The sequence below is a fragment of the Panicum hallii genome, chromosome 2 (assembly GCF_002211085.1).
Source record: "Panicum hallii strain FIL2 chromosome 2, PHallii_v3.1, whole genome shotgun sequence".
Taxonomy (NCBI): domain Eukaryota; kingdom Viridiplantae; phylum Streptophyta; class Magnoliopsida; order Poales; family Poaceae; genus Panicum; species Panicum hallii.
The window spans coordinates 33,525,624-33,597,322 of NC_038043.1; the positions used below are offsets into that span (position 1 = coordinate 33,525,624).

General features: G+C 43.8%; 3 protein-coding genes across 12 annotated transcripts; 2 read left to right on the forward strand and 1 right to left on the reverse strand.

The window, feature by feature from the left end:
• The first annotated feature begins 4,337 nt into the window (after positions 1-4,337).
• LOC112883392 (transcription factor TGAL7-like) lies at positions 4,338-13,018 on the forward strand. Of its 3 annotated transcripts, none has more exons than XM_025948687.1 (11): positions 4,338-4,681; positions 5,376-5,467; positions 6,070-6,128; positions 6,308-6,469; positions 6,753-6,824; positions 6,973-7,032; positions 7,539-7,616; positions 7,789-7,843; positions 8,197-8,468; positions 10,923-11,150; positions 12,462-13,018. In XM_025948687.1, the coding sequence occupies exons 1-11, from the start codon at positions 4,659-4,661 to the stop codon at positions 12,624-12,626; spliced, it is 1,266 nt and encodes a 421-aa protein (XP_025804472.1). In that variant the 5' UTR covers positions 4,338-4,658; the 3' UTR covers positions 12,627-13,018. The 3 variants fall into 3 exon arrangements, with proteins under 3 accessions (XP_025804472.1, XP_025804473.1, XP_025804474.1); XM_025948688.1 differs by having other exon boundaries at positions 8,200-8,468; XM_025948689.1 differs by having other exon boundaries at positions 6,753-6,818.
• Positions 13,019-21,061: 8,043 nt separating this feature from the next.
• Positions 21,062-23,992, forward strand: LOC112882019. 4 transcript variants are annotated; one of them, XR_003226573.1, is made up of 4 exons: positions 21,062-21,685; positions 21,919-22,043; positions 22,182-23,518; positions 23,620-23,992. XR_003226573.1 is itself a non-coding variant. In XM_025946976.1 (4 exons), exons 2-4 carry the CDS (start codon positions 22,008-22,010, stop codon positions 23,678-23,680), a joined length of 294 nt encoding a protein of 97 aa, XP_025802761.1. In that variant the 5' UTR covers positions 21,062-21,685; positions 21,919-22,007; the 3' UTR covers positions 23,681-23,981. The 4 variants fall into 4 exon arrangements, 3 of the variants coding, with proteins under 3 accessions (XP_025802761.1, XP_025802762.1, XP_025802760.1); XM_025946976.1 differs by having other exon boundaries at positions 23,322-23,518; positions 23,620-23,981; XM_025946977.1 differs by having other exon boundaries at positions 21,924-22,043; positions 23,322-23,518; positions 23,620-23,981.
• Positions 23,993-27,563: 3,571 nt separating this feature from the next.
• Positions 27,564-32,916, reverse strand: LOC112881704 (meiotic nuclear division protein 1 homolog). 5 transcript variants are annotated; one of them, XM_025946523.1, is made up of 11 exons: positions 32,772-32,916; positions 31,839-31,919; positions 31,130-31,246; positions 30,844-30,882; positions 29,625-29,687; positions 29,418-29,525; positions 29,277-29,339; positions 29,148-29,199; positions 28,901-28,945; positions 28,733-28,812; positions 27,564-27,946 (listed from the first exon to the last, which is right to left on the reverse strand). In XM_025946523.1, exons 1-11 carry the CDS (start codon positions 32,772-32,774, stop codon positions 27,911-27,913), a joined length of 687 nt encoding a protein of 228 aa, XP_025802308.1. In that variant the 5' UTR covers positions 32,775-32,916; the 3' UTR covers positions 27,564-27,910. The 5 variants fall into 5 exon arrangements, with proteins under 5 accessions (XP_025802308.1, XP_025802309.1, XP_025802310.1 ...); XM_025946524.1 differs by lacking the exon at positions 32,772-32,916 and adding an exon at positions 32,431-32,765; XM_025946525.1 differs by lacking the exon at positions 29,625-29,687.
• Positions 32,917-71,699: the final 38,783 nt, after the last annotated feature.

Genomic DNA, 71,699 nt, shown 5'->3' on the forward strand with positions numbered 1-71,699 from the left:
GATTTATTTGTGCATATTACCATATTCATAATCTTTGGTTTAGCATTTTAAACAGCTAGGGTGTTACAATAAAGATCACTGGAACTGATGCCGTGGCATAGATCAACTAGCCTATGCATGCAAGATATATGATATAGTTACAAACTATAAAAGGGATATATGACTAGCAAAGCAATATATGAACCACACATAAGCTTAGCTATATATAGAACATAATTCTATTAAATAACCCCAAGTGTTACGTGAGAGAGAGAAGATACAAGAGCCATACCCAAGTCTCCAAGAAGATATGGTAACACGAGAGTAGATCTACTTCTAGCCTAGCCTAAGGACTAATTGCACAAGAGAGTAATTTCTTCTTGGTGTGTGTTGGAAGTGAGGATACACACCCTTCCTTATATAGGGTCCTAAAGGCGATTCTGGGCGTTATAGCAAGAACGGTCACAACTAACGTAAGGGAGCTACCAAGGTGCGACACGTGGTGGCTGGAGATGAGGTTCGCCAGAAGCGGTTCAACGACCCCTAGCAACCGCCTTTCCTATTGCCCTTTGGCTGGGATTCTTCCAGGTGGGCCCTCATGTTGGTACATGGTGATCCACATTGAATTAAGTAGATTTGCTCCTATTTGTGGGCCCTTTGATCCATGTGCTGCGTAGGTGGTGATTCGTGATTGGTTGGAGTTGTGTTTCTTCGCCTATAGGGTGTGTTTTCTCCCTCTATAGTGTACACACTCTTGCAGCAAATAATCTCTTGGTACAAGTGGAACATTCTTCTAATGAAATATGCATGTAAGAGATGATACTTATCCTTTATTATCTGATTAGATTGACGGTCATATTTTGTACTTAACGACTCTCAATAGTGGCCTAGATGCACCTTCGAAGTGGCTAGGCTTGTTGCCGCTACTAGCAAGGGTGAGGAGGCTAGGGCCACTAGCATTGATCTCTTCTTAGGGTCGACCTCCTCAGGGTGGCTATTGTGGTCATCATTATCAAGGATGAGAGACAAGGACTGTTGATGCTAATAATTAGCTCAATGCTAAGGACATGGAGGTAGAGGCCATTGCATCTGAGCATGAGGATAGCAACTATGTCACGAGGTGGTCATCATAGTCGCCCTCCTCCACCTCTACTTCTTTGTCTAGAGATCCTCACCATTGCTAGGATCCTTATAAGTGACATTCCTATCACCTAGACCAGCATTGCCAGTGTGTAGCCTTCATAGCCTGAATCCTTATCAGATTCCTCTAATGCTTGAGTCTCTTTGTTTAACTTCTACTTTACTGGTAACATCTTGCGTTGATTCTTGGGGGAGGGGGATAACTGTGGGCCAAACATCATTACGGTCATCCTCCTCGACAGAGAATGCCACTCAAATGATGATGGTGGTGGAAGCTCTCGCAGAAGTAGTAGTAGCTTCAAGACTCTAGTAGGAATGACGATGATGAGAAGGAAGATACCATGTTCTATGTTGATAGGATTCAGAGTGAACTGAGCAAGTGAAAAAAACCATAATAGTTTCTGGTGTAAATAAAGCATGAAGCTTGTATGTTTGGCTTCTAAAAGACTACTCATTTTTCAAACAAGTCTTGTTGAGGTCCCTATGAGATAATGAGAATATCACTGTCAGTTGCATATAAGGCCTTTTTGAGATATTATCTTAGGCGGTTCTAGCTGACATCCATCCACAACGCAGCCACATATCGCATAAACCTATTAATTGAGGTAATATTCCACTAGGATATGCAATCGTCATGAATGACTTCCCCTCCAAAGTCCTTAGCATTTCCTTTATCAGTTTTGATATCCCTTGTGTAGTGCAAACTTCTTAAATCTTAACTATATTAAGTTGGTGCACTAGTGCTAGATTCATGAACCGTTCGATATTTCTTCCTCATCGCCACCCTTTCATTGTAGCAACCCTTTTTGTTGTCGATGGATATCTCCATGTTGGAGCCCCATCTAGTTGTTGCAATAATACCTTCAAGATTTGGTGCCTCTTGATCATCACCCGTTGATGGTTGCATGTCGAGCCATATGTTAGTACCTTCCATAGATCAACAACATTTCTAGTTTGGTGGATCCAAGATTGAGCATAGCATAAAGAAATGAAGGTTTGAAGAAATGAAGGAATGTAATTGTAATTTTCTCTTCACAAGTGTATTTTCTATAATTTATAGGACATATGTTAACTTTTGTAATGGATATATAAGGAAATGATTAGTCGAAGCATGCTCTAGGATGAAATAGAATGCAAAATCACCCCATGCTATTTTGACAAGGGCACACGTGGTCTATTTCTCATCCACATTCATTCCTATTGTCCTATTTCAAATTATCTTCTCTATCTCCCATCTACACACTCTCCTTTTCTCTCCTTAGACGACCCATTGCCTGGTTTAGACACGTATGAATTCCCGACAATGAAAGGAAACCTTTGCCCCCTCTATTGTCTCTATATTACCCTCCAACCCTAGATTCTTGAGCCCAATTACTCGCTCACTCAATCGATTTGGGCATTAGGCAACCAACAGTAGCGTCAATATGTGATTGTTGGAAGCTACATCCCACGGACTAATCCACTCAGCTATATGGTGAGAAAGGGGTCTCACAGTCCCTAATTTTCATTCTCTCTTCTCCATATTATCGAAAATCTTATATGGATCTGCATGATGAGACAATCTATGTGATCGTTGACGTGTACTAATATACTTTCCCTTTAGATATTTTTTATTGTTGTTTTAAATTTTCCGTGAACGCAATTACCACTTGTAGTTCCTTAAATTGACTGACACTGCAGGTAACATTTTCTATGGACGGTCGCCTTTGCGCCTGTAGAAATCTAGGTCTTCAATCACTAGTGACTCAGTGAGTGGCTAAAGGTTTTGAACTATTTTAGGTTTGTTATAAAATACATCTTCAATATTACTTATTTTTCTCCAACTTCCAACTTACACTGCTAGACAAACTAGCATTAGTACCGGGCATTGGACGCGTTTAGTACCGGTCAGGCTGACCAGTACCGCCTGGCTGGTACTAAATGGAGGGCCGTTTAGTACCGATCTCAGCAACCGGTACCAAACGCGCCACCTAGAAAAAACAAAAAAAATATTATGAACCGTTTGGAGGCCCATGAATTTTGCACGTGTAAATGCGCATGCGTGACCATGAGGATTCGAACCCACGACCTCCGATCTCGCGTATAGCTTCCTTACCATCCCACCTATGCATCATATGTGACTAGATGGGAGATACTTTCCTTTTGAAGTAACCCATGGAGGACATTTAGTACCGGACCAAGACACTGACCGGTACTAAATGGTGACATTTAGTACCGGGTGGTGTCATTGACCGGTACCAAATGAACGCGTCATTTTAGTACCGAGCCAACACACCACCCGGTACTAAATGGTGAGTACCGGGTGGTGTGTTGGCCCGGTACTAAAATGGTTCCAGAGGCTTTCAAATTTGAATCCGGTACTAGCTCCATGGCAGCTTTAGTACCGGACCAAATTGTATCCGGTACTAATGTGCGCGACGAAAGGTCGTTTTTCTTGTAGTGTCACCGGTTTCAGCATCCTCCTCGCTGAAAGTCCTAATAAATAAAGTTTATTTGATGATTGAAGAAGCATCTTTTAAATGTTTCTCAAAAAGGACGAAACATCTTTTAGAACTTGGGAGTCTATGCCCATAAACATACTAAAGCAAACAATAACCAAGTAAAATAATATTGCATTATATGAATTTTTTCCAACTAAAATAGTAAATGATACACAATGGCCTAAGTCTAGTATTGGAGATACTCTACGTCAAAAATAGTCCGAAAATATAGTAGTGACTAAGGGAAAGAGTCACTTACCTATATTATTACGACAAATATATTTAATTGACAAATAATACTATACAAAAGTAGGTACATCATAAATTTGGATGTACATTTATAACCTACATGCCACAATGTTTCTGGTAGAAGTTGTGGTCAACTATCATTTTGAACATCAGTTATAGCTAAAAGTTTTATATAATATGTATATCTTTATGCAAGGTAACATGAATATTATGAACGCGTGCTTAAATAAAATTATGACACAGTAATCCCCATGTTTTAAGACACGTGTCTTCATAACTAGTAAAATGTATCGCATGTTGGATGCACACGTGCAAGAAGACAGCCTCCAACTTAAATTTCACATAGACTGGAATACTGACATTCACGGCCCACCTCATTTACACAGGCTGATGTAGAGACCTCTTCGCAAACTTCCAATTAACATAAAGACTAGTATGCATCTCTCTCTCTCTCTCTCTCTCTCTCTCTCTCTCTCTCTCTCTTGAAAGGCCTCTCTCAGGTTCTTGGTCAAAAGGTGAGGGGAGAAGGGAGGCGATTTTAGGTGACATACAAACGAAAAAGCTTTGCAGACTTCCTTTAAAGCTTTGTGTCAACCATAAAAAGAGAGGGTGCAAACAGAAGACGGTTTTGCCATTAATGTCTGGTTTTGGATCCTTTTACTGGGGTTGTGCATAGTGTGAGGAGATAGGGCCGGGGTGGAGGATGGTCAGGGCCTTCATAAGGGCTTCAGGCGGGGTTCTGCTGGAGAAGAAGACCATCACCAAGCACCTGAGCTCCCCCTGGGTCTCCGGAGCACCTCACCGCCGACGATGATGCCTGCCTCTTCCACCATGTAAGTTGCACAAGATATATCCTGCATCACCAGCTGCACATGTTGATGTCAAGTTCCTCTTTTCTTTTCGCTTGTTTGGGGGAGCTCTATCATCTGTGTCTCCACGGACCGGAGAAGGTGGTTTGTTCTTGCTTCTTAATTTCTTCTAGAGATTATGGATTTGACAACTACTCCCTCTCATATGGTTGCTTCTGTTACGTGCAAGAGATTAAAAGGTGTATGGGACGTTCTGTGTTTTTGCTAGGGTACCGGTATATGTGAAAGAGATTGTTTCCCTTGTGATAGAGGTTTTGGCCATCAGACATCCATATCTTGCATCCATGGTGTGGATTTAAGCTTTTAGCTGCTTATTTCTAAAATTAAACCACATGGACATGAAGGGGCCGGGTGAAAAAAGTTGAGAAACACAGGATTCCCCATCATGGAGCTCAATATCTCATATTGTTTATTGGTTAGTTAGGGATCATGATAATAGTTTAGTTGCTGAGGTAAGGAGGGACACACCAAATTACCAAATACCAGGATATGATTCTTTTCCTTGTATCTTTCAACAAGTAGCTAGATCAGAGGCTTTTTATGGATTTGACACACCGACTGTTCTATCTGCTCCATTAAACAAAGCTAATCCCCTACTTGCTTTCAAATGCTTCCACAACTAATTCTTGCTTGTTTCATCATCCAATTTCCCTTTTAGGAGCAAGGAATCAGCTACAAGCTACGACATGGCGGAATTTGATCAGTCAGCAATTTTTCTCTACCTGGATGGCAACGATCAAGAACAACGGCGTATGTTACCGAAGAAATTCTCTCCTCTCAGTAATTAATTGTTTGCACTCTTCTTTACACACAAAAAGTTCCCCCCCTTTTTCCATGGATATGTCTCTGCCACCTATATATGTGCCTGCAGGTCCTTCTGTCTAGGTTAGCAGCTAATCCCTTTTTTTTTCATGTCATGCTTTCTTTTGGTGCATGCTGCTTTTTTTCTTCGGATTCGGTATTTCTTCTTTCCTGTGTGAAGAGTGTGACATGTAACTGACTCTGTGACGATGACACAGCCTTTGCAAGAACTTGATCTAAAAGAAGCTATTAATATTCCTCCTTTCTATTTCTCACCCATTCCTTTCCATTTGCACCTTCTCATGTACTCTGTTGAATTATAGCCCCAGAAGCATCTACCGGACGTTGCTGTACATGTACTGTTTGACTCGATATCTCTCTCTCTCTCTCTGCCCCTTCTCTCACATTGCGCGTGTCCATCTGCGCATCCATGTGTTATCTGGGGGGGGGGGGGGGGGGGGGGGAGGGGCTGTAGCAGAGGCAACCTCTTTATGTAGTTTATCTCTGTGGTATAAATGCGCTTACAACATTATCAATTGCATGCTTTGCAGAGACTCTAAACATCTTCCCATCGCAGCCGATGCATGTAGCCGAGCCAATTCCTGCCAAGGTAGGTACACAGCTACAAACACGACTCTCGGTACCTTACTCCATGCAAACTCCATGCATGTTCACTACAGCTAATGCTTTGTTGAATATGCCTGAACTGGTACTCCATGACGAACATGTTCTGCGGATAGATGCATATATATGGTGTGCTGAATCTGTAACGTTAACTGATCTGCGTAGGGTGTTAGCATGGGCATGGTGGCAGCCATGCAGCCCAATGGCAACTCTTCTCCTCCCAAGAGACACGATCAAGGTGGCCAGAGGAGTCCTGCTGTTCCTCCTCCTGCCCCCACTGTGGCCTTGCCTAACTCAGCCAAGGAGACCAAGAGTAGCCTAAATAAGGTATCGATCTATACATCTCTGTCTCTCTCTCTGGTTTTATTATCTGGTTTCTACCTTTTCTGGTTGGGCAGTGGGGACTGCTGACTACTTATAACAAGGTCTGGATTCTTTTTGTGACGTTGTTCAAGCTAAACACTGCATAATTAAATTTAAACCTAGATGTCTTATAGTACTAGTGTGACTGGATGTCACCCATCCCCCCGCCGTCTATATATACATATATACACATATTTTTCTCTATTTCACTCTCATCTTTTGACTGAACAAACGAGGTGCCTTGCAGAAGGAAGCAACTAGCGGTGGGAAGGGTGCAACATCTGGCGATCAGGAGAGAGTGAGAGACCCTAAGGTGAGAGTAAGTGTGACTCTTAATTTTCTGTTGCAACAGCTCAAAAGTTACCATCGAGAGTGAAAAGTCACATCCTACATACTTACATTGCAGTTATACGCATTTTTAGGTTATGGTGCTTAGTTTCACTTGTGCTCATATTTGTATGTTGCAGACACTGAGGCGGCTTGCGCAGAATAGAGAGGCAGCTAGGAAGAGCAGACTTAGGAAGAAGGTGAGTCAGTCAACTAAGCAACGAAATATCCCGGAATCATGTTAATGTATTTGTTTCTCATGCAGTACAACATTTTGAATCCATCGTTTCCTAATTGAAGTCTTGATTGTCAGCAGGCTGATTAAGTAAATTTTGTGATGTAACATTTTTGGCTCTTTCTTTGGCCTTACATGTGCTAAAGGACGTGCCTTAATTTTCCTTCCTCATGAATTTGACAAACCACCTAAAGATAATATCACTTTGCAAAATCTCCATGTATTTTTCCGTTCCTCATATTCATTTTCAATATATATGGAACTTAAATCTTTGTGACCCACATAATTATTTTAATATAACATTCGCTAAATGTTTCATTTCTTAATTTCGGATATAAGAAATTGTATTGATTTACTAGCTATGTAACCAGCCTTTTATGGAATGTTCAGAGTAAATCTAAAAAAATGAATAATTAAATGTGCTTTCATACCATATGGATTGATGCGTTCACTCTACCTTTTACTCTTCAGGCTTATATCCAACAGTTGGAGACAAGTAGGATCAGGCTAAGCCAGCTTGAACAACAAGTTCATGTGGCAAGAGTACAGGTACAATGGGTCAATGGCAAAGGAAATGGTTTTATTGCTTTCCATATCAATTCTTCTACCAGCAGTGTCTTGGAGGGACCTGTAATGGTTTTTGCTACACAGTACTACTTATATTCTTCATGTATATGCAAGTGCCAATTAACAAGTGAATGCTAATATATATAATGTTCAGGGTGTCTTCTTGGGCACTGGCGAGCAGCCAAGTTTTCCTTCTGCCCCTTCACCTGGTAATGGGACACTCCATCACCTCTTACTTTTTTTAGTCAATCTCAATCTTGTATTATTTATATATAAAATTTTAAAGGACTTCATTGTGTAATTTTAAAGGACTTTATTGTGTAAGTTTCTTGATTGCGTTGTTTCTCTTCATTATATTGAAAATACTAGAAACTGATGTTCAACGGAAAAAAAAGACTGATTTTGGAAAGAGCTCCATCAGCTACCTTTTGAATTTTTGACAACATGTCTAATAACTCCTCAAATTTAATATTGTTTTAAAAAAGAAACATGCTGAACTACTCCAGATACCACATATGATCCATAATTCCGTACACTAATTTATTTATGTAACATTGATCAGCAGCTGTGGTATTTGACATGGAGTATGGGAGATGGGTTGAAGAACACAGCAAATTGATATTCCAGCTTAGGGCCACACTGAATGAGCACCTGGCGGATGAACAGCTGCAGGGCTTTGTCAATGGTGCGATGGCGCAGCACGAAGAGCTACTGAACCTCAAAGGTGCTATGGCCAGGGCTGATGTCTTCCACCTCTTGTCTGGAGTGTGGGCAAGCCCTGCTGAGCGTTGCTTCCTTTGGTTGGGAGGCTTTCGCCCCTCGGAGGTTATAAAGGTAACCATGATATAGTTATTTTCCCGTGATGTTTATAATACTCTATGACTATTTTTCTGATTTAAGTGTTTCCATATAATCCAAATTACTGAAGTGGCAACCAACACGGTAACAGGCACAGTGTACACCAATAACGTTCCAGAATTAAGAGCATTGTCGTGTGTTTGTGATGGCTAGCTAGCCCATCCATAATAGGCTATGTTTTAAATAGCATGCTATGGGATTTAGCGGCAGGACCCTTAAACCGCTATTAGCGCCGGTATAGCCCGCTATTTTCCGCTATAGCGCGCTATTTTCTACTGCAGTGGTTATAGCGGTAGCTCCGCGAAACCGCTATAGCGCCGCTATAGCCCGCTATTTGAAACATTATTAATAGCCAAACCATGTGAATAAGTTAACTTTTTAAAGATACTTGTCCATTTTTTCAGACCTTCTCTGGGAAGTGCATGCTGTTTACTAGACTCCATTTGGAAAGGTCCCTGATGTGTGTTCTCCAAAATATTATTGGTTCCTAGTTGGCGTCCTAGTTATAATCCTCAGCAGTTAGTTTAGGCGTTTTTTCTGTCTCTTGTCTCTTTTTCGTTTGCATACATATATCTTTCTCTTCTAATAATATATCATGGGAAAGCTTTTGCCATCCATTTTTTTAAAAAATGTGTCTTCCCCTATTGTAGAACATGTGAAATAGCTGGTTGGTATATTAATTACTACTTTTAGGCACAAGGTTGCAGCGCCTGCTTGTCACCATTTTAAGTTGTAGACAGATGCATCAAGATAATTGCACTTAGTTTAGTTGGCGTCTAGAAACGAGGACCCCCAGAATAATTGATTGTGGGTTCATTTGATTGGTTCTCATTCTACCAAATGAAAAAAAAATGCCCCTTTTCATTACAGAACAAATCAATCCCCTAGACTTAATAAGGGCAAGATTATATCTTCTTGTTTGTCAGTCATTGTTTAATGGAAGCTTAACCCAGCACACATCCGCATATTTTGTTTAGTACGTGTTTACTCATTCAATATAATACGCCAACTAATGCTACCTATGTCATCCGTATAAAGCCTGATCATTGGAATAAAAATTATTGGATAGCTAGCTTGTGCGACCGTTTATTCTAGTTGACCTTAGTTTTCATTTGTCATATAAGTTAATTTATCGTGGAAACCAGCTAGCAGTCCAAATAAACCTACTTCTATATATCCAACCTTCTGGGTTGACCCTTCATTGTATGTACTTGATCCAGTCAATGATTGATTTTTCAAGATGTCCGTGTTAGATTAAGTGTGTGTTTTTAACTTCCAATATGACCCTTTAGTTTGTTTTATTTTTGTGGTTTGGTTATCTCACCTAACCCAAGAGCGTTGAAACGGTTGGATGCTCCGAAGAAACTTTCTTTTTTGCTGTTATACTGGAGCATTTCATGTCCCTTGACGGATTCGAAAAAGAAAATCCTAGCTAATAATAATGTGGTAGGAGAGGTCCTACCCTGATGGAAAAGGTGATGGACAAGTTACGAGGGATTTTGGATTCGTGCACTGGCGAGACAAGGGGAATTGATCAGGGAGTAGGTAACCGGACGGGAACAGGTATGGAAGAAGTTACCAGATGCGCGATGGAGATAGTTTCTGCACTAATAGATGGTCCATGTGGCCTTCGGTTTTTTATTTCTTCCTTCCCCTTCCATATTGTGCCTATTTTTCATTTCTTTGGCCTTCGAGAAGGTATATATGCATGTTTCTCTTAAATTAAATTACTGACACATATTTGTAAATTAAAGTTGAAAGTGGTTGCGCAAAATACAAATTGAAAATGGATTTCAATCACCAGACATTTTTATAACCAGCATTCATGGTATCCTTATTATTTTTCCTTGTGAAAATTTTCCATTTTCAAAAGGTCAAAACAAAATTATTTGGTGTCTAGAAAATAGAGTTACTTAAAACTAGGTTTCATCCTAAAAATGCTTACAGATATGATGTCTGTAAAAATATTTTCACTAAGTAAACATCACATACATTTACATGTCTCTTCTTGTGGACTTTTATGCAAATCTAAATTTTCAACTTACGGAGCACACATTTCGGATATATAGTGTATAGATCATACTGATTATTGATGTTTTCTTGGCACACTTGTCTCCTACGCATATGGTGCATACACGAACCATTTGTGCACGCAGTCTTAAATATGGTAAATTCAATCTGACATATAAACATGATTAGTCACAAGATATATTGCGCATGTATCACTTTATTTATATATATATAAAAAGAACAATGAAGGAAATACATTTAATTATTTGCTTTAGTTGGCATTTTTAGTTCTATGTGCATGTAGGAAACACAATATCTGTTCTCATGACATATGAGATGAAGCATGTTGATGTATATATATATGAATAAGATGAAGAACTTATATATCATGCAGCATGATCTTTACGGCATGTTATGCAGGTGATGCTGAAGCATGTGGAGCCGCTGTCAGAGGGTCAGATACTTGGCATATACAACCTTCAGCAGTCAGTGCAGGAGAGGGAGGAGGCTCTCAACCACAGCATGGAAGCCACCCAGCAGAGCATCTCGGACACCATCGCTGCCCCCGATGTCGCTCCCGCAACCTTCATGGGCCATATGTCCCTCGCCATGAACAAGGTCGCGTCTATGGAGGGCTTCGTCATGCAGGTACATACGCATTTCTTTCACACACAAATACTTGGTCAGTAGTATTGAATACTCATGAATGCAATGAAGTGTCACACATCACAAAGTGAAGGTAAATCCAGGTTGAATATAATTAAGAGGCGGCACTAAATAGAGAAGCTGGATATGCAATGGCATGGTCAATGAAAGAGCAAAGGTTCCTTGGGATCTAAGGGGCCTCCATCCTAGATAGCCACTGTCATAATAATAAGAATGTAGCCCTGCGTACAATACAGGGTTTTCCTACTTATTGCATAAGTTTTGACAAATATGGTAAACTGGCAAATATAAACTACCACACCAAGTGTCACAAAAGGGGCAGGTGTAGAGGATCCAGCATAAAGCGCCAGCATCATACAAGGGTCATTACCTCATCATCATCATGGTTGTTGAGAGATCACGTCCAAACAATAGTCTGAACAGTCTGCATATACTACCTAAACACAGCAATAACCTAGCCGAGGCGCTTTGCGTCGTCAGGTCAAACACATATTTGTACAGCTCTCCAAGCTCAAAAGAAGAATCAAATCCTTTCCACACGTGTTCCACAGAAGCTGTACAAACACATATTTGTACAGGTACTCGGTCCAAGCTGCAGAGGCGAACAGCAATGAATAATACATGTCACCAAGATAAATGAGAGCCAACCTTAGCATCCGATGATATGACAAGATGTAGAAGTTGGGACATCAAGATCATGATAATTGTGCAGAGAAAAAAGAGCAACACTCGATAGCACCAAGCTTGAGTAGTCTACAAGATTTATTTGCCCCATACGATCAGATTAATTAGGTTTGCGCCAAATAATATACTATATTGAGCACTAATCTATAAGTCTTTCAGTGACTAAATTCATTTTCTTACAATTTTCTAAGCAAAATATTAGTTCATGCATACGCTTTCTAGCAAGTTAAAATTCATTTCTTGTATCTGATTTCTAGTAGCTAGTAGCCACATATAAATTTAAGGAGAAAATGTATGGAGCCGCAAATAACTACCTTGTTGTTCTTTAATGAAACTGAGGTCCTTAAATTTTTACTAACATGGAATATTTAGTAACCAACCAACCATATATACTTAATGTTTAGTATTAAGACCTGGTGCAATTCCTCTTATTCTGCAACATGATTTATACTGCATGCATGTTCCTCATATATGACAACTTTGGTTACTAACTCCAGCTGACCATAGCACTAAGGACTGATGTTAGTTTCTGAATAATTAAATCGACAAAAAATATAAAATGATTTTCACCTTGGTACTAATATCTCTCTCTTGCTTCCCCTACTTCAGGCAGATGGCCTAAGGCAGCAGACCCTCCACAAGCTCCACCACATCCTGACCACCCGTCAGGCTGCTCGGTGCATGGTTGCAATCGCCGACTACTTCCACCGCCTTCGCGCGCTCAGCACTCTCTGGGTTGCAAGGCCAAGACACGAGGACGGGCCAGTGCTGTAGATGAAGCTCGCAGAATAAAATGAGGAAGAAGAAGTACAATAATGCATGCACGTGCAAGTTTAATTGTTCTTCTTCTTGTTGCATGCATGCAAAGCTAGATTAGTCTCAGAGAAGAAAGCAATGCATGCAAGATTTAATTGATCTAATTCAGAACTAGTGTAAGGTCGCTTAGTTTTAGGCTGGTAGTGCACACTGAAGAAAGGATTGTTCTTCGTTCTTCGGATGTGTGAGCCGCAACTTCTTTAAGGTGTACAGGGGAATAGAAGGTAGGAAGTAAGAATAGTGTTGATTTTGGACTTCTCTTTTGTTCCTAACTTATGCACCGACTGTTTTGGACGTAAGTTCACCAAGAACATCATTGGAATGGGGGCTCGCTTTCTTTTGAATGCTAATTAATCTTTGATGAAATTATCGCATGATAGAAGTTGCTCGCGTAGCTTCCTGAATGGAATATATTTTTCTGATTAAATTAAAATAGTATAATTTTGGTGCCTATATATATCTTCTATTTTCCGGCCGGGTGAAAAATCGTGTCCTAATCTGTTCAATATGGAAAATCTTTAGTACGTTCAACAAAATAGAATAACTTTTGGTGCCTATCTTCTATTCTCTATATACCTTTTCTACCTGCATGCATGGGTGGACAGTGGTTTTGACTATATATTGGAGTAACTGTTAAGTAGGCCCCATTCTAAAATCAATGAAACGTACGGCTCTGAAGAACATAGAGTACCCTTGCCTTATCCTTTTCTTTTGAACAATGGAAAGAGTATCCAGCCTCTACACTGTATTGCTTCATGAACAATCAGGTGGAAACAGATCCCTTATCGATCCTTATTGTATGTGTATATATATAAGAAACATGACCATACAGAAAGATTGCAAATTATTCATACAAAGTTCAATACCACCACTACAGTAGAAACCTTCACCCATATTGGCTCCTAAACTTTATCCATGCCCGCATGGATGTATTGTCCCTACCATCTCTAGTTACATGGCGATAGGGATCGTACTGTATCCCTATATCAGTGCTAATTACATGCATTTAGGCATTACATAATTGATGCCCTACCGGTGCGCTAATTAAGTGCCGCCACTCTTAATATCTGTTCGCCCCAGGCCAAGCAAGACATGGAAATAACCAGTAGCATAGAATAAAACAAGTGTAGTCGTCATTGTCTTCTGCTGGTCGTGGTCATGTATCCATGTCCATCCTAGAGCATAAAAGGGCAAAACTATGAAAAAGCATAAAAGGGCAAAACTACGAGAAAGAGAGAACCCTTGGTAATAATTCCACATTATTGATGAGCAATCGCACAAAATTTTCAAAGCAATTCCAATGCTTGCTCTAAATAAACAGAAAAATACATACTTGATGGTTGTACCCATGGGCCAGCAAGACATGATCAAACTAGTAGTACAGAAAACCATGATCATGTCCCATTTCAAGCATAATTAGCAGAAGCGTTATTGGCAATAGTATCTTGTTCCAAATGTTAGAAAATAGGGACACTACGCTTAGCTACCGCGTTCAACAAGGATCTCATGTAAGTAGATGATCATGGATCGTTACCACTAGATGCACAGCGCAGCGGAAGATGTGTTGGAGTAGACTTGATCCAACATATTTGCGCGTCGGTGTAGAGGGAGTAGACGATCTCATCCCACGAATCGATCTCCTCATCCTCATCCTAGCAACAGCCTCACGCCGCCGTAGCCGATCAGCACAGCAGCAACAGCAGCATCACCTCCATGGAGTCCACACGTACAGGGATGGAACGCCGAGTGCCGGTGTGCTTGCACCGCACGCACGGTGAGGGTTTCGAGCATCAGGCGAAGGGGAGGTGCGGCCAGGGTTTGGGCGTGGTGGAATATCCGGCCCTAGCCCACCACCTCCTATATTTATAGAGTACGCTAATGGGCTTCCAGGTCGTAGGCCCATTAGTAACCCTAATCTCTATGGATTAATATCCGATGGATCCTTAATCCAAATTGTTATGATTGCCTCTTTGGGCACATCACCAACAATCTCCCACTTGCACTAGAGACAATCATATAGGCGGCTTTCAATATTCTAACCCCTTAAGTATGTGACCTGTTAGGTTCATGTGTAGATGGCCGTGAGCAGAAACCGTTTCTGAATCACAAGTGAATAGCGGCACCTAGCAGGGCATAATGACTTCCCAAATACACATAAAGATGATATCAGCCGAACCTTAGATACACTCATTCACTGATCCTTTTGCCACACAATACCAGTCAAGCTCAAGGCGAGATGTGTGCCACCCTTGTGATAGCTTGACCATTCACTCGATCAAATAGTGGATTCAGTTCATGACTAACCTTTAGTCATTATGATTAACTTTTTAATCACTTTGGCATGGCCATGCACTTTCCAATCCAACTATCTCGAGGGGTCCAGAGATATCTCTCCAGTTATCTATAGGAGGGGCAAATTTCATCTTGATCCGCTCACATCCCATTCCATATTTCATGATACACCTGAAAACTAGTTTTATAGCTACCCAGTTACGGAGTAGTGTTTAGCAATCCCAAGATGCACCGCTACGCATAGTGAAAAATAATGATGATCTCAGGTCAAAAGATTCAGTAGATATACCACTCGATATCTATGAATACATTTAAGACAACTACCTCCGTAGTGTCTCGAGGTGGGTCAATCCAACACCATGTTCCCTAAAATACGGCCACATTATTGATTTCATATCTCCATATCTATGATCTTTGAAACATAATCATCAATCAATACATGTGCTAGTTTATAAACAATTATTGTACCTCGTAACGGCAAAACTAGGGATCATTTAGAACAACAATATAATAAAATAAGAGAGTTTCACAAACAAGTCATGTACTTATTAATCAATGTAAATAATTATCATTCAGTGAACAAATAACACTTTATTGAATAAAACACAAAGATATGATTACAATAATCTCCCACTCACTCTAGAGTCAACCGTGCAAATATCTAATACCCATGAAACTCATATGCACTCATGCTTCTGCTATGAGAACGCCTTTATTAACGGATCAGAAATGTTTAAATCCGTGTGCACCTTGCAAATCTTCACGTCACCTCTATCAATTATCTCACGGATAAGGTGATAGCGCTGCAGTATGTGTTTGGACTTTTGGTGTGATCTAGGCTCCTTAGATTCTGTAATGGCACCGCTATTATCATAATAGAGGTCCATTGGATTGGACGCACTAGAAACAACACCCAACTCAGAAATAAACTTTTTGATCCAAACAGCCTCCACTGCAGCTTCTAAAGCTGCTATGTACTTGGCCTCTGTCGTGGAATCGGCTATAGTTTCTTGCTTGGAACTTTTCCAGCTCACTGCCCCTCGATTGAGGCAAAACACAAATCCAGATTGCGATCTAAAGTTGTCCTTGTCAGTTTGGAAGCTAACATCGGTATAACCATTTACAACGAGCTCCTCCTCACCTTCATAGACTAGGAACTTATCCTTAGTTCTTCTAAAATACTTCAGGATATTTTTGTCTGCGATCCAGTGAGTCTCTCATGGGTTTGACCGGTATCTACTTGCAACACTTAGAACATAGGCTATATCAGGACGTGTACAAAGCATGGCATACATGATGGACCCAATAGCCGAAGCATATGGAATCGCACTCATTTTCTCTTGCTCATCTGGTGACAAGGGACACTGACTCTTGGAGAGACTAACACCATGTGATATTGGGAGAAAACCCTTCTTTGAATCCTGCATGTTGAACATTTTCAATACCTTGTCAATATATGTATCTTGGCTTAATCCAATTAGCCTTGTCAATCTATCTCTGTAGATCTTAATGCCCAAAATATATGCAGCCTCCCCTAAATCCTTCATTGAGAAACTTTTTCCTAGTGAAGATTTAGTGGCCTCCAACATTGGAATGTCATTTTCGATCAACAATATGTCATCCACATAAAGGACTAGAAATACAACTGCGCTCCCACTAGCCCTTTTATAAACACAAGGCTCTTCTTCATTCTTGATGTAGCCAAACCCTTTGACCACTTCATCAAAATAAATATTCCAACTCCGAGATGCTTGCTTCAACCCATAAATGGACTTTTGAAGCTTGCATATTTTTCCAGCATTTTTAGGATCGACAAAACCTTCAGGCTGTATCATATACACATCCTCACTGAGGTTTCCGTTCAGGAAAGCCGTTTTGACATCCATTTACCATATCTCATAGTCATAAAATGCGAAAATAGTTAGAAGAATCCGAATAGACTTTAGCATTGCGACGGGCGAAAATTTTTCATCATAGTCAACACCTTGAATTTTTTTAAAACCCTTTCGCCACCAATCGCGCTTTATGGATATGAACATTTCCATCCATGTCTATCTTTTTCTTAAAAATCCACTCGCACTCCACAGGTCTTACACTGTCAATGGGATCAACCAAGTTCCAAACTTGATTGTCGTGCATGGATTCTATTTCGGATTTCATGGCTCCAAGATATTTCTCAGAGTTTGGTCCCATTATTGCTTCTGTATAGGTCTTAGGCTCATCATTATCCAATAACAATACGTTGCGCTGCCCCATGGTTTGGAGCGTGAAATTTTTAGGTGTGCGACGTGCCCTTACAAACCTTCGTGGGGCTAGTTCTTCGACAACGGGTTGTACAACTCCTTGTTCATACCTTAAAGGTTTAGTGAGGGTTGAAACCGTTTCAGGTACATCCCGAATTTCTTCAAGTTGCACCTTGCTCCCACTAAATCCTTTTGAGAGAAACTCTTTCTCTAAGAAGACACTGTTGCGGGCAACAAACACTTTGCCTTCTGCTTGATTATAAAAATAATATCCTTTGCTTTCCGTCAAATACCCCACAAAGAAAAACTTGTGTGATTTTGGAGTGAGCTTATCAGACATCAAACGTTTCACATAAACCTCACATCCCCAAACTTTGAGGAAAGATAATTTAGGAAGTTTCCCAGTCCATATCTCATATGGCGTCTTTTCCATAGACTTAGTTGGAACCCTGTTCAGTGTAAACAACGCAGTTTTTAGAGCATAACCCCAAGATAGTGGATGATCAGTTTTGCTCATCATTGATCTATGAAAGATATCTAGGCCCCTTGGTGGATTTTGGCGTTAGATGACAAAATATATGTATATTTAATCGTGTTATCAAGCATGTGTGCAGGTGCTAAGGGTGAATAAGCGAAGCGTATTACGAAGCATGACCCCTCAAAAAGAAAATAAAAAGCGGTGTTTTAAATTTACTTGAAGAGTAGTTTTTACTTTGAATTTGAGTCTAGGAACATCGTACTATCAAGAGCGACTTTGATCTACAGGTGTTGACGTGGTAGTTGTGCTCAAGAGAACCTTCAAAAATCATGAGAATCAAACCTACTACTATAAACAGCCTTTTTATGAAATTCCCTATTAAACTCGGAGTGTCCGGGTCCTGGTCCGGAATGTTCAGACAAGGATGTCCGAAGTATCTGGACATATACTCGGAGTCTCCAGGTAATTGTCCCCCATCCGCAAATTGCTCCGAGTTCGCAGTCTCCGAACCCCAGAATCCGGAGTATCCACACATATACTCGGAGTATCCAGGTACCCTTCATCAACGGCTAGTTTTCTATGAGAGGAAGTATAAATACCCCCATACCCCCTCACTCAGACCTCACTCTTGATCATTTCAACAAGAAATGCCCACAAGCTAAATAAGAACTCTCTCATTCCCCCTTTCTCCATTATTGAGTGATTTTCTTTGGGGATTCAAGTGAGATTGTTGCAAGAGCAAAGATTTGTGCTAGTGAGCTTCAATTCCGTCTTTTGAGCACATGATCCTCGTCTAGCCGGTGGATTCAAGTTTGTTACTCCTGAGTGCTCAATCAAGTTGTGAGCACCTCGGGAAGTTTGTAATCGTCATTCCTCTCGGAGAAACACATAGTAAGTGATCTTGGGTTTGAGCGTTGGTCTCACCCTCAGGAGAGGAGTATAGGGGTTCTTGAGCACCGTCTCTTGAATCCTTCCTCAATGGAGACGCAGCTCCTTTAGGAGTGAACTTCGGAAAATAAATTTTGTCTCTCTCTATTTTGCTCCTTACTTATTTTATTGATTATTTGCTTGTGAGACTAAGTTTCTAGGATTTAAGGTCGATCTACTATTATACAAGTCTCTAGAGCAAGACAACTGGTGAGAAACACTCCAAAGGTACCACTAGCTCTTCTAAATTTACTCGATCTAAATTACAGCATCAGTAGCTTTGTTTTTACATAGATTGTTTCATACCTGGATAGCCTGGACATTATCTCCGGAAACTCCGGACACAAAATCCGGAGTATCTGGACATCTATATTACTGACAGTGTTTAAAGTGTTTTTTAAATTTCAGATTAGCCTATTCACTCCCTCTCTCTAGGCATCTTGAGGTCCTTTCAATCTAACCATATCTAACAAGGTTCGGTTCCTCCGTTCTGAGACCCCATTCCGTTGAGGCTTCCAGACGGATTCAATTGTGGAACAATTCCACATTATTTTAGATGATCACCGAATTCGTGGCTCAAATATTCACCCACACGATCAGATCGCAGAAATTTAATTGTCTTGCCCAATTGATTCTGTACTTCACTCTAAAATTTCTCGAACTTTTCAAATGATTTAGACTTGTGCCTCATTAAGTAGACATCCATATCTACTAAAGTCATCAGTAAAAGTAATGAAGTACTGAAAACCACCTCTGGCTATTGAGCTCATCGGTCCACATATATCGGTATCTACAAGTCCCAACAAGTCACTTGCGCTCTCACTTTGACCAATGAAAGGTGTTTTAGTCATCTTCCCAAGTAAAGAAGACTCGAATGATTCAAAATCAAATGAGCTTAATAAACCATCTTCATGGAGTTTTTCTATGTGCTTCTAATTTATATGACCTAAATGACAATGCCAAATAAAAGTGGGATTCAAATCATTTAATCGAAACCTTTTTCATTAATGTTATAAATAGGTTTATCCTTGATATCAAGAACGTACAATCCATTCACCAATGGAACAATGAGCATAAAGAATATTATTATAATAAATAGAACAATGCTTGTTCTTTATTACAATATCATAACCATCAACTTCTTCCAAACACGAAGAAGAAATAATATTCTTACTTAAAGCAGGAATGCAATAACAATTATTTAATTCCAAAACTAATCCTAAGGGTAACAACAAGTGATAAGTGCTGACCGCCATGACCGCAACCTTTGCTCCATTGCCGACACGAATATCCAACTCGCTTCCCTTCTTCTTCTTCAGATACTTCAAGTATTTCTTGCAGTTCTTGACCAATGCCTCTTGGCATGGCAACGGAAGCATTTATCATTAGAAGTAGGGTCAGATTTAACCTTTGGCTTTTGCTTAGAGCTCGAGGGCTCATTAGGAATCTTTCCTTTAGCTTTTCCTTTTGGAGGCGTCCAACGCTTCCTCTTTTTGTTCTCCTTCTCAACCACTATCACATGAGTGGGGTTTTTTTTAATGCTCTCCACTGCTGTTTTAAGCATCCCATGCAATTCAGCCAATATTTTCTCCATGCTATTCATCTGAAAGTTTATGATAAAAGGCTCATAGCTCGCCGGGAGCGATTGTAGAATGACATCAACAACTAGGTCAGCCTTGAGTTCAGAACCAAGTTTCTCCAAAATCTCAATGTAACCAATCATTTTGATCACATGAGGACTGACCGGGCTACCCTCTGCCGGCTTGCACGCAAACGAGTACTTTGAGATGTTGTACCTCTCAGTCCTACCTTGGTTCTCAAACATTCCACGCAGCCCCTCAATCATGGATTGAGTATCGGCATGCTCATACTGCTTCTACAGATCAGGGGATATGGTGGCAATCATAAGATAGCTAACATCGAGTAAGTCATTGCAATGCTTCTCATAAGCTCTTCTAGCTGTAGCAGTTGCTCTGTTAAGAATATATTCCTTTTTCTCTTGCCTGAGAACAATTCTCAGGTTGCGGTACCAATCAATAAAGTTCGTCCGATTCGACTTTTCTTTCTCAAGAACACATATTGCAAATTGAAAGTGAAAGTGTTACTAGCACGCATGATCTACAACAAGATTTTAGCATTAAGTTTTATATAATGCTTCTATTAATAAATTTAATAAAAGATTTCCACTATATTAATATCGTATTTCCTCTAAAAATATATAGGGGACCAAGATCATATCAGATTGACTAAAGTCTCCTGCCCTTTGCTCTCCTCCCCGCGCTTCACAGGCAAGGGACACGAGTTGATCCTAGTGATCCCTAGCCATTTTACAGAAACACCCTCTGATTTTATAAAATTTGCAACTAAACCCAGCTCCTCCGGATGATACGGTACCGCGTCCATATAATTTTCTTATAGACCCTTAAACTAATATTTATATCTACGCAAAAAGAGAGAAATTCGATAATGCTGCTGCCCAGGGGGAGTCGGTGATGGCGAGGAGGTCCTCGGCGGTGGGGGTCAGCGAGAGGGAGAGCAGGAGCGGGGCGCGGAGGTGGAAGACGCGCGGGATGAGGCGAAGGAAGTGGAGCGGGCCATGACGGTGGAGGCGGCACGCGAGTGGCTCGGGGAGGCCTGCAGCGCGTCGACCAGCGGCGACGCCGCGACAGGCGGGAGGTGCGCCGCCGCGAGGCGCTCGAAGGCGTGGTCCAAGTGCGTAGGCGAAGCCCCTCCCCCCTCTCGTTCGGACTCTCCCTCCCTTCCGCCTCCCCGATCCCCATCACCATCCCCGCAGCTGCAGAGCCCCGCGCCGAGGTCAAAAAGCCACGCCGCGGCTCGACCGTGGGCGTTCCGGCATTGGTGGTGGCGCGGAGATGGCGGCGGAGCGGGACATCGACGACCTGCCGTGGAATGACGCCAACTACACGGCGCTCATGCCGCTCTAGTTCCTCGAGCGTGGCGCGCTGACCCACCCGGCCAGGGCCTCCGTAATGCACGGGCCCGTGCCCTACACCTACAGCCGCTGCCGCCGCCTCGCCTCCGCCCTCGCACGCCGGTCCGTCGGACACGGAAGCACGGTGCGGCCTCCATCCCTTCCCGCTCCTCTTCTCTGTTTGCCTGTGGCTTTCTTCATTGGTTGTCTCGATGTACTGAGCCAGTTAGAGAAGGACAAGGTCTAATAAACTGCATTTTGTTTGTTCACTATATCTAAACTCTACAAGTAATTTGTATGGTTAGTCCCACTTTGTTTATTCAGTTCAATCGGAGTGTTAATGTCTCAATTCGTCGAACATATGCATGGCTTTTGCAGTGCAGGACAATTGATATACAAGTCTGTTCTTATTAGACAAGTGTGTTCTGATTATTAGCACCGACAACCACAAGCAAGCTCTCACGTGTATGCTCAATGTTCCTTCAAAGAAATCAATTGAAAAGGTAAGCATACATTTTTTATCACTTCAATTTTACCGGTGATGTTTGCTTGATGCTTTTTTGGTACATAATTGATGACTCCCTGCATATACGAGAGGATAGCTATATCCTGAAATGTTCCTATTTCCGTAATCATTGCAGGAACTGAGGAACGCTAAAATTATTTCCCAGAAAAACTGGAGCAGAATTCCTATCTCTCTTGTCCGTTATATTGTTTGGGTAACAAGTTGTAGCAGTAGATGCAGTTAGTATCACCAAGTACATTATAAGATACAAACAATAGGAGATGCAGTTGCTTTTCTTGATTTCATTTTTTACAAAGCATAGATCAAAGAGTTATTGGCCAAAGAAATGGAATACACTAAAATAAAGGGTTTCTTCATCAGCAATAGCAGCAGCAAGCTATGCCTAATCTCAGAATCTTGCAATAAGTGAGAACTTCTATGTTAGAGGTGATGGTACGATGAGTGGATCGCCTATATGAACATTATGCAAGGAAATTCAGTCACAACAATACATTTAATCCAGCATGGATACTAATTTACAAATGATTACCTGAATCGTTGCAATGTGTTCTGCACAGTGTGCATATTACTTTTCAAATGAATATCTAATCGACTTATTCCCAAAATGTGGATATGGGTTTCTCCTCTTCTCACTGGGAAGAATAGTATTATGCTGTTCAGTTTTGCCACTGTGGATGTAGCCCTCTCCTACACTTCAACAGCTTCAGTACTTTTAGTTGGATATGGGTTTATCCTTATGGTGGTGCTTCTCTTTACTGGCTTGCATGCTTTCCAGCAATACTCAAGGGGCGAGCGCCTTACAATCACAATTTATTTTGATGTATTAACCAAATGGGTCTGCTGGATGTTTAGCCGTCTTAGAATGCTGCCTAGCATACATGGGGTGCTCCATAGGACATGCAGTTTTTTGCAGCACTTCTTCTGAGGGATCATAGGTGTAGCCAATGTTTCTCTTAACCTTGCAGCGATACTTGTGATATGACCATTGATCTTTAGCTGGTTGCTTGATATCTGCACTTCAGAATTGTTTGGTGCGAAAATACCTCAGACGCTCCAACTTCTATTTGCTTCATCATTTGCTTCTAATGCCCTTCACTGGCTTATTGGATGCATCTGTTTGAAGCTTCACTACTCACATTCCAGTCTTCTTCGCCCGGTGTTCATACTATAGTTTTGGTTCAGCATGTCAGTATGTATGTTTTTTTGTTGTTTCAGAATTTAAACAGTGGTATGCATGTGTTTTGCTTGTCAACAGGTATTGAGGCTAGGAGTTAGTGCCCCTTTCCTCGACACTACTGGAGGCCAAATCAAGATAGGGGAACCATTCTGCAACTTTTATTTCAAGATTCTGCTGGGTCTTTTTCTCAGTGTTATCTATGTTGCAATGGTCATTCTTGTCCCTGTTGAAATTGCTTTTCATTTGGCACCTACTGTGTTCCCGTTAGACATCACGTAAGTTCTCTATGCTAGCTTTTTATTGTGGCAAAAGGTATTTGCCAGTCTTCGGCATCTCACCTCATTTGTTAATTTATGTTCATGCTTGCAAATTGCAGCTACTTTGATCCTCCAATTCAGGGCAGACTATCACCTACTACGAGAAGAGCAACATGGTGATGGTGTCTGGGCCCTTCGATGGCGACGAGGTCGCGGACCTGCTCACCTCCAACGCCAGCAAGATCATCACCGACATACACGTCGTTGGGTCCGGGCCGAGGCGGAGGGAAGCAGAAGCACGCCACCGCCGCCAACGCTTGCAGACTAGCATTCGTCCACCCAGATGGTAGGGCGCGCATCGTGCGACTAATGTTCTGGTTTACTAAAATTCTAGTGAGCTTTGACTTCACTGCTAGAAAGTTTGTTGGGTGGCATTCAATGCTCCGGCTCCAACTCCATATCCTAAAACCCAAAACCATTTTGATAGATTTGTTGAGTAAACCAATACTATGCTAGTGAATGTCTGATACCCACCCTATTCATGATGATAGTCATGATTATAGTTGATGGTACTCTACTTTGGTAAACCTACCACACAACGATCAAAATTTTAATAGGTGCAGCTATTGGAAAAGGATATCAAAGTTCACAATGATCAAAATTTTAATAGGTGCAGCTGTTCGAAAAGGATATCAAAGTTCTCAACTTTAACAAGGGAAGCTATTCTATCATGATTAAAAGCATATTGACCATATGAAAAATATGAAAAAATAGTATGACAGAAAAATAAACATCACGGGCATATAATCATATTATATTGTGAATAGTATAACCTTTTGCATCACAATGAGCTCCATCACCATAGCTCCATGGTGACCTCCATTGCCATCCTTCCTATCTTGCGGTGATTATCATCGCCATCATGCTTGAAGCCTCCAAGGATAAATACTAAGCCATTATATCTAATAGCACTAGTAAAGTAAGCATCACATGTTGACACACAGGCCGTTATACAATAATGGGACAACCTCAACTTGGTTATTTTAACCGGTGACACACAGGTCATACAACTTATTACACAATCACATAGATCATCACATGATATTGAGGCCATACCATTCACATCATACCTTGCAAAAACGAGTTAGGCACTATCAACAGATTGCAACGGCGGTCCCACTATGAAAATCTCATCTGATTGATCCAATCAAGCCGATTTAGAGCCATTCATAATGTCCCTTATTTTCACTAGATCAATCACATTGACCATCGCGATAGGTACATCGGAGAAGGCTGCAACACACGTCTTAGACACGTCAGTTCAATCTTTTCTCGTTTGCACAATTAGCCCATATGGTGATTCCAACTGGTATGGCCAAGTCGTGCGCACAGCCGAGAAAGAACCCGAACAAATCTACAGTCTTCCTGATGCTTTCAACTCGTACTGATCCTACACCATGCACCAATCTATACATCATATAGGAACAGATTGCAAAACCCTAAACAAAACATATCTCTACATGTGCATCCAGATCAAAAGCTAAACATGATTGCTCTGATACCACTGTTAGAAAACAGGGACGCTACGCTAGCTACCGCGTTCAAGAAGGATCTCATGTAAGCAGATGATCATGGATCGTTACCACTAGACGCGCAGCACAATAGAAGATGCGTTGGAGTAGACTTGAACCAATGTAGTTGCGCGTCAGTGTAGAGGGAGCAGTCAATCTCATCCCACGATCCGATCTCCTCATCCTCATCACGGCAACAGCCTGGTGCCGCCGTAGCCGATCAGCACAGCAGCAACAGCAGGAGCGCCTCGAGGAAGTCCACACGTACAGGGATGGAACGTCGAGTGCCGGTGGGCTAGCACCGCGCGCACGGCGAGGGTTCGGGTGTTAGGCGAAGGCGAGGTGTGGCCAGGTTTTGGGCGTGGTGGAATATCCGCCCCTAGCCCCAACTTCCTATATTTATAGAGTACACTAATGGGCTTCCAGATCGTAGGCCCATTAGTAACCCTAATCTCTATGTATCAATATGCAATGGACCCTTAGTCCGAATTGTTATGATTGCTTCTTGGGCACATCACTGACACTAAATGAGTGGATTATAGAAGAAGAGAGGCAAGTGCATCATAAGAAAGTAATAGATTACAATTGCTATGAATGAATTGCATAAAACACATGCACATTCAGTTTGAATATGAAAATATGTCATGCTAATAGTTGACAATTAACAATGATGTACTCTACTCACCATTTGCCGATCTGTGATTGAGCAATGTTAGCAAGTGTCTAAAACATAAGCTAGATCAGTGATTCGGTGAATAACTAATGTCTCAAATTCTCAATTCATGTACTTCATGCATATCATAACTAGATCACACTCATCATCAACATCAAGCTCATTATTTCTAGTTCAACTACATAACAGGTTAATAACCTGTTCAACAATTATGACATTTATTGTAAATAATGTGGTAAACAAACTCTTAGCTCTACAAATTCGAAGATAATAGCCTAAACTTTTGGAACTAAGTAAAAGGCCTATGTACTTACGAAAGTTATATGTTTACTTGTTTTTATCAACACAATTTTTCAATAGTACACATTTCTTTGTTTTCCTATCTCATGTATTTGACAGTTCAGACACAAACTTCTACCTCCTTTGTCATTTTCCATCTTTCCCTCCTTCAGGTCCTCTGCTTCCTTTGAATTTGCTGGTTGTGTCGCTCTTCGGCCCTACAGTTCCTTTTTTCGCCACCACAAGAGACTAAACAGAATCAACATGGAAAGTTGTTATGTCACAAATTCTTCATTGATAGGGATTTGTCATTGCAATGGAGTCTTCTGAATTTTTGTACCTCATTTCTACGAACAAGATTGGACAAGAGTCTTATCTCACTGGAGTCTCATCTCACTATGAAAATTAGTGAATAGGGGTTCACCATATGTTCCATTTATCCTGAAATTTTGAAGTTACTAGCTTGAAAAGAAGGCAAATGGTAAGGAAGTTAAAGGTCAGTACCAATCAACAACGTATCTTTGTAGATTAATCCATTTAGTAAGATGGGATGAGCTACACAGTTTCTCAAAGAAATATTTAGTCTGACCACCTGACATGCGTACTACTTTATGATTTTTCTAAAGCAAAGGTTACAATAAAAGTTTCATTGTCTTAAAAGGCAGAGCACGAATAAGCTGGACTAATATGTTGACCAAAACTTCAAAAGGCATTTGTCCCTACTGGTGTATCTTCCTGATAGAGAAGGGTTAGACAAAAAGCTCGTTAAGTTGGCTCGGTGGCTCGCTTCAAAATGTGGTTAGGGTTGGACCAGTTTTACCAGAGGTACAATAGTTGTTTCCAAAATTCTGTCTCATCTAAAGAGTCTCATCTAAAGAAGGAAATCATTATATTAATAGCAATGGTGTTCATGAGCAAATACAAATAAACACAATTCAAGAGTGTCCTACTGGCAAAGTCCACTTTGAGGAGTGTCCACTAGCAAATACAAACATTGAAGGGTGTGCTGTAGCAAATTACCCTTCTTTTTATTTAATACCTGTTCCTGACCATAGCTAGTTGATGTTGAAATAATATATTTTAATTGAACATAATAGCAAATCATGTGTAGAAAGTAGACTGATGGTAACTACAGAATGAGTAGACTGCCAAAATTGTCCGTTCCTTCTGAATTTTGATAAATGCACCTGTTGACCAAGAACCTGTTTAAATGCCTGAACCACCCATGCAAGAAAGTAGCCTCCTCTGAAAAAGGTCATGTGCTTTAGCAATCCAGGTGTTACTCTCAGTCTGAACTCACAATGTTAACCCTTTGAATATATTTCAAGCCTCTAAGTTTCAGAAAGGTACTCTGACACGGTCTTGGGAACGCATGAAGATTCTTGAATGGAGATCCAGTGATGCGTTGGTGTTAGGTCAAGAGTTCCAATTGACCCTAACATTAGTACCTCAAGCTGACAAGTGACGGTGCTTTTCATCAGCAAAAAAAAATTAAATCCACAAAATGACTACGAACAGGGAGAAAATATTCAAATTTATCAGGCCAGGGCCAAGGGCGGAGAGCTGGATATTCATATCACAAACCCCATTTGTTCCACGTTTTGACATGCTTCACCAGATCGCAATTCTCTTACATGAATGTGTTTGTTTGAAAGGAAAGAAGACAATCCTGCTTGATGCTAATCATTTATCTGCTGAAAGCATTTGATAGGTATCTGATTCAGTAACAAACGTCTAGGAGGCAAATACCATGTAATGTTAGGTAACTGTACAATCCGCTCACATAACACTAACATGGATCAATTGTTTCGTCCACTGGATTCAACAGTTTGCGCCAAGGATGATTACATACAAAGGCGTAATATTAATAGCGCAGGCTGTTGGGCATCACTGCAGATACTCAAAATCTTCAGTTATCCCCACCTGAATTTACACAAGAACAATTATTAAACCAGAAACCAGGACAGAATCCTCAGAAGGAAAAAAAATGTCTCACAAAAGGAAATGAGGATATTGGTGTTTTAAAGTTAAATACTTGGATTAGACAAACATGCGGAACTGTTCTTAATTTAATTGCTCCTTGTAATGAGAACCTAGCAAACCATTGTATTGCCGCCTACAAACAGTTAAGGCTTTTTAATCAAAATGTTTTTTCCCAGGTTACAAACTACTAAAAGAATACCAAGTGCTTCTGTACTATGAAAGGCTGGGCCCTTAACAACATATCCGTCTGTAGAACTCTTAAACTATTATGATATTGCTCAAGCCAAACATGTAGGTTATAGGAGTTGCCTACAGGGCAAAAGGGTTTGCAATTGAGCAGTTCAGATGGTCTAGCAAGAAAAAAAAAGGGAGAAGGTTTTGTAATACGCTCATCTTAATGTACAACATGTTAATTCACTCAATCATTTATTCATTCTTACGGATCATGGGTTGTAACGACATGTGTCAGGAATCAGTGCATCTAAAGGTCATCTCATACAGAATGCCATCTCACCTTTTCTATATGTCCACACTCTTTTTTCAGGTAGAAGCATGGAGCATAATTTCCATACTTCTTAATGTAATCAAGAGTTATTTGAAGATGCCATAGAAGCACTAAGTCCTAGCTGAGAGCCCCACTAAAAAGAAGCACCTAAATATCTGAATACCTAAGACATAGAGGCACTAGTTCATCCGGAACACTTGTAACAAGAGAACAGAACATACCTCCCTGTACATATGTTCAAGTTGCTCTTTTGCTTGTGGAAATGTAGTTGAACACCACTGTTGCAAAGTGAAAATGTTGTCTGAAATATGATTCAAAATGACAGTAGCCTTAGAATGACAGATATTGGACACATATTGAGCAGAGTTCATCAGCAGAAGTACCAGTACCTGTCCACCTGTTAGCTGCTGAATGAGCAACATCAATAGCATCCTCTGCAATTATCAGCATACTTTAGTAATTAAAATGAGGGGAAGGTTTGCATACTTAGACATATTCATCAGGTAAAGATATTGCTAGAACTTGGATGGAAAGAAACCATGCGAAAAAAAACCAGATGTATGTATTAATAACAGTAATGTACTCATCTACAGAAGGGTAAAGGGTTGTATATAAGAGGGGTGTTCAAACTCATACTCATTGCTTCTACTGCAGCTGGATCACTATCTGCATATGCAGCTAGTTCCTCCTGAAATTGTTATGACATTGTTGAGCTGCAGATAGCACTAAGAGAACCACTGAATGGAATAAGGAATATATGGGCACCTTGAGCTTCTTATGGTGTAGTTCTACAGCCTTCAGCTCCTCCAGAGCCGATTCCCTCTCTTCCTATAGCAACGCAATACATATCAGTTGGGTCAATATGATTGCTGCACGGCTGTCTTGACAATATACAAAACAACTTACAGAGTCTTCCCTGCCTCTTTTCAAGTTGTCTCTATGTTCAACAAGCTCCACATAACGCTTTTTAGAGTTTGAGAGATCAGATTCCAGCTTGTTGTAAGTATTCCTCAGCTACAAACAAATCCAGGGAAGAAAGGTTGGCATAAACTTTATCAGCTAAGAATTAGAGTAGGAACAAGAATGCATAGCAACGTGCACTGAGAGATATACAAGCAGGACCCCTAAATGCATCTTATCTTGATTCCTGAAGTACTTTATCTGTAATCTGCAGTACTAGAAAAGTGTACAGATGTACAGTGAGCCAGTACAAGGAATAGCAAGTGATAATTATCTTTTCATCTTGCAAAGCTTCATAAAGTAACTAGCTTATATTTTTTTGGGGGGAAAGTGATACTCATAGGGACTAATTACGCTATGGTCTATGAGCATAGAAAAGAGGACATAAAAGTAAATAAAAATTACAAACAAGTCTTCCAGGGATGTCGACACCGAAAATGGAGTCGAAGCCTTCATTAAGCTCCCTGCACAAGGAGATGGAGCAGCCAAGGCTCCAGCGCCAGAGCTACAAACCAAGTTATTACTATATATGCCGGGACAAGATGGTGAATACAGCTTTAAGTTGTTGAACCACTGCGACATGGATGGAGGGAAGATGCTTCACTATGCAGACCGATTGACACACCAACGGTCCAACCAATGGTCGCCACGGAATCAGCTTTAGAGGACGAAGAGGTTCTCTAGAGAACGTACTTGATTGCCTTTAGCAAGTAGCAATCAAATCACCACGAGACTGCATTGATGTATGGCAACTGAGCAAGAAGATGCCCTTCTGGTGCAAAGGATCTGGGAATGCAGAAAAATGAGAAGCACACAGCACGGATAGCAGCTCCAAGAGCGAGCACGCAACCTCCCGCCACTCAACCAGAAGATTCCGGGAACAGAAAAGAAAGGAGAATGAACTGCTGATGGGTCCCCATCCTCTGTGACTGGGAATGACGGCAGTCAGGCAGTGAAGATTAGTGGAAGGGGCCAGATCTGGCTGGGGAATGAGGGGAAGTAAGTTTCATGGTCTTTCATTAGAGAATTCCAGTGGGAAAGGGGCTACAGAAGACTGCAGCAGTAGAGAGGTGAGGGTTCGAGAGCTCCACTTGTGAAATATTTGTAATGACAACATAATATATGTTCAGAAATTTAACATTTTCTCATCATGCATACAGTAATCGACCATATACAGTATTTGGTGATTTACATACTCTAGAAAAGATTTCACATAATGCTTAATACATCTTTTGACTTATGGTCTGCTTACTTTCCACACATGTTACTCAGTATACAAAATTATTTTCAGTTAGTAATCAAAATCAACTGTACATCCATTACCAGAGTATGGAGGCCAAGAAGAGCTGAGATGAAGTGATCATAACAGTACCTGGTTCCCAGCACAACTTGGAAGACTCCAAAAGTACACCTACAAGGAAACTGTTTTAGTTTGGAAGCTAGATACAAAAAGGGGCATGGACAATCAAACAAAATTTGTTTGCAATGTAGAAACCATGCAAAGTTGTGGTTATATGCAGCTAGTGCACATGTTATTGAACAATAAAGAATCCTTCCTTGAACAGCACAGCAATTAATTTTATTGCAAATCCTGTATGCAAATGGTCACTCCATTGCGTCGGCAGTCCAACTACTCTTGATCCATGATACGAACTTACAGAAGTCCCTATTTTGTCTTTCAAGACAAGATCATCATCCACCAGGCTTTGCACAACATCCTTCACAGACTGACTGATCACTCCCTTTTTAGGACCCAATTTCTCTAGTTCTTTAAGCTGAAAATGACAAAAGGGAAGAGACAGGATCACATGTAGTTCAATATCCAGTTTCAAGAAATAAAGAGGAATGAACAACTCAACAGTCCACCAGAAAAATGTTAAAGAGGATAATAACAGATATGAACTTCAATATACGTTTTCAAGTAAACGTTGGAATGGGCACCTCAACAGTCCATCACAAAAATGATTGTTCTAATATAAATGGTTATGCCAAGAGAATAGATACTTTTCATATATTATGATGGAGATTCCAATTCCGGTAAATACGAAGGAAGCACAGTTGCACCAACTTAACAAGTTAAAATCAATAGATTAAGGAACTGGTGAAAACTGTTGTAATTTCATTGACACTTGGCATGCCCATTAGTTTTGTTTATCCAATTATCTGCAGTATACAGTATAATACACAAGCAGAAGAAAATGGTGAATAGCAACTATTGGCTCATTTACATGCACTAACACTTCCAGATTAGCGCAAGAAAGAACAGAACCCATGAGTACATAGCATATGAAGGAAAGCAATTAATCCTTGCAGATATTAATATGACAACATTGAGGGAACATAATAAATGCTGACAGAAGAATTCACCAGATAGAAGTCTTGACTCTCATAAAATATTTGAAGCATTTGCTCCCTTTTCTCCTCCAACGAGAGACCCCTCTTCTTTGACTAAGCACAATATAAGGAAAATATCCAGTTATACAATATCCATTACCCCTTTTTTGTCTACCATAAAACTATGAAGGTGCTTATTAGTAGAAGAAACATAGCACCAGTGGATCAGGATGAAGAAAAACTTAATTGAACTATCTGCTGCACATGTGCAGCAGCAGAGTCAGCAGACATCTTCAAGTTATTCGCACAAACCGAAACCAGATGACTCCACTTGCTAACTACCTGTATTTACAAAACTTTGAACGCTGACTAATAAGAAGTTTACAGTGGCTACAGCCTACAGAACTAATGACCAACACAGATAACTGGCACTGCATATCGAACAACACAGATAACTGACACTGCATATCGATGTGCCATTTCCCCCAATGGATAGGCTCACATCCAGAAACCACCTACCCGATTGAGCTCATCTAGCAAGACGGTGTCTCCTAATTGCATAATTACCTGCCCCCACAGAAGTTTGGTAAATTCGAAGTGCCTAATTGCTGGCAACATAACTCACCTAGTACTAGATGGCATGTATCAGGATATAACGCAAACAAAAGCCGTTGAATTAGTACAGGAAGGAGCAAGAACCGGGCATCCAAGGAGGGACTTAGAGATTGGCAAGACCCCAAGGCCCAAACCCGAGACCCCTCAATTCACTATCTGTGGCATCTCAAGGGTGATGAATCCAAGAGAACAAGAAAACGAATTAGAATCCCTAGAACTGCTCCAGAAGGCCACAGAAGGTGCCAACCGAATGCCGCGGATCGAGCCTTTGAGGCGGACGACCGTGTCGGCTTACAAGATATCTCTCTCTTTCTCAGAGAAGAAAGCGAGGCAGATGAGAGCAGGACTTACCATCGCGACCTAGCTTGCGGCGGCGGCGAGGCGCGGTTTGTTTTGGCGCCGAAGCCGAGGTGGCGGCTTCGGTCATTCGATGGCCAAGGAGCAGGCAGGGCCGCAGGTCCGCAAGGCCCTTGGCCGTGCTCCCCTTTTTCTTTTAAGTTTTGGGAAAATTGGATCCATACCACTAAAAAATTCATATTTCGATATATACTATTGAAAAATTCAACTTGAGTACCATCAAAAGATGATAACGTTATAGCTATACCTCATTCTATTTGCCTCCGTTACTACAATAGCTACTTTCAATTTTTTACCGTTCTAGAACTTACCAAGTTTCAAGTTTATCCATATGCCAAAGCTGTTCCACCGGCAAACCCAGAGCGTCACGTTTCCCAGCAGCCTGACGAGGGCAAGCTCGGCAAGCTTGGCGTCGGAGACGGCCTTTTTGGCGTCTGCCCCTGCCGTCGACGGCGTCCCCGCTAAAGATGGTAACGGGTATAAAATATCCGCGTGCCCGCGGATAGCAAATTCGACGGACGTGGATACAGGTTTGCTTTTATACCTGCGGGCGCAGGTGCGGGTACAACCTTAATATATAATATCCGCATCCGCAAACCCGCCAAACCCGCAAATTTAATTGAACTGTTTATGTAATAATAGTTTTGAACACTGACTTTTGTATGGTTGTATGATTTTGTTTATGTTAATGTGTGATGTATCATATATTTATTTATGTATGAGACTAGTTCATTTGTTTGCTCAGATTTATTTATTTTCTTAAATAAATGGTGTTTATCTGCTGCTGAAATGTAATGTGTGCTTGATTTTCTAAAGCTTACGGGTACATGGACGTGCCCGCGGGTATGCGGATGTCAGCGGATAGCGGTTTTGGGCGTCGTTTCGTGCCCGTGACGGGTTGCGGACGCGGGTGCGGGCACGGATTTTAGCACGTAGATACGGGTTTACAAAGTTATTATCCACGCGGATTTTACCTGTTGCCATCTATAGTCCCTGCGGCGGCGGACCCTAGTAGGGAGGTGGAGCCTCCATCAACATGCTGTGCTCGTGCCGCGGCCTCGGCGGCAGGATCGCCGCCGGAGGCGGATGCGTTGAGGGTTCCGGCGGCCCAGGGAGCATGCCGCCGTTTTGGAGGAATAGCTCGAACATCTAGTTGCCGCCCGCGCTAACGCTGCCCCGTCCTCCTCGTCATCCTTCTCCTCCTCGACTTCGTCGCCGACCCCACAGGCCTCCCAACGATGTCGAGGTCGGCGTCGAAGGTGAGGCTGTCGGGGAGCGCGGCGCCAATTTTATCCATGACGTAGCTGCAGCCTGCTCCCTAGCAGCATGCTCTCTAAGAGTGGTGGCCATATTTTTTAACATGGAGCTCGTAGGGAGGCTTGGTACAAGCAAGGATAGTTTGGAAGGTTGGAATCGAAGCTGCCTACCTCAGTGGGGGGAGGGGACTGCTCCATAGAGGAGATCGACATGGGGAGAGCGAGGAGACCGTGCTTTGGAATCTTGGAGCTCATGCAGAGCTGAAAGTGCATTTGGTCTTTTAAGTGGGTTTTGAAGTTGATGACATGCATAATTAAGTAGTTAATATGTTTATTAAGCTATGGACATGTTAAAATTCAATAAAATGAAATATTTACGTGAAAAATGCCAATTTACTTGATAGACGGTGATAGAGCTCAAAATAAGATCTTTATTCTTTTTTTATTTTGAAATTGAGTATAGAAAACACCATACTATTAAGAGGGATGCGAAGAGACGACTTGAAGATGTCAAAGTGCTTAATTGAGATGCCAACTACCTATGAGAGACACAAATAACACAAATCACACACTTGTACATTGAGTTTTTCTCTGTTTTTGTCAGTGTCGGAAGTTTCGACAACGGGTCGGAAGTTCCGACCCCTGTTGGAGGTTGGTTAATAGTTGCGACAAGGGGTTCTCAGCTAGGTTGGCTAATAGTAAATGGTTAGTGGAAGACCCGGCTGTTTATGAGCTCCTCAACAGAGACGTAGTTTTCTTAGTAGGAGTGAACTTCGGGAACAAATCTCTTGTGTCTTGTGCTTATTGCATTTATTTATTTCTTATTAACCTAGAATTTATTTTGTGCCAATCTACGTACTCAAGTTATTGTGCTTGCAAATATCACTTGCAGAATTCTCCTAGTTTTATTGCGCAACTTTTGATTCAGCTGCAGTTTAAAGTTTAATTTTAAATTTCGTATAAGAACTTTTTATTTGTCGGAAGCTCCGATCCCGTGTCAGAAGTTCCTATACAGGATCCGAAGTTCTGACAGATTTAATTGCTGTGAAGATTTTTAGGAATTTTCAGGTATGCCTATTCACCACCCTCTAGGCATCACCAAGATCATTTCAATTGGTATCGGAGTCTAATCTTTTGATTAAGGCTTAACCGCTAAGGGATAACAAGATGTCTCATGTTGGGGATGGCACCGCCGACGTCATCGAAGCTGCTGCCGCTCAAGCCACTGCCTATCTAGGCCTTAGGGGAAGCACCGTGAACCCCTCTAGCCAAACAAGTCGTCCACCCTCCATCCATGGATCAATATCAAGTGAAGATTCAAATTCAAGTGATGAAGGTGAGGGTGAAGACTTTGAAGCAAAAAGAAGGAGAAAAGAGAAGATGAAGGCCAATGTTGAAAAGAAGGCCAAGAAATTGACAAAGAAACGAATTAAGAAAGAAAGCGAGAAGCATCCTTTCTTCGGGTTACATAAAATTTCTCATAACTATGCTTCATCTCAATATCCTTCTTCACAATTTCAGTCCGTCCACTTGAGAAAACCTTCTTTCTTCGATGGGATGGATTATCTCCAGTGGTCGTATAATATGAAAATGCATCTTTACGGGCTTCACCCTTCTATTTGGAAAGTTGTGGTTGTAGGTGTGACTCCGCCTATGAATGGTGTACCCATGTCCGAATAAGCTCAAGACTACTTCCAAAATGCGCAAGCTGTAAGGGTTATCACAAGCTCTCTTTGTGCCCAAGAATTCAACAAAATCCGCAATGTTGAAGTGGCCAAGAAAATTTGGGACACATTGAGAGAGGCTCATGAGGGGACCGATGAAGTTAGAGAAGGCAAGATGGACTTGTTGCAAGGAGAGTTGGAGCACTTTGTCATGCACAATGAAGAATTCGTGAGACAAATGTATGATAGACTAATAGTCCTTGTGTCAGACATTAGATCTCTTAGAAACACGGAGTGGGATAATCACAAAGTGACTGAAAAGTTGCTTAGGGCTTTCACACCAAGCAACCCTTGCAACAATAACCAGAAGAGATCCAAAATTCAAGACCAAGACATCCAATCAACTTCTTGGTGAAATTCTCCATCAAGAGTTGGTTGATCCATCAAGAGTTGGTTGAGAGAAATGTAGCCAAGTAACTTAGCCACAAGATCAACAAGATTGCCGCACTCAACGCTAGCTCAAGTGACAAGATTGAATTAAGTCCCAAGACACTCAAGTCAAACAAGGAAGATTCAAGTGATGAAGGTTCCACCGATAAAGAAATGGCCTTGGTCTTGAGAAACTTCAAGAAGTTCCTGAAGAAGAAGTATTACAAGAAAGATGGTGATAACAAGAAAAAACCGTCACAAAGAAGGTGCTATGAGTGCAAAGAAGTGGGCCATTACATTGCCGATTATCCACAATTGAAGAACAAAGAAAAAGAGGAGAAGAGGTACAAAGAGAAGAGCAAGGACTACAAGAAGAAATATCAAGATCATACTCATGTTGGTCAAAAGTGGGAGTCTAGTCATGAAGACTCTGATCATGAAGGTATTGTCGGTGTTTAACCACAAAGCCCATCGAGGGATACCCCGAAATGGTAGATTGTAGGGGGTATCGCCGAGATCAGAAACTCGAAGGTGGAAGGAACACAAGATTTAGACAAGTTCGGACTGTCTAGAGCGTAATATTCTACATCCTGTGTAGTGGTTTGTATTTCCTTAGGTGTTGATGATTTTTGAGGGGGGTCCCTACCCCCCAATATAGTCTGGAGGATAGGGTTATTTGGAAATCCTAGCCAAATACGAGCTTATGAGTCCTACTCGAGTAATACTCGAGTAGTTTCCTTCTGTTTCGACTAGTTCTACTATGGTATGAGTAGTTACAACCGATGTAGGGTATAGGCCATGTCCAATCCCTTATCCTAAAATATGTATGCCATGTGCGTAGTCCCGTGGCCTCAGGTCTGACAAGCCCCCGAGCTCTTCGTAGTCGAGTACTGCAGGACTCCGAGTACTTTTGAAGGTGTCTTCGAGTTCTCCCAGACTTCGTCTAGGCTGAGGGTCAAATTAGTCTTGAGTCTTCTGTCCTTGTCTTCCATAAAAATTGAAAAGTAAACCGTCAATGACATGTGTCCCGCAGTCACCGAGTCTTGAATCCAAATTCCAAGGTTTGGAAAAAAGGATTCAAAGAATCGTGGCATGGGTTGTTTAAAAAATTAAGAGTTTGGATTGATGGTTAAAGTGGGTAAATTGGTTTAGAAATTCAAAAAACCTCTTTTCTCGGATAGCATCCCTGAAAAAATAGTTAAGAAAATAACTTTACTAAAGAAAATTTGAAATTACCGCTCAAAACAGATCTTATCCTGAGATCCCATCTGTTACTGCTGGCTTTTTAGTTCTATAATAGTTCTGGTACACAGAGGGTAAGTCTTCATGTAAGTCTTCTTCCGAGTAGTTTTGCAGTGTCCAGCCTCTGAGCTTATGAGCCAGGTGAGCCGTAGGAGCCACGTCGAGTAACTATTGGCACCCAGCCCCCAAGCCAGGGAGCTAGCGGAGCCAATAGAAATATGCCGAGTAGTAATCCGCCCAGCTCCCGAGCCGGGGAGCTAGCGGAGCCATTGGAGATGCGCCTAGCCCCCAAGCATGGGAGCTAGACGAGTTGTTGGAAATGTGCCGAGTAGTAATCCACCCAGCCCTCGAGCCTAGGAGGCGCATTGAGCGGTCAGGTGAGTTGCTATCGAAGCTTGATCTGAAAAAAGACAATGTAGACATTATGTAGTATAATGCGGAGATACCAAAATTTATTCGGTGTAAAAAATAAACTTGTTGCGTCAAACTCTTGTTTAGGCCATTTAATCTCCCGAGTAGTTAGCCTATTATATTTAAGCACCTGATCCCTGATAGCCGTAGCCCATAGCGCAGAGAGCATGGTCGCATGCACGCGTCGGAACATAGGCGTACAGAAGAGTCAAGGTTTCACGGATTAAAGCATGTGCTACTTGGGTAGTTTAGCGACCGTTAAGAGAAGACAATGAATATATAAATATGTAGCCAGTATTGTGATAAAAAGAATGCTCGTTGGCATAAAGTGGTCGGCGAGAGCGCATGTTGCAGCGCATATGTCCGTAGGGTGTAGCCGCTATGAGTCCGACACGACTCAGTGTACCCAGCGCGTGGGCGGCGCCCTATGAACTCGATGTACCAAGCGTGTAGGCTATTAGTCAGTAAACCCTAGAAGTAGTCGATCATGGTGCAGTCCCCGAGGGTAATTCCCGTCGAGAGGCGCACCCAAAATAGTAACCGATCTTGTGAAGAACAAGTCGGAAAAGGTATAAATGACTTAGCTTGATTTGTAGACGAGTGTCAATGAAGCCGACTCATCGGAGTTGGTTCTGACTAGTTGTTGATCGTATGGAACTCGTCGCCGAGTAGTTTTAAGACTAGTCCCCAACTAGTTCCTAGTCGAGACGAGTAGTGGAAATCAGTAGCCATGCGGTGGCGTTGCAGCGTGAGCTGAGGTCGAGGCAATCGGTCTAGATTGGTGGCGGTGCGTCGATGTTGCAACGTGAGCTAGGGTCGAGGCAAGGAGTCGAGGTCGCAATGGCACGTTGATGTTGCAGCTCGAGCTGAGGTCGAGGTCGCGGTGGCGCGTTGATGTTACACCTCTAGCTGAGGTCGATTCAATCACGAATAGAAGCCGAGTTGAACCCGGACTCACCCTCGTGGTTTCCATTTAAATCGGAAAGTCGAATTTCGCCAAGATCATCGGCGAGGTCATCAATGTCACGACAGGATGCTGGAGCATATGCCTCTACCTCCTTGGTGTTGGCGAGGTGGCTGTCAAAGCCACCACGGCCGTTGGCGATGCAGACCCAGGAGCCGAAGGTGAACGCTGTGCCCTCGTTGAGCACAACACTGGTGAAGTTGAACGATGCCATTGAGTTTGCCGGTGGATCGTTGATGAGCGCCCCTACCTGGCATGCCAGCTATCGGTGTTTAACCTCCCTGCCCGCCCTTATATAGTCTGGGGGGACAGGGTTATATGGAAATCATAGCCAGATACGAGCTTAGTAGTCCTACCCGAGTACTACTAGGGTAGTTTCTTTCTGTTCTGACTAGTTCTACTACGGTACGAGTAGTTACAACCAATGTAGGGCGTGGGCCATATCCCAACCCTTATCCTAGAATATGTACACCATGTGCGCAGTTCCGTGGCCCTGCTCTGACGAGTATGGCAACTCTAGCCATACCTAAGTCTTCAAGGAAGCTCTTCAACAACATCTTCGATGATGAAGATGACGCTCCTTTTTGTCTCATGATAAGAGGGACTAAGGTATAAGAATCATCAACCTCTCCTTCTCATCCTTCCTCCATATCTATGTGACAGTTCGTGTATTTGTAATGCTAGGCATATATTTGTTAGTGTGAAATATATGTTTGTTAAGTGTAAAGCTTGTGTATGTTTATGTGAAACTTTTGAAAACTTAAAAGTACAAGTAAAAAGGGTATTTTTATAATTACAGAAAAACCTAAGGTTGTTTTTGCAAAATGTATTAGATGAAAAGTAATTTCTGAATAAGTGAAGGGTGGTTTTGCAAAGATGTTTTTCTTACTTTATTCCCTGTAAATATATATATATATATCCAAAAGTTGCATTAGAAATGTATGTGTTGAATTGTGTAAAAGTTTGGGTAAAATGGTGAAAATAGGGGTGTTTATGTAATTTTATAAAAGTACAAGTCCTTTTATGCAAATGTTTGATTTACAAAAGTAATTTCCAAAGTTATTCAGGACTAAAGTGTAAAAAGTGCAAGTCATCATGACATGTCTACCCAATCATTATGACGAGTCTATCCCGTCATCATGACGTGTCATAAATGCTTGCATTTAGGTCCTGAATTTTATAAGTTTCACTCTGTAGGACAAAAGTAATTCAAATCCGACTTTTGTTCAAAGATTTACGTGTAAAAATATAAATTTTAAGTTTTTGAACTTGAGCCCTAAAGCAATGTTGTAGAGTTTGAAAAACTCTCCAACTTTTGTTTTGGGCATTTCTTCATTAGGGTTTTAAATCAACGGGAAATTTTGGTTTTATAAACAGGTCCCTACAGTTTTCAGAAATTACGCATAAGCCCTTGGGGAATTCCATGTATCTTTCTTCTCCCTCTGCCTTATCTCCTCTCTTGGCGTCTCCTCCCCTTTTTCTTCCCACCGGCGGCACAGCAGCTCTATCCAATTCCTGTTTTCCTTCCTCCCTCTCTCTCTTTTCCTCCACTCGGTTTAGCAGAGGCGCTTGGCAGCGGCGGGCTCGGGCGGCGCCACAGGAGCAGGCGCGGGGCGGCGCCTGAGCGGGCGGAGGCGCAGCGGCCCGAGCGGCGAGCGCGGCCCCAGGCCAGGTGGGGCGCGCGGACGCGCGGCCCAAGCGCGCGTGGGGGCGGCTCGGCCGGTGAGCCGCGGCGGCGGCCAGATGCAGGCCCGGGCGGGAGCGGGCCAGGCGCGTGCAGCAGAAGGGCGCGCGCGCAGGGGCTCGTGTAGCGGGAGCCAGAGGCGAGCCCGAGCGGCGGCCGCAGCGGTGCGGGCGCGCAGGTGGTGGCTCGGCCCAGGAGCGAGCAGGCGAGCAGCGGGCGCTAGCGCGGGAGCCAGGGAGCGGCGCTAGCTCGGCTCGCGGGCGTGCGCAGGCAGGCGGCCGTAGGCGCGGAGGTGGCGCGCGGGCAGCGCGCTGGCGCGTGGGCGCGCAGGCGCGAGCGGGCCCCGAGCAGTGCAGGCGCGAGCGGAGGCGCAGGAGGGGTGAGCGCAGGGCAGCTCGGCGCAGGTGCAGGCGCGGGCTGGCGAGCGGCGGTGGCTCGGCGCGGGTTCGGGCGAAGGCTGACGCAGTGTAGAAGCAATAAGCGGGCGGTCGCAGAGGGTGCGAGTGGGTGCTGGAGCGTGGACGGGCGCCGAACTGGCGGCGTGAGTAGGCGTTGGAACGAAAAGCGCGGGAGGAGCTGCGGCGTGCGCGCAGGAGGAGTGGTGGTGGAGGACTTGTGCGTGAGCCGGTGCGGGCACCACAGGTTGAACGGCGGCGACGTTCTGGAAATTGATTTTCCCGTGACCTCCTGTGCAGGCGAGCAGCTGCGGCACACGCGCAACACGGGCCAAGAACGCACGCAGTTCGGGCGTGCGCGGGAGCGATGCGGCAAGGACCGGCGGTGCCAGCGGTGACGCGTGAAACAAGGGAAGGCGACGCCGCAGTGGCGCTGGCGGCTGCTATCCGGGGATGGGAACCCGATCTTCAGGCCGGCGCTGACACGAGCGGGCACGGGAAGGAGACAGCCGCCAGTCAGGGGCACCACCACAAATGGAGCACGCACGACGAAGGCCGACGGATTGGAAGGGAGGATACGAGCTCACTCGCTCGTAAGATGCACGAGGGGCGACAAGTCGGAAGGAGAGGTGGCGAGTCGAAGGCGACAGTTCTAGCACGGCGAACTCGGAAGGAGCAGCTGCGCAACGGCAAGGGTCCGACGGCGAAATTACAGGACCCGGAGGTCCGAGCAGATTTGAACCGGCGCGTTCGCGAGTGCGAACGGAAGTGTTTTGCCAGTGGCCGGCTCGGCTCGATTCCGCAAGCGTGTGCACATGCAAGGCAACGGGCCACGCGCGAGCAAATGGAGGGTCAGTGGTATGAGAGCAGAACAGGAACAGCACAGGAGATGCGACCAGGCACGGCGATCCTGCCGGAGGCTACGCGAGTGTACCGACCATGTTTCTGCAGCACATGCGCGTGAACAGTGGAGGCTTGGCCGTGAGCAAGGAAACCCTGAGGTTCGTGGAAGAGTCAGCATAGCGAACCAATCCGGCTCGATCATCTCGTCCCATGATCCACGACCTCCAGCAACTCCTATTCCTCATTGATCGCCGAGCAAGACCACAAGTCACCGCGGGGATTACCTCTTCGGCCATTCTCTACCCACTGCAACCTTTCCCGACAAGCTTCTTCGTCATCCACGAAGTCTCATCATCGTCGAGCTTTTCTCTTCGCCGATCCTGTCGCCACGAAACTTCACTTTCCGTCTGTTCTTCTCCACAACCAAGGTTTGCCCTGAGTCATTGAATCTTTCTAATGCCGGCGACTCCTTTGCCGGAATATCGTCGTTAATTTTCTGCTATCTGTTTTCCCGACCAGGGACTTAATTGTTTTGTTTTAGAAAGTTCCAGGATATTATTTGTAAAATTCCAAAGCTTTCTTTATTTCAAATTCGTGAACTTCTACATTTCATAGATTTTCGCAGGAAGTTCATAAAAAGGTAAAATCAGTTTTGTTTGAAACCCTAGATCAAAATCTACAAGTTATGTGTTGTGATTTTGAGTTGAAAGTCTTTGATTTGTAATCTAGGTTAAATATTAGGAAATGAATGCTTTATTGTGTCTTTTGTGATATGCATGTGTTGTAGCTGAGTATAGATTATAGAATGTATGTTTCAAGTGAAAAAGTGTGGTAATTAGTTAATCCATCACACAAACGCTCATATCCCTACCGTCAAGACGTTATCCTCGTCTTGATTGCTGTTTCCTTAAGTTCCTTACCGTATATAGATTCTTGTTAGTCCGTGTGCATCTATTGCTTAGCTAATACATCTCGACAGTTATGCTTCAATGTCAGGTTATCAACCCAACCACTTAGCATCCGTTTTCTTTAAATCTATGATATTTCTGTGTAACAGCTATCAGCCGAAACATTCCTCTTGATATGTTTTCTACCATCGGCTGGTTAGCTGATACGGTCGTTACCTTTCTAGTATCGGCTACTGCCGATACAATTCTTTTGTTCTGTCCTACATCGGCTGCACCTAGACGATGTATCGGAGTTGCACGCACGACCTTAAGATTCTTGCTATCGGCCGATCCAAGCCGGTTCTAGTCGTTTTCTGTATCGATCAAATATAGCCGATCGATCCCTAGTTTCCCCATCCATATCTACACACTTCTATCAGTCGATTTATCGACTGAGAGATCGGCTATTTATACCTATCGGTCATATACCCTTAACCACACTCCATTCGGCTATACATCACTCAATTGCTGTGCTGACGTAATCGAGTCGATATAACCACACTTAGTTACTTAGAATAACACTTAAGCACATCTCAGTTAAGACAACGGCTTTAGGAATCATCCTCTACTAAAGTAATCGATGCTTTCATTGATCATCTAGGAACACGATGCACCTTTCCATCGGCTAAACCTCTATTGTTTCCAATCGGCTCTGTTGTAATCTTCAACGAGTAGCCGATTCTAGTTAGTTGTCCCCCTAGAGCTCTATCTAGGTTTAGTTCAGATCTTTTTGGTTGATATGTGAATAGTATGTTGTATGAATGCTGGTTTGCAATTGAATTGTGAAGTAAGGTAGTTTTATGTACACACTTTGAATGAAATGTTGCATTGCATGTACATACGATTACTTCGGCAACAGTACCTACGAGATCTCCCCGGAGTCTACGGAGGATGTTCCTAAAGACCAAATAAACGTCACCAAGGGATTAACTGAAGCCCCGAACCAAAGTTCGGAAGATATTGATATTTCTGACTTCAGTCCCACCAGTAAAGGCAAGCCCCGGTGCACATCCCAATATTTCAAGTTATTACAATTTTATTATTATATTATATATCTTGCATTACGTCTAGGAGTTGAGATGAAACCCTAGTTGCATGATCTCTTAGAAATCCAATGTATTGAACCCGAGTCCATATCGCCTAGATGCTTCGCTAAATAGGGCCGGTAAAAGTCGGGTGATTTCCTGTCACTCGCGCGATATAGGAGTTGCATGTTTACATTTTTGCAATCACTATAAGGATGACAGACAGGGTCATGTGCTGCATCATGACCTGAAGTTTTACCCTGTCTGTTTTGTTAAAAGTTGATAAGGTCGATCCATGTGGTAGTGGTGGCTAAGCTTTTGAAAGTACTAGCCACATGCCGCGAAATATGGTAAGCGGTAAGCCTAGTACCCGATTGGCCCGGCAAATGGACGCGTCTCCACCACTCGACCTTTATTTTATGTTCACACGCACCGACGTGTGGGAGTACGTTCTGCATGGCAGACAGGAATACGGGTTTTGTAGTCGCGCTACAGATGTATGTCCTGCACGAGTGATGTGCGTACGGTCCTGCAGTCGCTTGTGGTGGCCCCGATCCATAACCCGGAATATGAGGGAAACGGCTGCTTGGAACGCCCTGTTGGTATTCCAAGCATGTGTGTTAGGTTTACCTTGCAAGGTTAAATTCGATTCGAATCGTCCGCCTCTCACGAAGATTGAGACTGCTTATCCCTTTTGCCACATCGAGTAAAAAGTGTAATTGTTGATGGAATAATCAAGATGGATGATAATATCTATCTTGCTTGTTTAGTATAGGTGCTTACCTAGAATGGCTAATCAAACTAGAATCTGAAAGCTAAAACTTGAAAGTAGGTTATACTCTTTGTTGCTTTTCAGCTAAAACTAAACCCAGAACTATTATAAGCCTTCATAAGTCTAGTTATGGGCTAAAGTATACCCAATTCCGGGTAAGCCTTGCTGAGTATTAGTATACTCAGCCTTGCTAGTTTTATGTTTTTCAGGTAAAGCCTTTGAAGACCCTACTCTTTCCCTGTCATAGCCCTGTGCTCTTCCAGAGAGTTGGTCCGTGGAGTGGGATCCATCCCCGGCCAACATTGAGGATACCGAGTGATGTCGTGCCCGGGCTTAGCATGACATCCGTCTTGACGACGTGTCGTAAATCATCGCGTATGTTTTCCGCTGCCAAAAGCCAAAACTTCAACAGTTTATACTGTTTTCTCTAAGTTTGAAATTTTGTACTACTTTTGGAAACTCTTGTAATGTAATTCCCTGTGATGTAAAATATGATGGTGATTGTATCTCTGGACTCACCTTCGTGTGAGGTAACCTTATTGATCCTGTGTATCGGTAGTTTATCGGGACGTTACCCGACAGACCAAGGGATTATACCGATTGAAGCACGTTGGAGCCCTCTGGAGTGGACTCGCGTACTTGAGCTGGTATAATTCATGTTGGTTCTGCCACAATCTAATAGTGCACAAAATGATTTGGAAGATGAGGAAGAACAACATAGAGCTTACATGATAAAGTAATTTGGGAAGAAAGGTTTTAAAGAAATTAAAAAGCTTATGGAGAAAGTAAAAAGCTTATGGAGAAATTGGAGGAAAAGAGGACTTGCTCATCCTTGAGAAGGAGAGAAACCTTGCCTTAGAGAAAGCTCTTACCGAAAAAAGGTGAAGGCTGAAAAATTGGCTATTGACTTATCTCTAGCTAATGATTCAAAATGAGAGAATGTCAAAGGAGAACACTTTGATAAATAAATCTCTAGTTTTCTTAAAGGCCACTCATAGTGAACTTCAAGAAAGCTTCTCATGCTTAACGACCAAATACAATGGTCTTGAAGTTAGCTATAATGCTCTTTGGGAAAATACCAAAACCAACTCCAAAATAACTCTTAACTCCAATGTCTCTACAGGGGAAGGTTGCTTCAAATGCTATAAAATTGACGTGCAAGCTTGTGTTACTAACATGGCAAAGCTAGAGAAGTTGATCCAAACAAAGGATGCTCAACTTGAGAGAATGAACATGTTGGTAAAGAATGGATATGAAGGCAATGTCAAGCCCAAGCCTAAGGTTAACTATATCAATGCAAGATATTCTAACAAAAAGGATGGGCTTGGACATCATAAGGGAGAAAAGGTAAATGACTGGAAGGGGGGTGAAAAGTAAGGAATGTGTCATGTTCATAAAAGGAGCAAATCTTAAGGACTTGATGAACATTGCTCATGGTGTGACCACCATAATTCCCTCCAAAGTCAAGAAAATTGTTGAGGCTCCCATCAAGAACAAGGTTGTTAAGCATAAGCCATCACCAAAATACACTACCGACTACATGGTGACAATGGACCACAATGGTAAAATAGTGGTCAAGTATGTTGGAGCTTACACTAAGAAGGCCATTCTTAGAAGTGTGTGGGTTCCAAAAGTGTATCCATCTAACCTCAATGACCCAAATATTTTTGGGTACCTAAATTCCAAGCTTAATTTGTTTTGTAGGCCTACTCCTCCGGTGGTACCGCAGGGTTGCTTGATAGTGGATGCTCAAATCATATGACTGGAGAGAAAGATTTGTTCACTTTCCTAGAACTTCATGACATACCAAAAGAAACTATTGTCTTCAGAGACAATAGCAATGGGGATGTAATTGGATCGGGTAAAATTGCTCTCTCAAATGACAACTCAATCTCAAATGTTTACTTGGTTGAATCTTTAGGGTACAATTTGATGTCTGTCTCACAACTTTGTGAAATTTTGTGAATTGTCTCTTTACTAATGTGGGTGTGACCATCTTTAGAAGGGGGATTCCTCTATTTCTATTACGGGTCGCTTGAAGGGCAAACTTTATCTTGTTGATTTCTCAAAGGAGAACGTTGAGCCCAAGACTTGTTTAATGGCAAAATCTGATTTGGGTTGGCTTTGGCATCGCCAACTAGCCCATGTCGAGATGAGGAACTTGGCCAAACTTCAAAAAGGCGAACACATGCTTGGACTAACCAATGTTATTTTTGAGAAAGATAGGTTGTGTAGTGCATGCCAAGCTGGGAAGCAAGTTGGTGCTCCGCACTCCGCCAAGAACATCATGACCTCATCAAGACCTTTGAAGCTTCTACACATGGATTTGTTTAGACCAATTGCCTACATTAGCATCAACAGTAACAAATATGGTCTTGTCATTGTTGATGATTTTTCTCGATTCACTTGGGTATTCTTTTTGCAAGATAAAAGTGAAGCTCAAGGAATAGTCAAGAAATTCATTAGAAGAGCTTCAAATGAGTATGAGTTGAAAATTAAGAACATAAGAAGTGTGTTGTCGGTCAAAACCCATCGGCGAGCAGTGACAGGCAACACGAGGAGCCAGGAGGCTCCCGAGACTGCTGGTGGGCCCCGGTCGCTCGGTCAACGGCCTGTGATCCGGCACACGACCTGGTGTCTAGGTTGCTAGGCGTGCTACCATACCTTTTACCTGATTAGGAGGGTGTTATATGTTAGTTTCCTGCATGCACAGACACGTATAAACATTAGTCCGAGCCGTGATCGGCTCATCGAGTGATTCCCGATATTGGCTGTAAAGAGCCGATTGTATTCAGTACCAGATCGGATCTATGTATATGAATAAGGCAAGCATATCCGATGGTAACATAAAAGGTTGCTCTATAACTATTAAGCTAATCCAATCTATGACAGTCAAAGCTTTCACTGCATAACTGGAACATCCTGCACATGATTGAGCCTAGCAAATACGAAAGGTAATAGAATAACAACCTAAACAGAGGCCTAAAAACCAATAAAGAGCCGATTCCCGGAACAATCCCTCTTTATGTTGATATAAAGCACCAAGCGTACTGTCGGAATATTCAACCCGTTTGAAGCGCCTAATTATGTAGATATTAAACCAAATTTTCGATGAACGAAGACTAACCATAACAGATTGGATCTACTAAACAAGAACAGACCAAGATGTTGTCCTTATACCCGAGATCGGGCACGATGACAGCTGAACGTTTACAGGTAACAAGCAATGCATAAATAAAGCATGGAAGAGCCGATGCTACTCTATAAACGCCAAGATAACTAGTGTTACTCGCCATCAACAACGCTTCAGTATGAGAAACACAAAAGGTAGATAAGTAGGAACGATGCTGCCCCGATCATGTGAGGCATGATCGGGGCTGCACGGCACTTACCCGAGAAACTCTAGAACAGGGGTGGCGATGCGCCGAGAGCTGTTGGTGAATGATTGATTGTTTTATGCATAATCCAGGGTACATATTTATTGTCCGGAGACTTGCCTTCTCTAACCAATCCTAATTAACCATGACACGAATCTTGGCTATCTCTTTCTAAACTATTTAAACACACATGCTTATCTAGATACATGGCCAACCCTGGCCTCAAACACCAGCACAGGGGCCGATTCGCAAGCCCACTATGATTATCTTTCGAGCCCATCTTGCTTCGCGGCCCACCTTTCTGGCCTATCTAAATTATGGCGATAACACATGCCCCCTAATTTCGGCAATAACTATTCTGAAACCATTTCTCTTTTTCGTCGCCCCGCCTCTTCGTCTTCCAAAATCCATACAGGTGTGCCTTTTCGACTTCCAGGGGATGTGACTGCTCCGCATCAAACTCCTTGGAAACTGTCATGGTGCCGATTCATCTTCCACTCCATCTTTATAAGCCTACCCCCAGTAATTTTCTTTCTCTCATCCCCTTCCTTCAGCCATTAGCAACCTCACCTGATACAACTTTCCTTCTCTCGTAATGGCTTCTTCTTCTTCTTATGCTTCCTCCATCATTTCCTTTGAGTCCGAATCCACCCAAGAACCCACTCCAAAATACGAGCCCATAGCCGCTTACGAGGCCCACGCCCCTCTGCATTGGGATGCAGAGGAATGGGACTTCCAGACCTGGTCAGAGGATGACGAATCCCTGAGTGATGGTGAAGATCTCCACCTCCTCCTCGGTGGTGAGCTGGAGGAAGATGACGAGGACGACGCGTCCTGGGAAGAAAACTTCTTCTTCTCCTCGGAAGAAGAAGCAGATTCCTCATCAACCGAGGAGGACTCGGTGGCAGGAGGTTTCCTCCTTGGCGGATCGTCAGAGGATGACGTTGATGATGACAACGATGAAGAAGCCGAAAACAGCAGCAGCTTCAGCAGTGACAGCGGCGGAGATGATGGCGGTGATGACGACAGCAGCGGCGACGACAACAACGCCAGCACGACTCCACCGATCAAGTGCGGCAGAATCTCTAGCGCCTACTGGTGGTAGACTGTAGGATTAAGCTCATAGATCGGCTCTAGGAGCAATCGGCTCCCCCTTTTGTACTCACTCCCTGTTATAAATAAATCCTTTATTTTAACCGCAATTCGTAAGAAACCGACCTCTTGAGAGCCGATGGCAACGTATCGGTTCCTTTCCTTGAAGTACCAATCCGTGTCTAATTCGATTCTCTTTCCGCTTAATTTCGGAACCTTCCCAAAATAGATCTTTGAAGATTCCCTGAATCCAAGTTATTCTCCAAAACCTTTTGCTCATAAACCCTAACCCGAACCAAAGCCTTTAGAGCACAAACTCAAACTTGCACCACCAACCCTAGATCCAATTCCTACATTCTTGATCTTTGGTGTTTCTGATGGCGGGATCTTCGAATGCCGATGTGGGTGTTTTTGGTCTAATGGTAAAACTCCGACCTTTGCTAATTCAATGCAGCAATTACTAGATCCCTTGCACCATTAAATGATCCTTCTCCGGTTATTTGGTTTTTATGGATTCTTCAGGTTTCAGATATTCTTTTGCCGCATCCTTCTTCCCCTAATTCTTTTTATCTTAGGCCTCGTTCTTACGAGAAACCTGTAGATCTGATCTCTTGTGAGGCCAATCGAATTCTTTTCGTGAGCCAAAACATAGATCTAGATTCCTGGGCTGACAGCCTACGTGCTTGGCCAAATCCTCCCGAGGGCTGGGTGACCTGGAATAACAGAGTAGCAAATACCTACCAGCCCACATGGGAGATCATAGGGATAGCCGATGCTCTGTCTCTGTCTCTATCCTTTCTTGAAAAGAACAAGAACCTTCTGAAGACCATCGGCTACTTTTGGTCCGATACCTTGAACTGCTTCTTATTTGGTCATGGCCCGATGACTCCAACCCTCCTAGACGTGGTGATGATCACTGGTTTGGACATCTCATCATCCTGCCCCCCTGCCTACAGACTGTCCGAAGTCCCCTTCAAGTTTTCCTCCAAAATAGAGTGCACAAACTGGGGTGCATATCTGAACCAGCACCTAAAAACTAAGGGCCCTATGATAGAGAGGAAACACATAGCCTTCTTGAATCTTTGGTTGGAACACTTCTTATTTTGCGGTCCTTCCCTTGCCCCAACCAAGAATTATCTCCCCCTAGCATATGAACTAGCCAAAGGTAACACTGTTGGCCTCGACAAGTTGTTCCTTGGGGAAGTCTATAGATACCTCCACCTGATATTCTTGGGCCTACTTTCCCAGAAGAAACTTAGGACCGGTGGTCCCTGGTGGTTCATCCAATTGTGGGCTCACCTATATATTCAAGACTTCATCCCAGACTTCCCTGTTTTAGCCAATAACTCTTTTCCAGATCAAAGTGGGAGGCGGATTAGATATACTAGCTTCGGCCATGCTTTGTATAGCCTTCCTGGCAGCAAATTGAATCCCTCACAAGCGTCAAACTGGTTTAGGATTTTCTGTAGGGGCATGAACAATCCTATCTTCCTTCCCTACACTGATTATGAAATTTTTGAGAACCAGATCACCTTCAGATTGGCTGATTTTGCCGATGATGACGGCGCTCGGCATCTGTATTCTATCATGATCCGCCCTTATCTCCTTCCAGTCGGCATGAGCACCTCCAACCAAATCATTAAGTCAGGGTATGAGTTCTATCAGCCGGTTGTAGCAGCCCGGCAGTTTGGCCTCGGGCAATTTCCTCTTCACTTCTTCCTTCATTATTTGACAACCAACAGAACCGATCTGCTCGACGCCGTCACCACCCAAAGATGCTACAGCCTATTTTCAGACCTTCTCATCCCAATCCCTGTTGACCTATCGTTCACCTCTTTGGCCATCGACTTCGAGAACTGGTGGTCGATGTGGAAGACTCATGTCTTCCAAAAAGCCCCGGGGCCAATGCTGCAACAGATTCATACTGAGTATGAAGCCCTTGAGGAAGAGGTATTACCATCAATCCAATATTTTTCTCCTGACTCCGCTTAATTCCTTCTCTGATTCCATTTGCTCTTTTTGCAGCAGGAAGATGGTCCGGAGCCTAGGAATGATGATGGCTCCACCTTCCAGTTTTTGCCGGTTGCCCCCGTGGTCCTTTTTGGCAAAAACGCACCTCCCCCGTCAAAAGGTATCATGCGGATCCAGCCTAGTACCGCGAAGTTGACCCCAAGCGAAAACGATCTTCTGACATTGCTGCCCCCCGAGCCCAAACTAAGGTGAGGAAGATGATTGTTAGAAAAATTTGGAAGGAAGCTGGGCTATCTTCCACCAATCAAGAAGTTCTGATCGCCAGCCAGGTTTAGATCGCCCCTCTTATAATTGATCCTCTGAACATGCATATTTTGACTTGATTGCTCTTTCCTTTCTTGCAGTCCGATGTTGTAGACATTTCTAGTGGGGAAAAGCCTGCATGCAAAAAAGACCCAACTCCAGAGGCTCCAGAAGATCCTTTGACAATGGTCAACGCCTTAGTCAACCTTCAGGATCCTATCCCAAAAGCTCCAGAGAACCCCGCAACGCTAGTTGATGCTTCGTGTGGCAGAACCGCTCGAATTATTCCGGCTCAAGTGCGCTATTGACTGCCGTACAACCGCAATCAGCTTAACGCACTTCAAACGGAACAATCCTTTGGTCTGTCGGGTCTCCGCCCGATACAACCACGGTTCAGCAGGATCGAAGCAGGTTTACCTCGCACGAAGGCGAGTTCACATCACAGAATAGCTCATCAACTTTTTAATTTACAATCATACATACATTATTACAAACCGAGTTCCAAGATAAGTAAATTCATAGAAACCATGTTCAAACTGACAAGCGAAACAGCTTGTCTAAACTCACAGCGGAAGAGAAAGTTTTTACGCGACTACACACGTTGCGAAGACGGACACCAAGCTTAGCCCAGGGCCTGGTGTCACTCCGGAGGGTCAGTGCCGGCCGGGGACGGGTCCCACTCCACGGACCAGCCAAAAGGAACGGACGTTGGCCACACAAGGTTGTCCGTGGGATTCTCAAAGGTTATACCTGAAACAGACATTAGCAAGGCTGAGTATTCTAATACTCAGCAAGGCTTACCCGGGGCTGGGTATACTTAGCCCGTAACTAGACCCATGCAGGCTTTGTAAAGGCTCTGGGTTTATTTTCAGCTGAAAAGTAACAAAGAGTATGAACTATTTTCAAGTTTTAGCTTTCATTTTCTAGTTGAGTATTTATTCTAGATTAGCACCTACACTAAGCAAGCAAGGTAGTGATTATCATCGATCAAGATTATCCATCATTAGTTCCACTTTTTACTCAATGTGGTAAAAGGGATAAGCAGTCTCAAGCATCGTGAGAGGCGGACGATTCGAATCGAATTTTTTTTTAACCTTGCAAGGTAAACCTAACACACACGCTTGGGAATACCGGCAGGGCGTTCCGAAGCAACCGTTTACCTTTCATTCCGACTCGTGGGCAGGCCACCACAAGCGACTTGCAGGACCGTACGCACATCACTCGTGCAGGACATACGTCTGCAGCGCGACTACAAAACCCGTATTCCTATCTGCCATGCAGAACGTACTCCCACAGGTCGGTGCGTGTGAACAAAATGTAAAGATCGAGTGGTGGAAATATACCCACTTGCCGGGCCGATCGGTTACTAGGCTTACCGCTTTACCATATTTCGCGGCATGTGGCTAGTACTGTTCAAATGCTTAGCCACCACTACCATACATTTCAGCCTTAAAACTTTTATCAAAACAGACAGGGCAAACTTCCAGGTCATGATACAACACATGACCCTGTCCGTCATCCTTATAGTGATTGCAGTATTGTAAACAGGCAACTCCTATATCGCGCGAGTGACAGGAAATCACCCGACTTCTACCGGTCCTATTTAGCAGAGCGTCTAAACGATAAGGACTCGGGAGCATTACATTGGATTCCTAGGATTCATGCATCTAGGGTTTCACTTCAATTCCTAGACTTAATGCAAGATATAATATAGATAGACATAGATGGCAGCGTAAATAAAATAGTGGGATATGTCCGGAGCTTGCCTTCTGAAGAGGGGGTGGGGGCAGGAGAGTCAGAGATTTCCGAACTCGGGTTCGGAATTTCAGTTAGTCCTTCGACGACTTGTGCTGGATCTTCTGAAAAACCTTGGTCTTGTCCTACGACCAGTTCGTAATCCCCGTCGTCGAGTGTCGTTGATTCTATATGAGATGCAATAAATTAAATAAGGTGAAAGTTAAATTCAGAATTTCATATTTCAATAATATAATTCATCCAATTAACACACAAACATGCATAAAATAAAGAGGGTTTAGATTTGAAACACTATTTATAAAGATATGGTAGAATTTATTGTAATAAGAACTAAAACATTAAAATTAAATTTGAAAAGAACCAAAATTTGAATTAAAAACTTTTAAATAAAAGATTATAAACATTTGATTATAAAATATCACATTAGGGACTAACACTAGTGTCAACTTAGAAGAGGTTATATAATAGGCTTATTTAATATTTTAAATTTGAAAGTTCAAATAAGAAAAGTTAAATTTAAATCAAGTTTAAATTTGCAACTTAACACAAGGTTAACTAGAGTTCATAAAACATTCATGCTACATTTTAGCAAAACAAAAGAACATGAAATAACAAGGTTGAGTGTATTTTACCCCTTAACTTTAGATTCAAAATGCAGGCAGAAATATTTTATTTCAAATTAAACTCTATTAACAAAAGTCATAGAGTTTGAATTCTATTTCCTAACAAAATTGGTTTTACTATTTTTAGATTTTTCTGTGAATTGTTATGAATTTTACAAGACAGGGAATCATATACACATGAAATAATAGAAGCCTTAGGGGGGGGGTTTGAACTTTTTGCACTGGGGTCCCTGAAAGATATACTCTTCTTACAAACAGGCCCTTGCCCGGCCTCGACACAGCTGGAGGCTCGGCCTCCGGTGTGTTCCCACCAGCGGCGAGGTCGCCGGCGGTGAGGGGCCGGTCAAGCACGACCAGGGGAAGGAGTCAAACACATGGGGCAAGGTGGGGTCCAACAAACAGAGAAGAAATCCGGCCGACGACGAGAAGGGGCGGCGGCCGTGGCGGCGCAACGCCGTTCCCGGTGAACGGCCGGCGAACACGGAGAAGTAAAGCGCGCACGAGCATCACTGGAGGGCGGGGAAACTATTTCCATACGTGGTTCGGTCGGAGAAGCGGCGAGATGGGCTGCCGACGGTAGAGCTGAGCTCGGCGGCGTCAATGGAGAGGCGGCTCGGGGTGGAGCAATTCCGGCGGGAGGAGGGGTTGGGGCTGGATGGGATCAGGATGTAGAGCAAGGGGAGGAGGTGGGGAGACTCTGGGTCGGCGGGATTTGGGCGAGGTGGAGTGGTTGCGGCGTATGCCGGTGAGAAAAGCGGGCGGCTCTGGTGACGCAGGGAAGAAGAAAAGGGAAGAGACAGCCGTGGGCCGGGGTCTGGTGAGCAATTGAGCGAGGGAAACAAACAGTGTAGAGTTGCGGATCCCACTGAGTAGAAGAGAGGGAAGGATAAGGCAAGCCGGTAGAGAAATTGCGGCGGCGGCCGGCACTCCGACGTGCAGTGCTGGCAGCCGGGGGAGAATCGTGGCGCTCGGGTGGGGCGCCAGCAGCAGAGGGCTAGGGCGGTGAGGAGCAGGAGAGTAACGCGTGGACGGGGAGGCACAGGAGATGGCCGGCGGTGAGCCAGAGCGGCGCGTTACTCCGGCGGCAGAGGAACCAGGGGAGACAGAGCAGGGGGAGCAGAGGCGCCTGAGGAAGAAAGGGGATGAACTGATTTGTGGACTGATCTGTAAAATCAGAGAAAGGTAGGGGCCTTACTGTAAAGGGCTTGCAACTTTTAAACCAATGCTCAAATGAAGATGGTCCAAAAAGCAAAAGTGCATGGTTTTTCAAACTCTACAACTTCTCTTTAAGGTTCATCTGCATTTGAGCAATAGTTTTAGAGATAAGATAGACTTAGTAATAATTTCATATTTTATGTAAATCCCTAAGTAAAATTACTTTTACACATATGCCCTATGGTAATTTCATATATATTTTTGCAATTTGACCACAGATATCACTTTTTGCAAAATAACCCTTATGCTTTTAAACTTTTCCCTCATCTCCATCCATTTTGCATAAAAGGACCTTTAGTTAATATTAATTACATAAACATCACTTCTTCCATGATATTGCATACATTAAAAACACATTTGCCATATTTTTAACATACAAGCATACCAAGACTTTAATGTGTGACCAAGCTAAATACCTGAGTGTCACACTTCGGTCGTCCTTCGAGGTCTGCAGGAGCTGGTCATTGCCGCGTCGGACGTGCCAGAATGTGTTATCTCAAAACCCACCGGCGAGCAGCGACAGGCAACACGAGGAGCCGGGAGACTTCCGGGACTGCTGGTGGGCCCCAGTCCCTCTCTGGAAGAGCCGATCGTCACCTCGTCGGCTATCAGTCATCCTCCGGAAGGGGCGTGCCTGCAAGAGCCGATCGTTGCTTCATCGGTTGTCACTCCTCCTCCAGAAAGGGTGCGTCCTCAGGAGCCGATCATCACTTCATTGGCTATCATTGCTCCTCCTCCAGAACAGGTATGTTTTATCACCGAGTCATTTACATCTTCTTTTCCCTATGCCGCACTAATCTTATTTCTTCTTTCAGGGTCTGAACCTCTCGGATTTACTTTCATTTGACCCTGCATGTGTCGGCTCGGCCATACTAGAAGTCAATGATCATCAGCAAGATTCGACCGGCGTCGCCAGCCAACTTCTCCGCGTGAAGGGCCTTCTGTCATCTCCGATTGACGCCTTGGTCCAGTCCGACGCAGTGAGGCGGATTCTTGAGGAGATCAAGTCTCAACTTCCAGAAGTCCTTTAGATCAAGCTCTGGCCAACCAGGCACCTCCCTTTCTTTCGGGCAAGAGTAGAACAGGCTAGGCATAGGATTGAAACTCATCGCTCTCAAGCCCCCTTAAAGGCCGACATTTCCGACAAAGTACTTCTCCTTTTTTTTATATGTGGGCTGACTGCACATATCGGCCCTCTTTCCTTGTGCCCAGCGTAACATCGGCTTTCACCTGTATGAGTCATCAGGTTTTGTCGGCTCATATCCTCCTGCGTAGCATCGGCTTTCTCCTGTACGGGCCAACTGATCGTATCGGTTCATAGCCTGATGCGTAGCATCGGCTTTATTGCTCATCATCCCACATACTTGGGAAGTACTTTTTGAGATGTTGACCGTTGACCGCCACCGGGAACTTGACGCCATCTAATTCCTCAAGCATATATGTGTTCCCAGATAGAATTTGGTCAACCCTATAAGGCCCGTGCCAGTTTGGAGACCATTTGCCATACGCCGCATCTTTAGTCCCCAATGGTAGCACCACTTCTCAAACCAGATCTCCAACTTGGAATTCTTTTGGCTTGACTTTCTTAGTGTACGCGCGAGCTACTTTGGCCTTATTTTCTTTGATCTTCTTAAGTGACCAAAGCCTAAGCTCCGTGAGGTCCTCAACATTATCATTGACCAGAGTAGCATACTCTTCAGCTGTTAAGTCATTTTGGAACTCTATACGCCTTGAGCCGGCCATAATTTCCCATGGTAATACAGCCTCCTGTCCATACACTAGGTGATAAGGAGAAGTTTTTGTTGCTCCATGGAACCAAATACGATATGCCCACAATACCTCTGATAAGACCTCATGCCAACGCCTAGAATGTTCATCTCTTGATCAACTTGATAAGGCTCTGATTGGATGCTTCAGCTTGTCCATTTGCTTGGGCATAATATGGAGATGACTTGATTAGCTTGATGCCCATGTCAGTGGCAAACTTCTTGAATTCCTCTGAAATGAAAACCGAACCTCCATCTGTTGTAATGGTCTGAGGAATCCCGAACCTGTGAATGACATACTCTTTGACAAAATTAATGACATCCTTGGATGCTACTAATTTCACGGGAACTGCCTCCACCCACTTGGTAAAGTAATCTGTGATGGCCAAAATAAACTGGTGGCCTTTCCTAGATGGAGGGTTAATTTTGCCGATCATGTCCATGCCCCAGCCTCAGAATGGCCACGGTTGGGTTCATTACTGACGCTGGTACCATCTGAATCTTCCCGAACCTCTGACATGCCTGACATTCTTTATAATATTTGAAGCAATCTTCAAGCATGGTGGGCCAGTAATACCCCGATCGCCTAATTAGCCACTTCATATTATGAGCCGATTGGTGAGTCCCACAGGTGCCTTCATGGACTTCATGTAAGAGCCAATTGGATTTAATCGGCCCCAAGAATTTGAGCAGCAAACCTTCTAAGGTCCTATAGAACATGTCATCTCCTATCAGGACGTATCTCATGGCCATGTAACGTATCCTCTTGGGTGCCCCCCGACCCGAATCCTTCAAATAATTGAAGATATCGGCTCTCCAATCTCCTTTTTCCAGTAGGCGTACCTGAAGATCGGCTCTGTCCGCCACAGCCTTATATCCCGAAGCCATCTGTGCCAAATCATTGGCCTCTGAATTTCATGTCTTAGGTATCCAATAGAAATTTATGTACCTAAATTCGGCCATCAGCTCTTGACATTGTATGCATAACAGGAAGAGCGATCACTCTCACACCTGTATTCCTCTGTGAGCTGAGAGATCACCAATTTTGAATCCCCGAAAATTTCCACTGCTTCAGCTCTGGCCTCAAGAAGCAACTCCATACCCTTGCGCACTGCTTCATATTCCGCGAGATTATTGGTGCAAGCGGTAGGCAATCTGATTGAAAAAGAATACATTGCCCCCTGAGGCGGCACAAGAAAAATACCTATGCCACATCCATCTCCACAAGCTGATCCGTCGAAGTACATGGCCCATGCGCGTACAGAGAGTGCTGCTATGTCAGTATTGATCCTTTCTGCAATGAGATCCGCTAACACTTGCCCTTTGACCGACTTTGCGGGTTGGTATCGGATATCGAACTCTAACAAAGCAAACATTCACTTTCCAAGTCGGCCTTTCAACACAGGAGCCGATAGCATGTGCTTGATGACATCCGATTTGCAGATGATGATTGTTTCGGCTGATAGCAGGATATGACGAAGCTTCGTGCATGTAAAGAATAGACAAAGACATAACTGTTCAATATCAGGGTACCTTGTCTCCGCATCTAGCATTCTTCTGCTGAGGTAGAACACAACCCTTTCTTTGTCGTCATGCACTTGTATTACTACTGAAGCGATGGAGGTCTCACCTACTGATAAGTACACACAGAATGGTCTATCTTGTTGGGGCGGAACTAACACGGGTGGTTTTGACAGATATTCAAACGCCCGTTGCTGCTCTGCCCCCCAGCGAAACTCATTATTGGCTTTAAGTTTCACCAACTCCATAAAAGGCTCAATCCGCCCGGAGAGATTGGAAATAAACCTTCTGACAAAGTTGATCTTACCAATGAGCTGCTGGAGCTCCCTCTTCGTAGTAGGTGGCACCATTGTTTTCACAACTTCTTAACTTTTTAGGCCGATCTCGATTCCTCTTTCATGAACCAAGAAACCTAGAAATTGACCGGCTGATACGCCGAAAGCGCATTTCTTCCGATTCATCCTAAGCCCGAACCTTTTGGTTCATTCCAAAACTTGTCGTAGATCCCCCAAGTGCCCTTCAACCGATGCTGACTTCACCACGACGTCGTCAATATAAATTTCCACCAGCTTGCTGATCATGTCATGGAAAATGTAGTTCATGGCACGCTGATAAGTAGCTCCAGCATTCTTCAACCCGAAAGTCATAACCACATATTTGAACAGTCCCACTGTCCCAGGCACTCTGAACGTGGTCTTGTTTACATCCTCCGGAGCCATGAAGATCTGGTTATGTGGCAGAACCAACCTGAATTATACCGGCTCAAGTACGCGAGTCCTCACTGAAGGGCTACCTCGTACTTCAAACGGTATAAAACTATTGGTATGTCGGGTAACGTCCCGATAAACCACCGAACTCAGGATCCAACAAGGTACCTCACACGAAGGTGAGTCCAGAGATACAATGCCAAAATATCTTACACCACAGGCAGTTATATTACAAAAATGTACACAGCAACATTAGCCCTCACGGAGGAGAGATTATTACAAAACAAGTTCAATTTTCTAGTCAAAGCAGCGGAGTTTGAAAAGCGTAGTCATTATACACGTCGTCATTACAGATATTATGCTAGCCCTGGCACAATATCATTCGGCGGAATCTGTGTTGGCCGGGGACGGATCCCATTCCACGGACCAACCATCAGGCAAGGGGTAGGGCCACGGTGTAATGAAAGCTGGCTCATCAGGGAGATTACCTGGATTAAATCAACAAAAGCAAGGCTGAGTATACTAATACTCAGCAAGGCTTACCCGGAATTGGGTATACCTTAGCCCATAACTAGACTCATGATGGCTTTTAGCTTTGGGTAGGGTTTTCAGCTGAAAAGCAACAAAGAGTAGATCCTTATTTCCAACTTTTAACTTTCAGGTTCTAGTTGATTAACCATTCTAGGTAAGCACCTATAACTAGTCAAACATGGTAGAATCTTTATTCAAACATCATCTTAGATAATCACATAATTACTCTTGTTACTCTATGTGGTAAAGGGAATAAGCAGTCTCATACATCGTGAGAGGCGGACGATTCTGAATCGAGATTCAACCCTTGCAAGGTAAACCTAACTCACACGCTTGGAATACCACAGGGTAATTCCGAAGCAACCATTTGCCTTTCATTCCGACTCGTGGATCAGTGCCACCACAAGCGACTGCAGGTCATATGCACATCCAAAGTGCAGGAAGTACGTCTGTAGCGCGACTACAAGACCCGTACTCTTGGTTGCCCAGCAACACATATGCCTACACGTCGAACAAAGTAACTCAAAGAAGCAAATACATGTGGTGGGGGGTATGTCCACTCCTCGGGCCGATCGGTTACTAGGCTTACCGCTTACCATATTTCACGGCATGTGGCTAGTACTTTCAAACGCTTAACCACCGCTACCACACACTGCGACCTTAACAAATTCATCAACCCAGACGGGGTATCATCTTGACCATGATACCTCATAAAACTCCCGTCCAGCATCCTTATAGTGATAGCAGGAATGTAAACATTACAATTCCTAAATCGCGCGAGTGACAGGAAATCACTCGACTTCTACCGGTCCTATAAGCAAAGCAGCTAGTCGGACTTCAGTTCTAGTGTTCATTACATTGGTTCCTAGAATAATGCAACTAGTTTTCCAAACAGCTCCTAAGAACCTAATGCATAAAGATATACATAAATAATAATATAGGTTGCAGTGTAATAAAGTAGGGGTTATGTCCGGGGCTTGCCTTCGCTGGTGGGGCTGGGGTTAGTCAAATTATTTTCTTCCGAACCTTGGTTCGGGGCTTCAGAGAAATCCGCGACGAGAGTTCCAGGGTCTTCGGAATAACCTCCTTCTTGTTCCAAGATCAGCTGATAATCCCCATCAGCGAGAGTGGTCGATTCTACATGATATGCAAAATGAAGTTTAATGGATGCATACATTTGTAGTTCAGTTCACGATAAAGTTGCAATCCAACTTATAAACATTTCATTTCGATAAATTTCTTAACTACTCGATACTGGGCAGTTATTTATCGAGTACTAACTAGTTTACTTAGGTACATTAAACAATAACTTTGTTAGGTTAAGTTTTTAACTAGTGGCCTGGGGCAACAAAGTGGTGTGGTTCCTAATAATTGTATATATTAAAAAGCTTTATACAATGACTATACTAATTATTTATATCAACTTTAAGTTACCATTACATCAAGATCAATTATATTATATCCAATTTATTTAATATCTAGCCCTTGATTGGAAATTTAATAACATGTGATAATGTTACAAAACAGAACCTTTAATCTATATTCATGATTTTAGAACATTTAGAACTATATTTATTAATTATGCTAAGGAAACTACTCCTTACTCCTAATAAAATTTATACAATAAGAAAATAATACTAGAGTACAAGGCTAATTATTTTTCTTCAATTCTACATGCTAAAAGAAAATTATCAGCACTGGTTTTACTAATTTATCATTTTTTTATGAATTACTATGTATTTCTTAAGCCTACAAGCAATTAACTTTGATATTTAAATTAGGTCATCAAACATTCAAAAACTGAAGTCGACCTTTAAAGCAAAGTTGCAGATCTTTGTCTAAAGATTCCAACAAAATTTAGTTTACTATTTTATGATTTTTCCTTGAAGAGATATGGTATTTCTAAGTGGGCAGCAAAATTACATAAGGAGGTCCTTTGGTTACTATTTGCCTGAGTCTAGGGCTTTGCAGGAAACCCCCTGAGTTTCTAAATCTTCTAACCCGAGACCCCTGGGCTGGGAACCGAACAGAGCAGGACAGAGGGCGGCCGTGTTCCGGCGACGGCGGTCACCGGCGGTGAGGTCCAAGGGGAGGAAAAGGAACAGGAGCTCACGAGGGTTCTTATGCACCACGTGTCGAGGGCTGAGGTGGTCGGAAGAGTAGAGTTCGACGGAAACCCGAGACGACGGCGGCGGGGTCAACGTCGACGGTGAGGCTCCGGCGATGAACGTCGGCCAGTAACCTGTGCACGAGAACCAGTGAGTCGCGGGGAACGTGTACGTGCCATCAATTGAAAGAAAATATGCTGGATCGAGAGGAATCGCCGGAGACCGAAGCAGCGGCGGTGAGGGAAAGATTCCGGCGATCGTCGGGGAGCCGATGTAAGGCCTTAGGATTCAAATTGGTGGGTCGTGGAGCTTCCTAATGATGATGTGGTGCTGATTAGTGGGTCGTGGTGGCGCGGGGTTGCTCGGAGCAAGCTGCCCACGGTAGGCAGGAGGCGGCGGCGGATGGCGGCCGTCGGGAATGAAGCTCGGGGGTTCAAGTGGGAAAGGGAAATGGCCGGGAAGCTGCGCGAGGATGATGTGGAGCTAAGGATTGGGTCAGCGTGGTCGGAGCAGCGGTGGAGAGATGGGTCGACGGTGAGCTCAAGCTCGCCGGCGTTCGGGTGGCACGGTCAACAGCGTTCCGAGGCGTGGAAGTGGAAAAAGAAGAGAAGAATGCTACCAGCAGCTCGGTGAGGTAGTTGTAGTGCTCAAGCGCGCGCTAACGTAGGACTGGGCACTTGACTGGGGGCTTGCCACGACGGCGACTCGGTGGCGGCTGAGCGGCGACGGCGCGCGCGTGGCGAGCTCAGAAGAGGCCAGGGGAAAAGAGGAGCCGAGGTGGGAGAGGTAGAGGGCGACGCGTAGATGGTGTAGCAGCTGGAGGTGGAGCTCGGGAAGCTGTGCCGGCGGTGGACGGCGGCGACAGGAGCAGAGCAGAAGGGGGAAAGCGGCACGGTCAGAGGAGGAAGAAACAGACTGGAGTCAGAGGGACTAGTTTGTGAATCCTAAAAAGTCCAGGGACCCCTCTGCAAACTAAAATTTTCCCACTGCTACAAAGGTCAAATGGAAAAGTGCTCAACATGAAAGTTGTAGAGTTTTTCAAACTTTACAATATTGCTTTAAGGCTTGGGTTTAAAATCTTAAAGGGTATGGTTTTATTTTGAGTTTTTGAACACAATTCAAATTTTAAACTTTATGTGTTAATTAAAATAAAATGCCCTAATGTTTGGGGTCTTTTTGTAAGTTTTTCTGCAGTAATCATGACTAGCTCTTTTTACACTTTAGTCCTTAGGTAAAACTAAGTTTTACTTTTATCTTTTTACCATTTCACATGTAAGTCCTTATATGTTTGTATTAATTACATAAAGGTCCTTAATTTCATATAAAGTCTATTCCCCTTAGTATTTATTTAACTTTTGATCTTTTCTTTCTATAGCCATCTGAAATTTGACACTTAAGAACATTTTCACACATTTGCACATGAGAATTTATAAAACTCATAATTTACAAATATACCCTTATTGCTTTGTACAACTTATATACACTATAACATGCTTACATATAATACACCCAGATTTAGTATCTAGTTGTCTAACTACCTGGATATTACAGGTTATAGCCGGCGTTGCCATCCATGAAACTCAAGATCTTATGACCAGTAGCCGCGTTGATCAATATCTCCGCGACAGGCATCGGGTATTGATCCTTTGGAGTTGCCCTGTTGAGGTCTCTAAAGTCCACATAGACTCGCCATCGGCCATCTTTCTTCTACACAGGTACGACACTTGAAATCCACTCGGCATACCTGCAAGGTCTGATAAATCCTGCTTCTAGCATTTTCTCCACCTCTTTCTTGACCTCCACCAGGACTTCAGCCTTCATTTGCTGCAATCGCTGCTGAAATGGCCGAAATCCCTTCTTGAGAGGGAGCCGATGCTCGACTGTGCTCTTGTCCAACCCAGGCATTTCCATATAATCCCAGGCGAAGCAATCTGTGTACTCCTTTAGCAAAGATATCATCGGCTCTCGTAGACACGGGCGTAACTTTTTGCTGACAAGTGTTGGTCGTGGCTTATCCCCAGGACCAATATCTACTTCTTCAAGGTCGTCAGCTGATGTAAACCCGTATCCTAATTTTCCATCATTTGTTAAGTCAACGCTGTAGATGGACAGAAAAGATAAAATGAATTTTGGCCGATCGTTGAGATCGGCCGCTTTATATCCTTCATTGATCTTTGAAATTTTACAATTGAAGTATGGTCGGCTGCTAGAGCGGGCCTCCGTGTAACTGCTATGATCATGTAAAACACTTGCCATTAAAAGTTTACATTTTATTTTTTGGGGCCGATCATGGGGATCGGCCTTGTCGAGTGCATCAGAGCAGCTCGTTTTTTGTGACTTATCTACACTGTAAGGCCAGTGTTTAAGACCAACCTCACCCCATTGTTTGTAGCTTCAATGCGATCACAGCCTTCCAAACTGATCCCTGAGTTCGGCTCTTGATCTTCCACGTCCCAGATGCTCATGGCAGCATGTGAGATCTCGATCGAGTCATCTGCATGAACCACCTCTACCTCATCTCCATCCCACTGAATCAGACATTGATGCATTGTGGAAGGGATGCAGCAGTTGGCATGGATCCAATCCCTGCCAAGTAGGACATTGTATGTGCTCTTGCTGTTGACGATGAAGAAAGAGGTTGGGATAGTCTTGTTTCCAACGGTTAGATCCACACTAAGGACGCCTTGTGACTCTGATGTTTGGCCGTTGAAGTCGCTCAGCGTGATGTTGGTCTTGATCAGATCTCCAGCGGACCGCCCCAACCGACGCAACACTGAGTACAGCATTATGTTAACTGCCGCTCCTGCGTCGACTAACATCTTGTTGACAGGCTGGCCATTTATGCAACCCTTGAGATATAAAGCCTTCAAATGATTGAGTTCTTTGCTCAGGGCTTCTCAAATATTACTAGCCGTGGCCCCAAGTCAAGCTGTGTCAGACCCGGGGCTACGGGACTATGTACATAACGTATTTTAAACAGGACTAGGAGATAAATCTTGTCTTATCTCTTATTTATGTTGTTCTCTACTCGTATGAGTAAGAGATAAAGCTAGTCGGTACAGAAGGAAACTACTCGAGTTATACTCAGGTACGATTCCTTAGCTAGTATTGGGTTAGAATTCAGATAACCCTGTCCTCCTGGATATATAAAGGGGGGTAGAGACCCATTCAAAACGCAACATCAACACCCAAGGCAATACAAACCACCATACAGGACATAGGGTATTACGCACCTCGCGGCCCGAACCTGTCTAAGTTTTGTGTTCCTTGCACCTTCGTGTTCCTAATCTCGGTGTCTCCTTACCTAAACTTACCACCTTGGGTATACCCCTCGGTGGGCAGCAGGTAAAACACCGACAGCTGGCGCGCCAGGTAGGGGAGCGCATCGAAGATCCACCAGCGAACTTGATGGCATCTTTCCAGTTCACCAGGTCAGTACTCTCTCAGGGCACGACGTTTGTTTTTGGCTCGTGGGTCTGCGTCGCAGATGGTGCGGGTAGTTTCCATCGATTCCTCATCGACATGAAGCCGAAAACTCTTGCAGCGGGTTCTCATAGCGACCTCGACAAGTTCGTTGATGATCTTGACAACTTGTCAATCCATGGATCCGCTACGAGGACCGAGGAGGAGTCTGCTTCCGGCGCAACTTCATCCAGCACTGCAACAACCTTCCTTGGGTTGGACTCGTTCCAATCTGAGAATTCGCGTAGCTGATCACGACTCGGCCTACGCAATTTGGCCACTGATCTCCAGGAGGCTGACATCTCCGAGTCCCTCTCCACAATGGAGGAGGACTTGGACTTTCTACTCCAACTCGGAAAGCCCGAAGCCACCGCACGTTGGGGGGCTTTGGGTTGTTTTGGTGCCAACGGTCTGACGATCACCTCTACTCCAGAGAGGCGTTTCGTGCATTGGAAGGGCATGAAACTTTCTGATCTACTCGAGGCCGAAGACCAACTTGTGGCACACCTCGAGCCTTTGCCTTTTCAGGAAGGCAGGCCATTAGCCACCGTGGGGCTTTGGCCATAATTTAGGCGGGTCAGAAAGGTGGACCGTGGAGCAAGATGGGTTTGAAGGATAGTTTTAATGGGCTTGCGAACGGACCCTTGCAGATGTTTTGGGCCAAGGTTGGTCGTGTATCTAGATAAGTATGTATGTTTAAACAGTTTAGATATAGATAGTTAAGATTCGTGTCATGTTTGGCTAGGATTAGTTAGGAGAGGCAAGTCTACGGACTATAAATATGTATCTTGGGTAAACAATAAAAAAATCAATCATTCACCAATAACTCTCGGCGCATCGCTACCCCTGTTCTAGGGTTTCTCAGGTAAGCGCTGTGCGGCCCCGATCATGTCCTGCGTGATCGGGGCAGCATCGTTCTTACTTATTTACTTTTCGTATTTCTTGTTCTGAAGCGTTGTTGATGGCGAGTAACACTAGTTATCTTGGCATTTATAGGGTAGCATCAGCTCTTTCATGTGTTAATTGTGCTTTGCTTGTTTCCTGTAAACGTCCGGCTATCCATGTACTCGATCTCGGGTATAAGGGCAGTGCCTTGCTTTGTACTTGTTTAGTAGTTCCAATCTATTACGGTTAGTCTTCGTTAATCGAGGGTTTAGTTCAATATCTGCATCATTAGGCCCTTCAAACGGATTGAATGTTCTGGCAGCATTCTGGGTACTTTATAACAACTTGAAAAGGGAATGTTCTGGGAATCGGCTTTGGGTTGGTTTTTAGGCCCCTGCTTAGGTTGTTGTTTTGTTACCTTCAGCATCTGTTAGGCTCAGTTACGTGTAGGATGTTCCGATTATGTGGTGAAAGCTTTAATTGTTGTAGATTGGTTTAGCTTAGTAATTACAGAGCGAAATTTATATTACCATCGGACATATTTGCTTTAAATATAGATCCGATCCGATACCCAACACAAACGGCTCTTTACAGCCGATACTGGGAATCATCCGATGAGCCGATCACGGCTCGGACTAATGTTTACATGTGTCTATGCATGCAGGAAACTAACACATAACACCTTCCTGATCAGGTACAAGGTCATGTGGCACGCCTAGCAACCTAGAAGCCAGGGCGTGTGCCGGATCTCGGGCCGTTGACCGAGGGACCGGGGCCCACCAGCAGTCCCTGGAGCCTCCCGGCCCCTCGTGTTGCCTGTCGCTGCTCGCCGGTGGGGCACGGCGGCTGCGACTCCTTCTTCTTCCCATCCTTCTTGTTGGATCTCTTGGGCGCCATTTCTGGATCCGCTCGCCATGAGGTTCTCGGGGGCTGCGGAGAAAGGGGCGGAGAGATTTGGTTGGATTGGGTTCCCTGAGGGGGTGAAGGCGGAGTGCGGCTTTGACTGGAGGATTTGGAAAGTTCTTGGCGGATTGACGATTGGAAGTGCAAATTTTACTTGGCGTTATCGTGGGGTTAAATAACCAGCAGCCGGATACAGTTTTACTGTTTCAAAGTTGAAGAGTAGTTTTAGGGAATCTTCGGAAGATGAGGGGTCGTTTGGTGGATTGTTTAGATAAAATATTTGATTAACCATTTTTTCAGGGTTCATTATCCCGAAAAAAGGGGTTTTTCAAATTCCGGATCTAACTTCCATCATTCGTACCATCACACCAGTTATTTACCATGGGGACATTTTTTCAATGCATGCCACGACCTTTGGAACCTTATTTCCAAACCTGACAGATTTGGATTCAAGGCTCGGGGGCTGCGGGACACGTGGCATCGGCTACTTTTTTTTTGAATTTATTTGAAAAGTACGTGAGGAAGATCCAAGACTAATGTGACCCTCAGCCTGATTCTCCGATTCAACCTAAGTCTCAGGGGCTACTCCATATGGAGTGCGATATTTTAATCGCACACCATACCAAAGGAGTAATTCGGGGCATGAGCACCTCACACCTTCGATGCAGCCAAGAAAGTACTCGAAGAAGAACTTCAAGACGGAGCTTCAAAAAAAGCCGAAGACTACTTCGAAAGTACTCGAGAAGCCTGCAGTACTCAGCTACGAAGAGCTCGGGGGCTTGTCAGACCCGGGGCTACGGGACTGTGTACATAACGTAGTTTAAACAGGACTAGAAGATAAAGCCTGTCTTATCTCTTATTTATGTTGTTCTCTACTCGTATGAGTAAGAGATAAAGCTAGTCGGTACAGAAAGAAACTACTCGAGTTATACTCGGGTACGATTCCTTGGATAGTCTTGGGCTAGGATTCATGTAACCCTGTCCTCCTGGATATATAAAGGGGGGCAGGGACCCATTCAAAACACAACATCAACACCCAAGGCAATACAAACCACCATACAGGACGTAGGGTATTACGCACCTCGCGGCCCGAACCTGTCTAAGTTTTGTGTACCTTGCACCTTCGAGTTCCTGATCTCGGCGTCTCCTCACCTAAACTTACCACCTCGGGTATACCCCTCGGTGGGCAGCCAGTAAAACACCGACAAGCTGGGCTACTGATAAATCTTCACGGCCTCGAGCGTGGAACTCCGCGGGGAGTACAAACACCATATGTGCATCAGCCGATGTCTTCGCATCAGCTCTTGCCGATTTTGGCCACCACTCCTTCCTAGGAGGGCACGACTCCCTTTTTCTGCGTGTAGTGGACTTTGTCCGCCAAATCCGGGCGCGCCTTCTTCAGCATCTCTAAGATATCTAGCCTCAGCTTCCTCCAGGCTGTGCAGCCACTGTACCCTACGTTTCTGGGAACGGTTAAGTCCATCAGGGCACCAGCGCGGCCGGTGATACTCGTGGTGGCTGAGTCTGTTCATGCTGGGAGGGCACGGGCCCCAATCATCGGAAAACCGAGACCCCCTCTGCATCACGCTTCCGGGATCCGTACTCCAGGCAATCCTTAGTAGTAGGCAATCGGCTTATGCCAGAGTCCCAGCAATACTTGAAAAACGGGCAATGCCAATGATCACGCGTGTCTTCCCGCTTCTTCAAACTTTTCTCAGTATGGCGTTCATACTCTTCCTCCTCTAACTCAAGCTGGAGACGTTGTTGGTACTGGTACTCATACTTTTTGAGAAGATCGAAAGAAGCTGGCCACTGATTCCTGACATGCCTTATTTGCTCTTCCGTGATATATCCCTTTCCCCCTTTTTGGGGCCGATCACAGGGATCGGCCTCTACACTCCTAGCGTGACGGCGTGATGCAAGCCCCACCATATTAATGCCAAGAGCAAAATCCAATTGTCTTCTCACTGATCGGTCATAACCCTCTACCATATTCACGCTTGGAAAAGGCTGGGTATCAACCTTCATGGCATTTTATCCTAAAATCAACGGGCCTTGCTAAATGGCCGATTGGATCTGCCAACGAAGTTCCTTGCAGTGGCTAGTGTTGTGAGTGAAAGTCTGATGCCACTTGCAATATGATCTCCCTTGTAGCTCTTGTGCTGTAGGCAGCTTGCAGCCTTCAGGTAACTTCAACTGCTTCTCTTTCAATAACAGATCAAATATCTGTTCAACTTTGCTCAAAGTCAAAACCTGCTGTTTCACCAACTTACAAGGCACAGAATTTGCCCCCCGAGTCCACTCTGCAACTGCTACCTCTTGGTCATCCCCAGAATCCTCAGCATCTTCTGTGTCGATCAATGTTACTTGACGCTTGAACCTGTCCTAGTACAGTTCTGGGTGGTGCTGTTCATATGTCGTTAGGTTCTGCACCAAGTGCGCCAAAGAATTGAACTCCAATTGGAAAGCCAGATCCTTGATCGGCTTTAACAGTCCCAAGGATGCCAACTCGACCGCATCCTTCTCTGAAATACGGGTCGAGTAGCATCGGTTCTTTACCTCTCTGAAGCGTTGGATGTAGTCCGCCATGGTTTCCCCACGCTTCTGCCATACTTATGCCAAGTCAGCAATTCCTGCCTCTGTAGCTTCCGAGTGATATTGAATATGAAATTGCTCCTCCAGCTGCTTTCAAGTGCGGATCAAATTAGGGCCTAATGATGTGTACCATCCAAAGGCCGGCCCTGTGAGAGACTGCGAGAAAAACCTTACTCGCAAGGGATTCGACACCGAGATCATCCCTAGTTGTGCCAAGTATCGGCTCACGTGCTCGATGGAGCTAGATCCTTCCGCTCCACTGAACTTGGTGAACTCAGGAAGCTGATACTTGGGCAGTAGGGGAATTAAATCATAGTCACTAGGATACGGCTTAGTATAGCTGATCGCCCTCCTCTTTGGTAGAATGCCAAATTGATCTCTTAGGATAGCACTGATCTGGTCTACCGTCTGCGCTCCAGGGGCCGAGTGCATACTGTCATGACTCGGCCTGGTGGCATAAGAAGCTAGCCACGCTTGTTTGTCAGCATCTGCCCTAGAAACTCCTCCAGCTGCCCTCTGCACCGAATGTACCGGATTATTGCTATCCGGTATATAAGCACACATATACCCATGCGGGATCTCCTTGGGCGGCTCGCTGAAGAACTGGTGATCCACAAGGTCCCCTCCCACCATGTAGATGACGTAGGCGGGGGAGCCGTGTGACTCTGGAGTCATGAGCGCATAAGGCAGCGGTGGCTTAGCCTGGAATGGCAATTCCCCCTTATGACTCCCAAGGGTAGGTCCCGTTGGAGAGTATTGATGCTTCATGATCTTGTGGACCACGCGCAGCGCGACACGCTCGAAAGCATTCACTAGGCTCTCAGAGTGTTGATATAGTGAGTGGGCCACCATGTAGTTTACTTCCTGGCGCATAGCTCTGGTACAATCCTCTGAAGGTGTGGATAGATCCACATCATCAAGAGCGCCTTCAGGTGAAAACCCCTTCCAACTAACGCCGTGATGCGGGTCTTCTCGAAAGAGCCGATGAGATCGGCTTCGAAGAGAGCCTTGATCTCATCGTATTTCTGCTTGTGCTCAGCAGGCAGCTCCTCGTACGTGATCGGATCCTCCCTTGTCAACCCACAGGGCGTGCCAGATTGTGTTGTCGGTCAAAACCCACCAGCGAGCAGCGACAGGCAACACAAGGAGCCGGGAGGCTCCCGGGACTGCTGGTGGGCCCCGGTCCCTCGATCAACGGCTCGAGATCCGGCACACGACCTGGCGTCTAGGTTGCCAGGCGTGGCACCTGATCTTGTACCTAATCAGGAAGGTGTTATATGTTAGTTTCCTGCATGCACAGACACGTATAAACATTAGTCCAAGCCATGATTGGCTCATCAGGTGATTCGCGATATCGGCTGTAAAGAGCCGATTGTATTCAGTACTAGATCGGATCTATGTATATGAATAAGGCAAGCATATCCGATGGTAACATAAAAACTTGCTCTGTAATTATTAAGATAATCCAATCTACGACGGTTAAACCTTTCACTGCATAACCGGAACATCCTGCACGTGATTGAGCCTAGCAAATACGAAAGATAACAGAATAACAACCTAAACAGAGGCCTAAAAACCAACAAAGAGCCGATTCCCGGAACAATCCCTCTTTAAGCTGATATAAAGCACCAAGCGTACCGTCGGAATATTCAACCCGTTTGAAGGGCCTAATTATGTAGATATTAAACAAAATTTTCGATGAACGAAGACTAACCATAACAGATTGGATCTACTAAACAAGAACAGAGCAAGATGCTGTCCTTATACCCGAGATCGGGCACGATGACAACTGAACGTTTACAGGTAACAAGCAATGCATAAATAAAGCATGGAAAAGCCGATGCTACTCTATAAACACCAAGATAACTAGTGTTACTCGCCATCTACAACGCTTCAGTACGAGAAACACAAAAGGTAGATAAGCAGGAACGATGCCGCCCCGATCACGCGAGGTGTGATCGGGGCTGCACGGCACTTACCCGAGAAACCCTAAAACAGGGGTAGCGATGCGTCGAGAGCTGTTGGTGAATGATTGATTGTTTTATTCATAATCTAAGGTACATATTTATAGTCCGGAGACTTGCCTTCCCTAACCAATCCTAATTAACCACGACATGAATCTTGGTTATCTCTTTCTAAACTATTTAAACACACATGCCTATCTAGATACATGGCCAACCCTGGCCTCAAACACCCGCATAGGGGCCGATTCGCAAGCCCACTACAATTATCTTTCGAGCCCATCTTGCTTCGCAGCCCACCTTTCTGGCCTATCTAAATTATGGCGATAACAAAGTGATAATGGCTCGGAATTTCGAAACACCAATGTTGAGGAATTTCTTGATGAAGAAGGGATCAAGCATGAATTCTCAACTCCATACACTCCTCAACATAATGGTATAGTGGATAGGAGGAATAGGATATTGATTGAAGCCGCAAGAACCATGCTTGATGAGTACAAGACTCCGGATATTTT

Excerpts from the sequence above, each read along its gene's own strand:
- LOC112883392 (XM_025948687.1), top strand. The coding sequence starts at position 4,659 with ATGATGCCTGCCTCTTCCACCAT. Across the intron at positions 4,682-5,375 it reads ATGCCTGCCTCTTCCACCAT|GAGCAAGGAATCAGCTACAA; the intron begins GTAAGTTGCACA and ends TTTCCCTTTTAG. Across the intron at positions 7,033-7,538 it reads AGAGCAGACTTAGGAAGAAG|GCTTATATCCAACAGTTGGA; the intron begins GTGAGTCAGTCA and ends TTTACTCTTCAG.
- LOC112882019 (XM_025946975.1), top strand. The coding sequence starts at position 21,599 with ATGCACGGGCCCGTGCCCTACACCTACAGCCGCTGCCGCCGCCTCGCC. Across the intron at positions 21,686-23,321 it reads CCGTCGGACACGGAAGCACG|GTATTGAGGCTAGGAGTTAG; the intron begins GTGCGGCCTCCA and ends GCTTGTCAACAG. Across the intron at positions 23,519-23,619 it reads GTGTTCCCGTTAGACATCAC|CTACTTTGATCCTCCAATTC; the intron begins GTAAGTTCTCTA and ends TGCAAATTGCAG.
- LOC112881704 (XM_025946523.1), bottom strand. Across the intron at positions 30,883-31,129 it reads AAGACAAAATAGGGACTTCT|GTGTACTTTTGGAGTCTTCC; the intron begins GTAAGTTCGTAT and ends GTTTCCTTGTAG. Across the intron at positions 28,946-29,147 it reads AGCTGCAGTAGAAGCAATGA|AGGATGCTATTGATGTTGCT; the intron begins GTATGAGTTTGA and ends TGATAATTGCAG.